This window comes from Haemaphysalis longicornis, unplaced genomic scaffold (assembly GCF_048455015.1).
Source record: "Haemaphysalis longicornis isolate Haplotype H1 unplaced genomic scaffold, Haemaphysalis longicornis Haplotype H1 scaffold_12, whole genome shotgun sequence".
Classification (NCBI taxonomy): Eukaryota; Metazoa; Arthropoda; class Arachnida; order Ixodida; family Ixodidae; genus Haemaphysalis; species Haemaphysalis longicornis.
This window is the reverse complement of record NW_027526225.1, coordinates 59946604-60002006: the sequence shown is the minus strand read 5'-3', so window position 1 is coordinate 60002006 and position 55403 is coordinate 59946604. Positions and strand designations below refer to the sequence as shown.

At 48.1% G+C, this 55403-nt stretch overlaps 1 protein-coding gene across 1 annotated transcript; it reads right to left on the bottom strand.

Annotated features, from left to right (window-relative positions):
* Positions 1-7912: 7912 nt before the first annotated feature.
* LOC144161644 (glutamate receptor ionotropic, NMDA 3A-like) lies at positions 7913-51730 on the bottom strand. The gene is made up of 12 exons (XM_077692275.1): positions 51580-51730; positions 45526-45784; positions 36426-36735; positions 32638-32875; positions 31166-31356; positions 30036-30329; positions 28696-29070; positions 26796-27002; positions 23671-23790; positions 23484-23557; positions 22728-22846; positions 7913-22104 (listed from the first exon to the last, which is right to left on the bottom strand). The coding sequence occupies exons 1-12, from the start codon at positions 51728-51730 to the stop codon at positions 21719-21721; spliced, it is 2724 nt and encodes a 907-aa protein (XP_077548401.1). The 3' UTR covers positions 7913-21718.
* Positions 51731-55403: the final 3673 nt, after the last annotated feature.

Here is a 55403-nt window from a genome sequence, read left to right as displayed (position 1 = left end):
TTGAATTCCCGAGCGTTGAAATATTTTCCCTGCAGCAGTTGTTCAGCGGTGGCACTTCTCTAGCACGTGCGAGTTTGATTTTCAGCCCTGCAGCCGCATTCAGATTGGTTCAACATCTAAAACACGCGTACACAGACATAGGTGCACAGCTCCAGGGTGTCTTAATTAATAACTTCACCACTAGAACAATCCTTGTAACCGTATCTTTCGTATGTTATACACCAAATTATAAAATCTTGATGCAGTGCATGAAATGTCATTAATAATTACAGCGTAGTGACTATCTGACCTAGCAAAACACGTTTTTAAAACAATGTGTACAAGTAACATCAAGACGCGTGTAGAAGTGAACTCGGAATATTCATTTTTATGCTCTTTTCTCTACTTCACGTCGAAACTAGCAACGGCCGGGGGTTGAATTCGGCCCGAGTCCGGCCCATAACGTCAAGCCCAAGCCAGGCCTGGGCCCTCCGGCAATTGACTTCGCCAGCCGGGTCGGGTCCGGGCTTTCGGGCGGGCCCAGGGCCACGCAGTGCTCTAGGGTGTACTCTCCTTACTCTAGGAAAGCCTTGCTTCCATTCGCCTCTGGTCACTCAAGTTGGTCAAGTAGGGCATAGCGGTTGCTGCCTCAAAGGGGCCCTAAATAGGTTTCCGAAGGTCGCCATTTCAATTGCGCAATCGCTAGAGTACCCCTTCACGACAACGTATACCAAATATTACACCTCTGCGTAAAGCAGGGGCCGCACAAACACGCAAAACAGATTCCACTTTCTCTCCTGGCTTACCAACCGTACCTTGCCGCCACACTTGCACGCTGTGACGTAGTTTTGTCTGCACTGACGTGCCGCTACGATGCACGAGACATTGCCCAGTACGGCGCCGCGAACGCGAACCACAGCGACAGCACTCACCGCGCAACCGGAATCTCGTGGGCGGAGCATGCGCGTCGAGTGCTAAAAAAAAAAGCGCGCGCAGGGCTTAGCACAGCCAACGACTACACGTGCATCAAGGAGGGTGATGGATTGCCCTGTTTCTCTCGGTGGTCTTGCGCCGGGTCGATGACGTCATGGCTTCCACAGTGCTTTGGAGGAGCTACTAGAGGAGGAGAGCCCCAGGCCTTATGGGTGGCCCCTTTTAACGAGTGATAACTCGGCTAATATTTAACGCATTTAAACAATTTTTGCGGGATGACGTTTCTTGGACAGTACTCCAGTGACTGCACACGCAAAATCGTAACATTCGGCACCCTATTTAGGGCCCCTTTAAGAAACGCCCTCGTAAGGTCCTGCCAGCATCAAATACAGGTCAGTTTTGTCTTGCAGGTCGGGAAACTGTTCCAGGCAGGCTTCCCTGCATTCATGCTATGCGGCTTGGCGGGAAAGCTTTTAAGTGAGCAGCACTCCCAACAAACTCGCAGCTATGTGCCGATAGTGAACCGCTGTGGACCTAGGCCGCCTGTCTGCACCAAGAAGCATGCCAGTGCGTTTGTGGAGTGTACAAAAAACGTAGTGTATGAAATTGCCTTTAAGTACGCCCGTGTATACGTAGGACAGACCTCAACGACCTCATTGCTGCCTCAAAAACCGGTTGCGGGAGCATGCGGCGACGCTGAAGACAGGAACAGGAAACAATTTGATGCTTCACCGTAAGACGGAATGCAAGCCTAGGGGCTGCGTGACAGCGTTCGAAGGACCCGAGTGCTACAGTTGTACCACAAAAAAGAACGGGAAATATCTGAGGCCCACGTCATAAATTATGTGTGGGACCGGTGTGTCAGCAAGCCTTTAGTTGATCTTTCGAGTGAAGTGGATTATCTGGATGATTAGTAAGGAGGGTGCTGCTGCTGTAATCGCTTCACACGTGGTGCAAACTAGTATTACTTGGTGTTTTTCGTGCCTTCACAATAGCTGTTAGAGTGAATAAAGCTCAGTTATTAGTGCACCTCTTTCCTGTCAGTTTTCTTTCCTCCACTGTGCCTGGCGCTTGATCTGTTCCCATGATTAGCGGGCTCTGCTCAACGCAGGTCACTTCCCATGTGACAATCGTGCTTTAAAACAGGGGTCTCAAATACACGGTTCGCAGACCTTTCGATTGCAACCTGGCCTGTGTGTATTTACCCTGCTCACATAGCCAAGGATGCAGACGACCAGAGACTGCTCAAAAACGCATGGAGGCCATGCAGGCAGGCTGCTAAACTGAGGTGCCATTAAGTCGGGTGCGCAATGTTTACAGGCAACTGCAACTTGTGAATTGGACACTCTACAGTGCGTACAGGGCTGGGCGAGCACAGGGTATTTTCATAACTTTGATTGTTTACCCCGCCATTCTTACTGCTGTAAAATGAATATGCCTTACATTTAAGCGCAAATGGCTCCTTCAGCAAGCTTATAAGCTTTGTCTAACTTGCATTTGCTTTTGCTGGCCTCAGCCAATCACACAGCTGGACACACATGACATCATAGGTCCTGTTGTGGGAACTGAGGTAGTGGGTCGCATGGCCACCCCCTTTCCCCTGATTATATCGCTTATTTGACTGAGGTGCGCATTAAAAGCGGTGTCAGTATGATAATGTGACAATCTTTCGAATGAACTAAACTTGTGTTTTGTCTTCATGGCCTCTAAGTATAAACTGAAGGACAGCACTGAACAACTTGATCAAATAAACCAAGAACTGAAAGGCTAATCAAAATGATTTTATAAGGGCTCAACACAGCCAAAGCTACACAACACGTTCAAAAGCCTGTTAGTATAACTGGCACTATCGAGACCAAAATTTTGGACTGAGATGAATGCAGTCGCGCTAAGTGGGATAATTACATTGAATACAACTGGGCCTTCGCATCAAGACAAAACAACCTTGACCCAATACAAACAGGATGGCCAGGCATGACTGAAACGATTACTGACCACTTCACAATGAGCATGCTTTCACGTGTGACTTTTCACTCCACCCTAAGCATGCTACCAGCAAAACCTATGTCACCCAATACCGAAATAACAAATTGCATCATCAGGCAACATTAAGCAACGTTCACATTATTAATCCAATTCTTTCAAGCTGCCCAGTTTCCTATACTCTACGAGACGGCAATCCAATCAGCAGGTTTTGAGCTTATTGCATATAATGGCCTCCAGAGGAAACTGCCGACAAGCATGCACAATGTGCAACAACCTATTGTGCACTCAAGCCAGACACATCTCGTGACTTCACCTCAAACAATCCAGCAAGGTCCCCCAAGCCCCGTTACAAAATGTCAAGTGTAGTCCCTTTTTGCTCGAACATATGACTCGGGGAAAATGCACAATGCCACTTGCCAATGGCGCAAAAGCTTTGCAACCCAGACGAAAACAACCATTGCAGGTACACATGGTCGTGTACAAAGAATTGAACAAACCAAATTCAATTGGTTCCAAATGGTTCAGTGGTGTTTTGGACAGGGCCCATTGGTCTTCCAATGTTTTTTTTGCTGGGAAATGTCTCGCAAAAGCACTGCCTTTAGTGTAAAACCACCGCAGGTTACCCGTAATGAAGCTCTAACCAATTTTCATTACAAGGAAAAATTTCATTGTTACCGCCACCACAGCAAAGAGAACAACTATACAAGGTGAAGCCCATTAATGACGACACCAATCACACTGAGAACACACCTGCGCCCGCGCACAAAACACGACAGCACGGTAGTGACAGAAGAAACAGATTGGGGGGGCAAAAAAAAAAAAAAATGCTGTTTGCTGCCACCTGCTACAATCTCTGTGGAGCTCTAGATTACAGCCATAAATTGTTGCCGTAGACGCGGTGAAGAATAGTCACGGCAGCACTTGTCTCTGCAAGAAACACGGCACATCACGATGATTCCTTGCTCGCAACACGATAAACGATGGTCGAAAGGTTTCCAGATGGGCCGCGCACGAACCCGCCTGTACAACGCATCGGCAGGAGACCGTGGTCGTAGTTGCAGCGGCACCGAGAACTCGCACTGTATAAACCACGACACGACGCAATGATTCTTTGCTTGCTTCATTATCAATCGCGATCGGAACGTTTAGACATGGGTCGCGCACAAAATCACCAGTACAACGCATCGGCGGGGACCCTGGCTGTAGCTGTAGCGGCACCGAGAACTCGCACGGACGTCCGCAGCTGGTCCGCTTGCTGGTTTATAACTCCTTGATCCATTGTGGGCGCTAACGCGCACGAGTGACGGTATCGATTTCTTCAAACACATTCACGCACACACAAAAACAACGATAAACCAGCCATCACCGCAACAGGGGGTGTATGCTATCTGCCTTGATGTTGCGGCACTCTGGATCTCAAACTAGGCGCCGTGCATGTATCCTGCCGTCAGCACAAAGAAATGCTTCGCGAATTTATAACTCGATCAAAATAGCCGCGAAATAGCCGCACCGTAATACAATCTGCCGAAACTAGGCCTCGCGATTTTCCCTTGCGATCGCCTCGCCTCGCTTCGCTTGGGCAACCGCCATGTTGTTGGGGCTGAAACTTGTTGATAGCCCTGATTGGCCAGTAGGAGATCGGTAGGAACCAATCAGGGCGTCGGATGATGGCTGGTGAAACGCGTCATCATCGCGGTCCGGCGAAAAGTTGAAGTTGGCCAACTTGTGGCGGAGAGCGATTTTCGGCCGGAACGCGCGCGTTCCGGCCGCCGGAACGCGTTTTGGACGGACCGGAACGCAGGCGACGGAGGTACCGTTTAGAGGCCTTAAAGGCGCAACCACATGCGACGTTTTGGTCGCGTTTGGAGACCGTCCGCGGCGACGCGCGTTCAGCGCGCGCCACCAAATACACAGCAGCGCGCTCGGAGCGCCGGTGTCTGCGCATCCCAGATTTTCGGTCCGTTTTCGGCGTCTGCGCCGGATGTTGCTGTCCTCAATTTCCGGTCCCCCTCCGCACGCAACATGGCGGCTCTTTATTTGGCGGCTCTTTAGCACTTTGTTTAATAGAACATCAATTTAACGTGTTTTGTTTGTTGAAGTTTTGATTATTCTTCAGTTTATTAAGAATGACTTAAACAGAACGATGCTGCCTTTACCAAAGTAAGTCTGGCAACTTGGATCGGAGAAGCGCTCTTCGCGCGTCTCATGTGGTTGCTCGCCCTCTCCAACGCCCGTTCCGCGTCGGCGCCAGGCGCCGCAGACGGTTGCAAGACGCGGCCAAAACGTTGCATGTGGTTGCGCCTTTAAGGGTGAGCAGAACTATCCCTTTGTAAATAGCCTGTACATAATATGGATATATTGTTTTTTTTTTGTTGTTGTTGTCTTTGTTGGGCTCAGGGAAGAGCCGTGCTCTGAGATGGAGCGAGGTGGCGCGGCCACCGGATGTCCGGTAACAGCTGGTATTGCTGTCGGCACCAAGTTGTAAATATTTGTGAACCCGAATCATTGACAGGCCAGGAAGAGCCGAAAGTCTGAGGAGGGGGGCGGTGCGGCCGCCGTGGCGTCCGCTAACAGCTCGTATTGCTGTCGGCGCCGAGCGCAAAGCAGTTCGTATTGCTGCAGGCGCGTTTATTTGTTTGTTTGAATGTTTTGCTTTGTTGGTTTTCTGGTTGTTCTTTTTCTGGTAGGTTACGTTTCTGCTCAACCTAAGGGGAACTTCTGCTGATATACATCCCATCAAAGGAGGCCTCTGTCCCCTTCAAGGTGGTTATCCCGCGCAGTCGGCGAAGAGCGGTTTTTGAGCTCTTTATGCGACTCGCGGGCGGACGGTCACGAGTGGGGCCAAAGGCTTACATTTTAAGTTCTGCCACACCGTGACTTCGCTTGATAACCTCGAATGTAGTGTGTGATACCGAGGCGGCCTTCTGCCCTGAGCACACGAAATTCCGGGTTATCCAACCGCTGCACCAGCGTTAGGGTTCCCTTTTTGGCCCTAGCCTGGCCCGAGCACACTGTTTCGCTTTCCCACTCGGAAAGCAGCAGCAGGGAAGTTGGGCGTTGTTTTGCTGTTACTCCCGACTTGTTTCTGCAGCACGTCCCACCTGGCGTTTGCCCCCGGTCTGGTCATGTCGCCCGCAGCCACACCACACGCCGCCGGTTCCGGAAGCTGCTGGTGCCTACCATCCCCGGCAGCCCAGGCCCCGTCCCCAGGCCGCAGTCCGCTAGACGCGGTCCTGCGACGATCGAGATGCGGCCTCCTGAGCAGGCACACCTGGCGCCTCTCCAAGGCACCTGCCACGGGCGCTTCACTGGCAGCACACGAGCACTCCAAAAGCTGCTCTTCTGGGCTGGTCCCTGGCGGGCCCGGCCTGCACACTGTCGAGGCCACGACCCCGTGTCGACTGGCTCTTCTTGTGCCCTCACAACCATGGCGGCCGTCTCTGCGGCGGAAGCTGGTGGCCTTGCCGGACGAACGACTGGCTTAAGAGGCCCCTCCCGTCTGATGAGACGTCGGCCTGCCTGCTGCCTCGGCCTGCGGTTTACACCTGCCGCTCTCGCCTGCTGTTTACATCTGCTGCCTTGACCTACTGTTCCTGGGCTGCCCCACCTCCGGTGACTACAAGACGCGCTGGACTGAAGGTGTGTCGTGGACTGTGCGTGTGGTGTGGTGCTGCTTCGAGATGGGAGAACTGTTAGGAACTTTGCGGACCTTTGTTGACCGGGGGCGAGTGCTGTTAATTTCGGGGTGTGTTGTACTTTTGCTCGGCAGCGGTTGTCCAAGCGGTGTTGGCTCGGTCTTGAGGAGGGGGGGATTGTGGGGGCCCGTGTTCCCCTACGCCTCGCCTACACATGTTTCCGCGAGCTGGGAGCCGCCATTTTGGGTAGCCGGCGCGTCACGTAGGTCGTGTCCTCTTCATGACCCCGCGCGACGCGCCGAACCGGCTTGCCGCGAACGTGTGCGCGAGGGCGCGAGGGAAGGAGGACCAGTTTGTCACCTTCCTTAGCGCCACCCTCTCCCCGACCTGGGGAAGATCTCCTCTCCCCTCCGAGCTGACCTGCGGGACGAACGAGCGCTCCGGCGGGGACGCCGGGGAGTCGACTGGGCGATTTGGTCGGAGTCGGTTGGCTCGGCTGTGCCTACGCCGAATGCCCCGATGACGGTGAACCCAGTTGGCTCCACGGACTCTGCCGAGAGATTCTGCCCTGATCGGTCGCCTCGGGATGCCTCCCCTGCTCCCGCGGCCGTGATGACGGATATCGAGGTCTGAGCCCAGCGGCTTGAGCGAGCGACAGGAGCCACTGTCTCCCCGCGAGCGATAGTCGTGTTGTCTGGTGTATGCACTGTATCTGCCAGGCAATAAAGCCTCACTTTGGATTGCCGGAGCCTGTCTACCGCATGTGAGTACTCGAACCCGTGCGTGAGTCTTCGGATTCCGCGGGGCTAGTGTACGGCGCGTAGCGTTCTCTAGCAAAGCTAGCCGGGGTCCTCTGCTACCCTCGTACGTTAGCCCACAACGCCTGCGCAGGGCGGTGTGGTGGGAGGTGGGAGGCGGATAAGTTTTGGTGCGTGGTTTAGAGCATGGGTATTTGTGGTTGTGTGCACGGCTTCCACGATCGGCAGTTACACGAGAGAAGAGATCACGCATCGAGCGAAGAGTGGTAGGCTTTACAATTCGTTCCTAAAGAAAGTTGAGAGAAATGCGAAAGTGTTTAGACATCAAAACTGCGCTAAAAGTGTGTCAAAACCTTCGCTAAAAGTGCGTCCAACCTTCATGAAAGTGCATCCAATTGATCATCCAACCTTCATATACCCAAATCACTGTCTCCAGAAGCTTGTACGTTTAACAAATTAGTGAGTACCTAGTTGATAGCAAGTCCCACGTTGCATTCTTTCATGTTTTGTGTATGTTTTACACTGTGCTCCCGAATGTGTCTTGAGTCATCTGCGGAAAAAAGTATCAGTTGTCCTATCCAGAAAGAAAGAAAACACAGAACGCTAGAGTTTTTCCTTAAATTTATTTCAGCATCAACAACTTCGAACAATTGGCAGCCTAAGCTCGACCAGCGTCGGAACTATGTACAGGCGGTCAGTTTTTTTTTTGTTACCCGATAGAAAAACCATCACCTTCCGTGGCTGACAAATTGCGCCTCAACCAACGTCCGGTCAATGTTGGACCAACACTGAGTGGCAATCACTTCCAGCATCCGCAAACCGCACGTGTTAGAGTTTAGTCCGAGCATCTTCCTCCTTGCCTAATTACTCCGGCATGGCGACATTGAGCGCGCGACACAAAACGAAAGAATAGGCACGGTGCGAGATATTTTAGAAGGCGGCGTACATAACTTAAAATGTGCCTTAGAATGGTGTATTTGTTTTAAAGAAGTGTCGGTGAATCTTTAGTGCAACAGCCGTATAATTATGATTCTCACATAGGTGCACGTTGGACATTCAAGTATCTCAGTGTAGGCCGTGCCGGCATTAAAGATTAATTTTTTTTTGTCATGGTGGAAATACATGAAGGTAATGTGAGAATGCGTTAAAAGTCTCTGCTTTCAAGTGTTTCAAGCCAGAAACGGCATGTCAAATGAGCGATTCACTTACACATACTGGGGTGTTACATTTGCAGAAGTTAGTGGTAACAGTAGGCGCTGTTGTCTACGCATTTTCGATGATTTTCCCAGTATGTGTTTGCTGGAACATAGCTGGCATGAGTGTTGTGTAGTGCACTAGCAAAAAACGTGCCATGCGGAAACAAGGGCGTCGTTACAAGTTATAATTTCCCGGGCTTCTTTAACGCGAACTCTCAACCCGTAGCGCTTGAAATGAGGGCCCTTGACAATTTACTGCGACTCCCCAAACACGTGGCACACAAAATGCCTTCCAACTTTTCCGTACGCTCCCCGCGCACTACAACATACATGCAACGTTCGTGCAGTGCTGCACATTTTGTCAAAACTTTGATAGCACTGGACGCCAACGTCAGCCACATTCCACATCTCGGCGTCAGCCAAAAGCAGTTAAGCAAAAGTCGGGCATCATCACTTTGGGGCAAAAAACCGCTCCTTTCACACATTGGCAGCTTGGTTTCGGAGACAAAACATCATTCAGTATTCACACACAGCGACCAAAAATGTGCGCTCTGAGGTCGCCAGGGTCGAACATTGGCCGGGTGGCCGTGACCGACAGCTTTACTGACAAGATACAGTTGAACCACTGGCCAGTGTTTACGCTATCGTGATTCCCCACGAGTCGAGAGCATTCATTTTACAGACTGCAATAACACCTCTGAAGCCTAAATGCATTAAAAAAATTTCTGTATTGTCATTGCAAAGGTATAGGCACATGCAATTCTGCTTATATTCCAGTGCTAACCTCGTGGAGGGAAACTTGATGGGCGATTGCCTTTGTCAGCTAATCACAAATACGCAATTGAATGTATGCAGTTTGCTTTTGACAATAAGTATTTAAACGTGAAGCTCATTGACAATAGCTTGCACTAGAATCTCTTTCAAACAGGTCCTCGAGAATAGCCTAATGATTAAACTCACTGAAACTGTTAATTTTTAATCGAACCCTGATCTCCAGGGAAGGAGCCGAGTGCTTCAGCAAACGTTTCAATACTGCTTGATGGGAGGTTTGCGTTCGATTTACCGTTACTTTGTCAAAAGTTTAGCGCAATGAGCAAATGAACTGCTAATGAGATAGAAAAATTCCTGGAAAGCATTATTTGTTTCGTCGTCACGAAATTGAGATGCAAAAACTGAAAACCGGAAGCATAATGGCGGCGAAAACATTTTGCAGAGAAAAAAAGATGTTCAGCTAATTGCAGATACAAAACCCCACTCCCAACACTGGCCAGCGAAAGAACTGCAACGTGAGGGCAGCGTTGGCCCAACATTGGCCAGCCCTGGCATCAGCACTGTAGTCTGTACAGGGCCGACCCAGCCCTATGCCTTGAGACAGGTAAAAGCGCGAACGTATTTATATATGTGTATGTATATATATATATATATATTTCTTACGCCGTGTTTTTTTTTTGTTCTTCCTTCACTGGTACTCGGCAAAAATGAACAAGATGCCAGCAAAAGAGCAACAGCGAACTAGAAAGCTAGGAGCACCGCATTTTCCCTGCTGACGTGGTCACTCAATGCTGATAGAAACGCCTCCGAGGTACATCACGCACTAACTAATTCCGGGTTTTGTTGGCGCCTAGCCATGTCGCGAGATGGTCTCGTGGGGATTCTACAACATGCAGCAGGGTATTAGTGAGAAATATCTTGCGTCCGCTACGTACAACTATGAAACAACGTTGCGTGAATGGCAGGGCTGATGGCCTTGTCCACAACTGACGACTGGCTTGTGGCGATAAAGTCTTGGGATGTCGAGGCACGTAGAAAACACGTTAAGTCCCGTCCTCTGGCTAGGCCGAACATGGCGCGAAATGTGGGAGGGCACTTGAAATCGCGTCTGAGTGGTACACCTAACATTGGCTCCTGCCTCAACGTTAATTGTCAGAGGCAAAAACAAGCATAAGACGTGGGAGACAGTTCGAGGCGTTGAGCCGCTGATCACTGAATCTCTGACCAGGCCAGCAGGGTCATATGCAGTGTACCTTGCGTGCTAAAAGGGGGCGTGTCAGCCCTGCGTTCCTAGGAAAAGTGTATCCGAAAGCACTACGGTGAAGAGTCCTAAAAAGCCGCCTTCTAAACAACGTCAGCTTTTTAACACTTGAGGATGAGACAACAGCCACGAACGTGAGCGAACACTTTGCCGGCGTCGCACACGCCACATCGGAACTTGAGGGGCGGCGAAGTTTTAGCACGAAGTCTTTGTTGGCTACGCATGTACTCTTAATTTTGGGCGTACTAAAATACTTTTTTGTAACCCCAGCTCGTGGCGGATTCAACAATCATGCTGCTAATTTGCATTGCTGTGATTATGCAAGGTTATTTTACATTATATCGTAGTGCGCGCCCCTTTTTATTGCACATTTCATGTAAATAGGCGAAAGTTTTTCTTTAACCTAGAAACAAATTTTGTTTCCTTCATATTCTGACCAATTGCAAGATTTTCACCACAGGACTACCTCACCCAATTTTGCTGCCAGAATTGCGATGTAGTGTTCTGGTCCGTAAAACCAAAAACAATAAATGTTTCAAAACGCACAATATTCACTGCATCATCAACAGGCACTGTGCTCGTACGCACACATCTTCAACTTGCTCTTCCAAATTATAGGCCGAAATATTTTGTATTGGAATCGCACAACCGCCACAGGCCGCATGGATTGCCCATTCGGACTTTCATGTGATGTACAAACACGTTCTTTCAACAAACAAGCTCGTTCGCAAAAACAATGCAGCATAACTTTTATAAAATACACACATTTAGCAAACGCAACGTTTGATAAAATACACACATATAGCATTTTCTTGATTAGTCGGAACAAGAATGTGGTTTCGTGTGTCTATACGGAGACCAAATAATGGGGAGAGAAAGAGTTACGAAGTCGCTTTAAACAATATTTCCACGGAAATGTGTGCCAACTTTTGTTTGACGCATGGGCTGTGTGAAAACTACACAGCAGCTTATCGTAATGGCTTTGATCGTGACATAATGAGACAGCCAAAATAATTGAATGCATGCCTGTTGCAAAAAAGAAAAGTTGACAAGTTTCAACATGGATATAATTTTCCGCAAAAGGTGGCAACCACTACAACTGGCATACACCCAAGTTCTGAATTACGGCCTTTGAATCACGGATGGTACTGAATCCAAAACAAAATAAGTATTAACAAGCGGGACAAAATTTTGCGAGCAAAAAAAAGTGTTTACCATCGGGTACATGCGCTGAGAAAAGAATCATAACTAAACCAAACTAGACATTAATTACTTAGTTAAACTTCAACATGAGACAACATAATTTTGCCCTGATATGAACAATCTGCAGTAAGAAGAATACATTACTCGTGCCACCTCCGCAAAGTTTTGTGCAAAGAACATTTCGGGTCGGGCTTTCTGAAAAACTTAACTAGAATATCGACACCGTTCAAATCCTTTCATCTGTGTGGTTAACCGGGTTTGCAAGCAACTTCCAAAGGATAATTGCGTACGATGGACATTGCTCATGAACAGCACTCAATGGAAAGTAATGGAAACTGCAGAGTTCCGAGTTGTGTTTATTTTGTAGCTCCCTCAAAGAGCCCTGCACGTTTACTATTCTCGCCTTTATTTTTGTATTTTGGAAAATCGAACCACTGCACGTGCAAGATGACTAAAGGGCACATGAATCAGGTCAAAGTCATTGCAGCGATCAATAGGTGCTAATTGGCTTTACTCCTAATTTCTACGCAATTAAAAAGGTTTCATAGTAAAATGGTCAAGTAACCTACGCCAAAACCATGAGCCACATAGACAACTTCCTTGTGCCTATTGTTCAGCTCTTCCTTTCAAATTTCTGGTACCTTGTTACGTCGTCGCTCGTACGTTCCCAATAAAAGCTTCCGGTGCCAGTTCTGGTTGGTGGTCAACCCGCGGAAGTATGAGCGGTTATTGCCAGGCTTTTCGCATGTATTGAAGCAGTGACTCCGAAGTTGCCTCACGCCCATCCTCACCTCTTCGAAATACTGGTCTGGCGATTTTGAGCAGAAAGACGGGGCTATCGCAGCGATAGCGAACTGTACACCGCAGCAATACCCAACTAGTATACACTTCGTGCTACCAACTCCCAATCGCCGAACGCACCCAAGCAGCGAGTATACCAAACCACGTGCAATCACCCCTCATAGTCACCGTTGGCGGGCGCCGCTATCACTCCCAAGCAAAGCTGCTGAAACAAGCACCAGGCCTTTGGCAAATGCACGCATCCACAAGCAGCTACACTTAGGCTGGCAGAGGGCAATGTTAGAAAGTGCATAGTGTACTTCGTAGAGCGGTTGATGTTGGGGTTCACTCGATGGTGGCTTGCTTTTTTAGAGCATGCCGAACGCTACCCGATGACTGGTGCTTGTAATGGCTAGCGGTTATCAGCCGAATCTATCAAAGCCTGATGGGAGGACTTGTGACATTTTTTACCAACTTTCGAGGAAATACTACCAATACAAATGGAGAGGAGTTCTAATCGAAGCCGACACGTTCTAGTTTAAATTCTGTGTGACATTAAAGCAGCCAAAAATTAACTTCGTGCTGAAATAAAACAACGAGGGACTGTAGGTGTTAACCCAATGATGAGTCACGCGCACTGATAGAGCTCAATAATGTTTTCGGAGACAAGCCTTGAGTACGGAGATAACAAGAAACACAGATGCGGAGGTGAGCGGAAAAATTATAGTAGCTCGCGATATAAACGCAATTTCGCGAGCATACCTTAAAAATGTACTCTGTTGTCTAATATCGGTGGGCTGAATTACCTGGAAGAAAAACACACATTGAAAGCATTGAAAGTAGGAAAATGCGTTACAACGCGCCACTTTAACGTTACCATAAAACAAATAAAAACACGTATAGATCATTAGACTGCCTGCTTTAAATTGCAATAAACAATAACTTTAAGCATAGTTCTTGTTGGGTAGCACAATATGTTAGCACTGTGATGACATGTTGAATTTTTCTGTAGCGTGTATTTAGTCAAGAGGTCAGCCAATTTGCTGAACCAAATCGTAAGGTACACCACAAGAGCGAAAAGGAAATTTTCGTGTTTTTTTCCAATTCTGTCGTATTTTTGACGTTTTTAGCATACAGAAACGCTATGGTGCAACCAGAAAGGTATTTTTTATGGGCGCCATTTAATTCACACAGATTTTTAGTTAGCCTTGATGGTGCTTGAGAATTGAGAAACCACTCTTGAGAATTTCTTTTTCGGCACACGATAATGCATACAGACTTTGCTATCTGGCTGTTTATTAAATTTGTTTGCGATTGTGGCCATTATTGATCATAGCCAAGTTGTTTCCGGCAGCGGACAAAAGTGAAATGGACATCAATAATATCAGTGGAACCTGTGCTTTTTGCGTGGACATGTTGACTTGGAGAAGAACAGACGACCTCACAGAATCAGATATTCGGGGGTAAAAAATCACCCTATAAGAATAATAGTAGCCAGTAGTTTGTGCAGGATAATGCATGCGCGTAAGAATCACGTAACGTCGAAGTATCAACCCGCACGACCGCTTAACATAACGGACGCCGGCTGAAAAAAACTTTAGCAAAGCGTTCACTCCCAAATGGCGCAACCTTTTTGCGCGAATGTTCTGCTGAGAAGTTCGATCCGATGCTGCAAAATTACATTATTTTACCACCCACCACATTACATACAAACTTGGCGTCAGTATGCAGTTCGAGGTGGATATTTGTTGGCCGTACGACCATGCAAACATTTACGTATATTTGTTTACCACAGTTTTATCAATGAACCTTTTTTGAATGACCGCAGAAACACGCCATTTCTTGTAACCCTGCGAGAGTTCATCGATTAACAACCAGCCAATGTGGAGCGTCGGCAGCTCCGACACCAACACAACCGTATTGCTTATCTGAGTGTCCTTAGGAATATACATTTTCAGTCTCAGATGTTTGTGTATACGCGTGTATATATAGAATGTGTATAGTTTATATAGATATATATATATGTGTATGCAGCTTTCTCCGGTAGAGGTGTACGAAAAATCACAATACTACGGCATCTGCCTCGGCCTGTCCAATCCATAAGTGCATGTTCTCGCATGTTTGTCTGGCTACAACAGCTTCTGGTGCGTGTGCATTTAGAACAAGAGACTGAAATCGTTTGGTGTCGTAACCTTCCGGTAACCTTCCCACATCAGAAGCAATTTAAACAGCCGCTGTCAATAAGCATGAAACTGTGGGCATGATGAGATTCTGTCAAGCATAAGCGAAGCTATGTTCATAATGAAATCAGGCAAATAAAAAAAATCCGCATTTCGCAAAAGCGCTCAAGTACAGAATACTTCATGAACACTTAATCCATTACCATTGCAGAGCACATTACTTTTATGTTCAGCGCGTTAAACAATTAACGTACTAACATAAATTTCTCCTTTAGAAACGCAGCATGATGATTTAACCACGATCGAATACTTAACGAAGCTAGTCTTAAGTGTATACTGATGTAGCGTTATTTGCAGTCACACTGCCGTTAAACTTTTTAGTGAATTTCCCTGCCCATGAAATATTTAACGCAATGTTTAAAATAATTCAAAGTATTTCGGTAAAGCCTGCATTTTTGGTGGCGCTCTCTAACAGTGGATATGGTTAAAGTTCAGTTTTACAACAATAGTCTGATGTACGACAATAAGTGCTCTTTTTGCCTGGATGTTTATACAACCGAAATATTTTAATTAGGTTAGCCAAGATTTATAAATTCAAATATTTATTGTATAAGTAATTAATTACCCAGCTTGAAGTTCATAACCTTTTCCAAAGCAAAGTGCTCATGACCATAAGTTATGTCGGTACAGAAATCTGAATCCTTCACCTGCATTTGTAGAACCTAAAATTACTGAGGATGGCACTGGACACTGACCAAAAACAAGAAAAATGTGACGGTCTGGATTTTATGCTAAACTTACACTAGATCTGTATCAGGAATTGGTTCCAAGTGCATTTAGTGCTGTAAACACTTAAGAACATTGCGAAAATATCCGTAAGCAACAAATACTCCTTATAAGAGCAGCATTATCGTTTATATCGTATAACTTAAAAAAAACACACTGCTGCAGGTATTGTTGAGAGGCCAAGAGAACCATTACTTCGTTTTGTCTTGATCTGGCACGTTATTTGTTTGGTACATTCGGTACAGGCATCATACGTGTCCTATAGGTCGTTTATGGCAGTAATAGCAACTCACAATGGTCACAGATGTTGTGCTTACTATCTAGGATAGCCACGTAGGAGTTTTCAATCTTTATGCCATAACATGAAACAAGAAGAAAATAATACTATCTGGGTACGGGAGGGTGTAACATATGTACCATACTGTTGTAACCAGATTTCGCGAAGTGTACGTGAAACAATGTTTATGTCATAAACTCGCGAGTTTCGTCATGTAGTTCCGCCCCTTTTTAATCGTTAATATTTTCTGCATTATAACTATATTTTGTGTGTCATTCATACTGCCATTACCTCTACACACTATCCCTCTGTCTACACACTATCTTTCTACACCTCTACCCTTTATCTCTCTACCTGTCTTCTGTTTACCCCTGCCCATTCGTTGCACCAGGGGACCTATTCTTGACTGCACAAATTTCCAGGGAACTGTGACTTTGCCGGAAGTCTTTTCTGATTGGCTTTCAGTCTGTCTTGGTCGAGTGCTTCCAGTTGACAAAGCGGTTGTGTGTGATTTCGTCATTTTGACGTTTCACGACGTTTTCTGTCAACAGTTCTAAATTTGCCATATTTATTTCTGCGTGAAGTGCACAATTCTTGGCCAGGAAAGAAAAACTAGACGAAATGCAGCGGACATGACAACGTAGGCCTATCTTTGCCATTCAACAACATTATGGATTGCAGGCCACGCCTTCTTTGTGATTGGCTGAAAAGATGTGACGTAACGTAAACAGTTGAATAGGATGTATACGTCACACATTGGCAACTTTAGTCTGCGTAAAAATGACGTGGTAACACGTAACAACTTGCAATGGCGGCTGCATTTGCCACGAAGTAGGGCAAAAAATTTCCTCGACCTTCGGCACCGCGAAATATTCGTGAATTTGCAGTAGGCGCAGTTTCGCATGACGCGCGGTTTGAAGCATGTTTTCTAGCGAAAGAAATAATAGTTTTGACTGTTTCGAAGTCCGCGATCACGGAGCATACAAATAACGTGCCGTAGTTAGCTTTTATGGTTGACAATAAAATAAATATATTTGTTTAGCGTAACAGCAACAAAAGAGGGCAGTAGAAGCCTCTCCACGACAGAGAACCAAATTCACGACATTTGTCCACACTCCTCCTAGTAAGCTGCTGGGTAACATGATCGAAATCAAGAAAAAAAATAACAAAGACAAGTGTCTCTTTTATGCATTACTGTGCTGATTGAAGTCAAGCTTGACGAATGAGTGAATCGGCGACATGAGTATGCTCCGCGGTTACCAAGCGTAGCGCTTCGCTGCCCTTATGCGTCATACAAGCGATGGTCGCGACCGTCTTTTTCTGTAATCACGCCATAAACTAGCAGACGATAGCGTGGCGGCGGTGGCGGCCGGGGAGGTGATAACGCAACAAAGCTTGCATTGAAGCAGAGAGCTCAACTATGTTACTGAAAGCGATTGGAAGAAATGAATAGATACGGTAAAAAAGATTGTGTGATGTTCTTTAGCTCAGCATCCCCGTTTTGCTCGCTTTTGGATCAACGTTACTCGATCGCATTGTGGTGTTGACGCCAATTTTGACCTTGCAGACATGTTTCCCTTGTCAATCTCACCTACCGTCTAAATTTTTATAATACATGCCAAGGGTATTTATATCTTTTATGGGCAATATTTGATACCTTAGTTGTGATCTTTATGAGGGAAGCGTCAAACTACACAGCATGTCGTCAGCGCTATACGTGCATCACGTCACTGATTGTTTACATTGTGCCTACGCAAAAAAAAACAACAACATGGCGAATGGCCTGCGAATTTGTGCAGTCGAGATCAGGGCCCCAGCAAAGAAATTCCAAGTTTACCCCTGCTGGTCGGCTTCCCTTACTGTTTTTTTTAAATAGTAAATGTTTTCACACAAACAAGACGTGCAACTGACTAACTAACTATCGGGAAATAAAAAAAATGTGTGCAAAATAAACAAATTTGACGTATTAGGTTTCGCGAAATCTGGTTGCGATTGTACTGGTACCATGCAGATCGCACCTGATTGGCTGGCTCAGTGAGATGTCATCTGTTTATTTTAGGGTCAAAAGAAAGTGAAGGGGAGGAATTCAAATAATTTAAATAAAAAAATGAGTTTTAAAGTTTTTTCCAAGGTCACCTTAGCGTAGTTTGCGAGTTGCTCTTTCAAATACAGTGAATTTTACCACAAACTTCACTAAAATAAGTTAGCTAAAGTCAAGAGGTGTGTTATATAGAGCCTTGTTCCTGCCACTTTTCCAACAATGTAACAAGTCTCAAATGACCCGCTCAAAGCTTTACCTCAACGTTGCATAATTTCTTTTAGTTTAGGGTACTTGACAGAATCTGATAGTTGAAGACAAATAATAGATTTTGTCGGCACCATGGAATAAAAACACCCTTAACCATTAGAATAAATAATAAAAAAGACGCCGACCACAAGAGAAAATAAATAAAAGAATGACGTTTTAGCCCCCGAACGGGAGCCTTGTTAACGGGAGTCAACCATTACCATGTTGGAAAAAAGGGCTTTCACATAGACCAGAATGTTTCAAGCTTAGCAAACAAAAACATTCCTTATAGAGTGCATACTTCCCAAAACAAACCATATAAAATGTCAGATTCGTGAACTTGACCGGCGAGACTTTGAAGATGTAGTCGCACCCATTGTGTGATGAACGCAATCTACATGACACCTATTTATTCCGGGCAGTTAGGGCTGGTACCAAGGCGATGCGAAAGAGTCACACGATGTGAAGGTGATTTTGAATTTCCGAAATGAATTTCCGGCTCAAATTTTACCGAGTAGTCGAACAGCAGCTGTGCAAAACATCCGCGATTTTCAGGGCTCGTCAGAACAGAGGCGGACACGGCAAACTAGCTCAACTACAGAGTGATGTGTTCGTTCTTTTCTCCTCAACGACATAACAGTAAGATGGCTGCAAACAAACACGTGATCTCATTACGGGGAAACGTACAGGAGTCACCGGTTCGTACAAGGCGATGGTGAAACGCTCTCACTTCTTCAATGATCTACCTACAAAGCGTTTGGCATGGTAGCCAATCATCGCCCAACTTCCGCACATATGAAACGGGAAGTACTAGCGAAGAACACGAGTTCTTTACTGAACGCACAACATCAGCAGGGAGCACAAGGTGAAATATGGCACTTCTCTAAGCCTTTACCTCGAACGCTACACGAGTTTCTTGAGAGAAAACTGCTACAACGACAGAGCGGCTGAAAGTGCGCCGAGAACCTTTCGCGGACGTAGGTACAATATGTGTAAGGTTTTTGATTTCCGCACGTTGAAATGGAGGCAGCTTGTCTCGACAAAATCCAGGTACGTTAGGGCAGGGCTTGGCGAATGGTGCGGAGTTCAATCGTGTGACGTGATTGGGCAGTGTTTGTCACGAGAGCAACGGATATCTACGCCACAAGTGTTTGGGAAATACTTGTTTCTTGATCTCTGACAAAGTCTGGGAGGCCTAGGACACAAAAATTAATAAAATTCTGAATGTTGAAATATAAAGCACCAGTCAAAATTTTAACGAATGAAATGTGGCAAACAGCAGTTTGTATAAGGCAGATATTCAGGACATGGATGCGTAAGAATACTTAAATATGATTGATATTGCAGGTTTGTATGCCTCTTGCAGCGTTACTGGCCGCATTTTGGTTGAGGACACATTACAAGAATAACAGGCTAAACCAAGCATATCTTATAAACAGAGCAGGCTTATATTTGATCGATAAGAAAACCCTCACATGTACAGAGAAAACTGGGCCATCTCTTGTGAAACGTGACATGAGTGTATTATTAACAAAACACGCATATTTTCAAAATTTTTCTGAGCCGATCCCGAAAACACGCTAGGCTAAAAGGTGTAGGCTTGCCAGCTTCTGCTTCATGGTAGCACAGTTTCATATTACGAAGTCGAGTGTCAATATTGTTGTCAGAGACTGGGCTGAACTTGCCGCAGTTGCTTTCTCTTCATGGGAGGTCATATGAACTAGGCAGCATTCGACATGCTCTGCCCAATGTACACCATTTTGTCGTTGTATGCACATATGTGACGCGAGATTCAACGGTGTCATGAGCTCAAGGATATAAGTGCCACGATTTGGTCCCATGGTGAGACTGAGTAGGTGGGGGCACGGCGGGCGTCACAAGGAAAGACCATCCCTGCTGGACACTCTCTTCTTGATACATTGAGCTATGTCCGACTATATGCGACTCACCGGAAGAAAATGTAGGTTGGTCACATTATCCCTAACGGAACAAGTTTTTTTTCCTGCCTAGCATTGATAACATATACATTATACTGTGCATTGATGGATGAACGCAACAAGAGAACACGTAAGCTATTCAATCGCAGAGGAACTCCAGCATTGTATAGAGGTTGCGGCCATGAGCGAAGTTTTGTAGCTGAAAATTCAAAAGTTCACTCTCAGAATTTCATAGCACCTTCAGTGGACCATCAGTTAAGTGGACCAGTGACTTTGATGACTCTGGAATCTTTGAGAGCTTTTGTTTATTTTTTGTCCCATCCACATTACTTGCTTTGGAACTGAACAGCTTGAAGACTCAAATCCTTCAGTCACTGACATGAAGCTGTTTTCACAGAGACTTGAAACACTTACTACGCCTTCTAGCCCCATTTGAAACAACCTTAAGACTTCAATAGAAAGAAGAATAGAGGTTAAAGCTTCGATACAAACGGTGTAGCAAATAAACCTTATCCTCTAAGTATAATATAGCATACTATAGCTTATTCTCCGTGTGCAGAATTGAGGGACAAAATTTTGAAAGTAACCATCCCGATGCATCTCTGATATGGAGTGCAGAAAGTTGTATTATTTGTTCTGTTCGTAACCGTACACTGGCAAGACCGCCCACAGTCTTCAAGATGCACAGTTCCAAAGCATCCATTACCATACAGTATACTCAATGGAGATTTTACGACGAGGTAGGAGAACCGAGGCGGCGTCGATGATCGTCGGCGGACATACATGTGTTCTTATTCCAGCAGGGACGGTTGTTAAAACCATCGACGTAAAAAGCGAGGACTAAATGGACGCCGAGGCTGCCGCAGTGTTTAGCACCAGAGGTCTCCATCACCCTCATTGAAAGAGAGATAGAGGGCAACATGGAGGAAACAGTGAGACCATAGTTGGCAGACAAGTATGGGGGAAGGCGCGTGTTCACGAACACGAGCCAGAACGGCGGAGAAGCCAAGACTAAGAGTAATAGTAGTAATAAGAGTACAATAATCAGAGATAGCGATTCGACGTGTCAGAGCCCGCGGTTGTACGCTCATCAAGTGCTGCAGAGTGAGTGGGAGGGAGATGGTCGGGGCACTCAGCGGAGGTATCGAGTCACGGACAGAGAGGGTCTCTCGAAGCACCGCAATCAATTACGGAGACAAGCCGCGTTGGAACAACACGCGGCACAAAAACGTGCCTGTCGAGAGCCCCGACTTGCAGTCGTCTTGGTTTCGTTACCGGAAGTAGATTGCAGTGGGTCGCCTCAGTTCACAAAACTGCCAGGTAGCTGCAATATGTGAAGCTGGCACACGTTATTGTGGGTAACGTCGAGTGTTCTACTAAGTAGCGGGGAATCATTTAAACCAGGTAGTGACCTATCAGCAAGGGCAGTTCCCTGTCTTGCGTTGTGGTTCGGTAACAATGTCGAGGAATCCCTGAACCACGCTAAATGTACGTGACATCACCTCCAGACGACAATTCCACCAACTGTAATAAAGAAATATGTCCGCCTACCTGGATGTAGAAAGGCAGGATGTGCTTTAACCGTTTCCAACTGCCCAAGCACACACTTTCCAGGCGTCCCCTGGTCAAACTGATTGCTGTACTCCGAAAGCCCTTCCGCCTATTCGTTTCCAGTGACCCTCAGATGTGCGTAGCACGGGAAAATATCAAAGAAAAGAGCCGCTAGCGAAGCGACTCCCTGCTCCGTCATCAGGGTGGCTTCTTGCGCAGGGCGTTGTGCAGGAAGGCCAGCTTTCGCTCCAGCGCCTGTTTCTCGCGCACAGCTTCGCGTAACAGGTTGAGCAGGCGCCGCTCAGAGTCATGCCATCGCCGCAGCAACTGCTCGCGCGACAGTCCTTGAAGGCAGACGTCATCCAGCGCTCCCGACGGCGCCAGGGTGACGCGGCGAGGCTCCCACGGCGGCCGCATCTGCGAGATGTCGCCGAGGGACCGAGCTCGACGCCGGCGGACGGGCACCCGAGGAGCCACCAGGGTCTCGAGGCTGACGCTCAAGAGGGCGCCCGCTCCCACGCGGAGGCGGGGTGAGCCCGGACGGGAGACAGGGGTGCTGCTGCTGCTGCTCGATGGCGGGGAGCCTGCGACGGCGGCGGGAGCGAGATCAGGGGCGGTATTATCGAGTTTTGTCCCTTTTGCGTCCCTTTCAAAAGTGTCCCTTTTGGCAATCCCTGATTGGCTAAAAGCAAACAACCGGAAGTGACGTAACGCGAGCGCGGCAAACCTACTGCCAACGCTTATTGCTTAACCGGAAGTACGTCACGAGGAAGGGGCGCAAAAGGGACGTTTTCAAAAGGGACAGTTACGAGAATACCTCCCCAGCTTCGCAGATGATCGGCATACAAAAATACTACCGCGTTGAATATGAACTACAACAGAACCGGCTTGACGCGCTTAACGTCTTGGAGTAAGTATATAATTACAACCAATCAGTTATCTTCGACATCATTTTAACACAAAAGAACATACCAACAGCTAGGAGGGATCTAATTGCGGCTTGATGGATGACTAGATTAACCGATCAGTGGATAAATACGAATTTCAGCTCAAATTCGCAGCATTCCAGTGATCCTTCTCAAAATGTTTCGCGATAATTTTCGGAACTCACGGCAGGTTGGGCGAAACAAGAGGGCTGAATCTCACTGGTAGCTGTTGTAAAAGAGCAAATAAAGCATTCAGATAGAGGCGATTGTCGAGTGTTCACCTCTGTGCTCCCGCACTAAAAGGAGCCCACTACTGGACGTAGCGCTGAGCGGGACGTCATCCTGGCGGCTAGTCGGAGAATCGCCGGCTTCGTCGCGCTCCGACTGCTGCTGTTGAACCCTGCATTAAAGAAAACCGACAGTATTGAAAAGAACAAAATAACCAGACGTAAATGCAGCCTACTCGTTCTTTCTACGCAGCTATTGGCACAGCTGTGGGTGGCGCATTGAGAAATGCTCCCACTTCAGTGTCTGTCAAAAATTTATTGAAATAGCTACAAAACACGAGACATAAGCAAACATACAAAACGAACACATAACACATCAAAAGCAAACAAGAGGTACTATGTGCAATAGACGCAAGACACTATGTTCTTGCGTGCTCCGAATGCCATGTTTTGAAAGTGTTACTGAGTTTCAATGTCAAGCACCTCTAATACATGAAAAGCGAAATAGCTTGTATTTTTTGCAGCTGCACTGGGCCTAAATTTGTTCAATGCATTCTGCTGCCCGTGTGCGGTTGACTAGATTTTTTGCTGAGGGAGTAATGCTTTTGCAGCGAAAAAAATTCTGACTTCTTTCGAGGAGCAAGATGAATGAAAGCAGAAGCCCCTTGAAAAATATGGAGGTAATTTTATTCGCAGAATTTTCGGGTAAGCCATACCTTTCGACGGCCATTTTTTACGACTTTACTAAATTCGTGGTTGCATGCCTTCTGAAACGATTGCGTGAAGACCGATGGAGCTGAATGTACTTACGCCCGACGGATTTCCTGGATCATCTCGAAAAACTGGGACTTGCTCTTCCTACGGCGAGCCTCCTCCTTGATTTTCTGCAAAGTTATCCGCGCTCTTCAATTCAAGCATCTTTTTGATGTTATAAAACAGGAGTGGAAGCATTCCGATGCTCCTATCTAATATTACGATGAAGAGGTGCAGTACGTACTCGCTTAACGCTCTTCTGGAACAGACTGGCGATTTGACCCTCCCGGAGATTGCTGACAATCTCCTTGGCCGAGTGATGTGGAGATACCAGCTCCACCGTGTTGATGAAGCGGTACAGCTTCTGCAGAAACATGGCAAACACCCTATTAAGATACCTGACACGGCAATCAGAAATGTGCCAACTGAAGGTTGAGCGGGGAATGATCGCCTGCTTCATTCCCCGCTCAACCTCAGGTATAGATGGTGCCTCGTACTTTCGTCACAAGAAAAAATATAGATGATAACTTCTTGAAATACCTACTGCGCACATGCGCAGTAGTCGAATTTTACTACCAATGTATAACTATTTGTATGAATTTGTTCCTTTGTGTTCTATTTTTATCGCTGTGCATACCGCCTCCCCAATGATATTTTTGTTTGCATTATGAAACGGGAGGTCCCCCCTGTCGGATTTTTTCCATGGGACCTCCTTCTGTAAAACCCTGTTTTTGTAAAAACTACCGAACTACTTAATAAAAAACAATGTCAATGTCAATGTCAATTTTGCAAAGCTGTATGTTTCTTGAAACTTCTTGAAACTCCAACGGTAGGAATAATAGGCTCAACGAAGCAGACGCTGGCTCTCTGGGCATTAAGTGAATGTACTGTTTCTTCATAGAAGCCATGAAGACAAAACACAAGTTTATGTTATTCGAAAGATTTCGTGTTTTATAGTGCCGACAGCACTTGTCCGAATGCAAACGATGCTTTATTCACTGAGAAATAATTAATTTAAGTTAACATTTTGATTTTCCCGCTAAATCGTGCGTTTTCGTGGTCATCACAGGACCTTGTTTACCGCTAGAGAACCTAGATGGCGCCACCACACCGCGGAAAGCCGTTTTCTGCCTTTGGTTTGTTTGGGAACGTATTTGTACCTGGCTTGTTTTGTTAATGGAGGCAATCGTTTCGTAAAACATGGTGCTCGCTCCACAAATACGGTCATGTAAGACATCGTCGCTTGCGTCAATCGGCCGGTGTTGTCTGAAACAACCCCAAAGCCCCGCAGTCCTGTGCAGCTAAACCAAGCATAGTGCGCGCAGTACCAACAGCAGCATACCCATCGGTACTTCTATGTTTACGTGTGCTTTCGTAACTTCCACTGTTTGTTCCACCATTCTAAGTGCTTTCAAAAGAATGTGCCCTAAATTTAAAAGCAAATAGCCCGTTCGGCAAGTTCATAAGCTCTGCCTAATTTGCGTTTGCTTTTGCCGCCCTCCGCCAATCGCAGAGCTGTCTGGTATGACATCATACGTTCTGTTGCGGGAAATGAGCTCGTGGGTCGCATGGCCCTTCCCTTTTTTCTTAATTATGTAGCTTATTTGAGCGAAGTTTATGTTAAAAGTGGTGTCAGTATGATTCTAACGAGGCAATCTTTTGAATGAACCAAACCTGTGTTTTCTCTTCATGGCTCCTTTAATCATCACTTTGTTGCTTACTAAGCAACCACGGAGATCCAGCAAACTGCTTTCAGGCATGTTGTATGCCCATGAAATACGCTACTTTAGGTGCCTCTACACTCCCTACGCATAAAGTCCGCATACATTTTATTCGGTGAGGGGGGGGGGGTTACCTGCGCGCCACAGAATTGACTTCTCCTGGACTTTTGGTCACTTGACTCATTTAAGGAGAGTCATAGGACTCTCATCACACTGGAGTCAGGGTAGTGTAGGGGTGACTACGGCGGATGTAATCAATAATGACTCTGTAATGACATCTGATGGAAGAAGAGAGTCACAGCGCTCCTTTCTGGTGACCACTGTGACACCGTAACAGGAGTTGCCAGAAATATACTTTTATAAAAAATCGCACGATCCCTAACGCAACAGGAAGTGCATGAGTGAACCTCAGAGAAGACGTCAGTACTACTGTCATTGGAGTCGAGGCAGCATTCGTGACTCTGAAGCGGGTGGCCAACATGGACAACTTAATTACCCTGACTGTCACAAAAACAATGTGAGATGACTCTGATTTCGCGATACAGTCCCCATTTTGACTATGTACAAATCACACGGCAGCCAGACTCAAGTGCGTGTGTAAGTTAGTTGGGTGAATTGAGAAATTGTGATATCTAAGTCAGCTTACTTGTCGATTATACCTCATCGTCCATTCTCGCTACACTACTTTTTGCTTCCTCTGCTCTCTCTCCCTCTTCCATTCTCCGCACTCTCTAACTTGGGTACTATACCAGGTGGCAACAGTATTTTTCCTCGTCAGCGGAGACGACATTTAAAATTGTGCGCTTTTCTTGAAAAGACTCAACTTTTCGTTTTCTAGCAGCAGCACTCATGACCGACGAACTGACACCACAGAAGCGTAGATGTGTGACTACACGCCGAAAGGACGGAATAGCACCTATAAACTGAAGTCAGGGACCGAAATCGCACTCACAAGTGGAAACACACGCTATAGTTCGCGGTGCGGATGGATGGATGGAATAAACTTTATTCGGGACGAGCTTTAGGTGCTGATGTTAGGGGCACCTGTCCTGTCGGCGGTATTCTTTAGTTTGGAAAACCCAAGTCTTCGCTGGATGCTCTTTTTTTCTGTTTTTATTTTTCATGGTGCGGGCGAAAAAAAAAAGGTAGTTTCTTTTGCTAGCTAGTGTGATGTCCCGCTACACAAGCAAAATCAAAGTGAGTGCACGTTAGTCACGGGATGGTGCTATCCCGCCTGTTCATCATCATCATCATCACCACCACCATCGTCATCATCATCATAATGAATTTCGTGTTTAGGCTATTCCAGACATTTGCATTGCTGCTGGCTCCTTACGGTAAATCTAGTATTCGCTAAATTAGTTCATTCCTCCAGTCGATTTTTGAGTATAAGTCCAAAATCATGACTGATCTGATAGCCGACTTCGTTACATCATGGTTAACGGCCGCGACGTTTCGTTACGTAGAGGTCGCAAGCACATGGGCTTCAATGGGGGCGGAAATTTGGAATTGAAAAACTTTGTTAAATACAGGAATTCGTTACATAGAGGTTCGTTACATCCAGGTTTAACTGCATTGCCCTTTCCTTTATACGCTCTTCTGGCAGGCCCACGCTAACGTCTTTCATAGTGAGCGCGCGCTGACTGACCTGGCTGAAAAACATGAGATTTGGGCTCTTCCAGAAGCAGTTTCGCGAACGCGCCCTGAGTCCGGGCAGGGCGTAGCGGAAGACGAGGTGCTCGATGATGAGAACGAGCGAGCCGGCCAGCAGGCCGACCAGAAGCATCAGGAACAGGCCGGCCACAGCGCGGACGCCCAGGGGAAGCGGCTTGTCCAGCCGCTGCAGAAGGCCGTCCTGCGACGTGGGATAAGGGGGAAGCTCAGTACAATAAAGGAGTACTGACACGAAATTTCAAAGTTGAGATAACTGTGTAAAAAGCTTCCTTTGTGTATGGAAAAACCCTCCAGGAAGCGTAAACCGTAACCGTTGAGTAGAACGTATTTTAAATCAATTTTAGTCTGCGCGCACGAGAAAGCTCAGGACGGGTATCCGTTCAACATCGGCATCAGCATGACGCGGTGAGCGCCGCGCACCAAAACTGCCGACGTCAAGGCTCCCGTGACGTAGCCGAGGCGGCTTGCTGCTGTTGGCGCGCGCTGCTACGCCTTGTGAATTACGTGACAGTTTTTGGGACTGACGAAATGCTACCCAGGAGCGCGCGAGGAGAACAGTGACGTCAAGAGCGCCCTCCTGTCATGGCGACCGCCTCGCTGTTCTTTTCATCGGTATCAAAACTGAAACGAATAAACGAAGCTGTAAGTAACCATTTACTCTGCGGTAGGTCATCTAAAGTGCCATTTTATTAGTGAGCTTGTAGTCACCATTGCAGCAAAAAAAAAAAAACCGTAAGTAGATTTTGTGCCATTCTTCTTTAACGAACAACCGAAAGGGTTCGGCTCCAATTGAAACAGCTGCGACGTAATGCTAGTAGAGAAGAAAAAAAACACTTCGACAATGATAAAAACACAAATTGGAGTACATCACTGCAGGCACAATTGCTTTTACGGTGAGCTGCTGCTTCTTAAACGTGCGAGTCATGAAGTGGCTCCACTGAGGGGAGGGGTGAGCGAGTGCAAACATGTTACACCATTTTGTTGCGCCTGAGGCAATTTTCCAGGGAATTCATTAGCGCTGGCTTGGTTAGTGGCCATTACGTGTTGGCACTGTGCACTGCTAAAAATACTGTCTTCTAGCGAATGCCTATCCCCCTTCTCTTAAGAGAGATAGAGAGAGAGACAACTTTATTGGCTAGCCTGCAGAACGAGAGGATCGCCTCCTAGAGAGGCACCCTATCGTGACGCGGCCTGGACGTCCTCGTGGTGTGCGCCGCAGGCGTCGACTGGCTCGGCTGACGGGCAGTGAGGGGGTGGATCCCTCGGCCTCGCCGCCTCCCCGAGTCTCTGCCGTGCGAGAGCTGCCTCGAGCTGCTGGACGGCCTGGAGTTGGGTCGTGTATTCGGACGAAATCATGGCACTCGTGAAACTGTCCGGCAGCCGCGTCGGGGCGGCCGCCTCGTCTGGGTTGCGAGGATGCTTTGGCTTGTATGAGTCTCCACTCTTTTGAGCTCTGGACACAGATGCACCCAAGGCTGTGATTTTTGCGTTTGCTTTCGCGAAAATCATCTACAATGATCCAAAACTGCAAAGAAAAGTTTGACATCCACCTCAATGCAGCCGTTCGGCTACAAAGGAAAGCTATACGGCTTCCTAAGAAACTTCGCAGTTGAAGAAAAGTTCGTTCTGGTCCAGGATTCGAACACGGGACCACCGCTTAACCGGAGAAGTCGCTATACCAACTGAGCTAACCAGGAGGCTAGTCGTTCGTAGCACGAGAGCGAATTGATCAACTACCAGAAGTGAAGGACAGGTGTTAATCGACCAGGTTTAGGGGAAATCCCCAAGGTGGTGTTTAGGGGATTTCCCCTAAATTTGGTTGATTAATGATCCAAAACGTGGAGCAAACGCCGGGGGCCAGTGGAAGAACCCACCTGCAGACATGGCGCGCGGCCGTACCACTTGCTATGCAGCTGGTCGAGGTAGCCGAGCGCGTTGTAGCGCAGCACCAGCTCGGAGATCCCTTTGGCGAGAGGAAATCCGCGGGTCATGCCCACAGCGTAGGCGTCGTCGAAGATGGAGTCTCCCAGCAGCCTCAGCCTGCAGCTGGGCTCGTTGGCCCGGTAGTAGTTGAGCACGGCCGTGTCGCCGATGAGCACGTCGAGCGTGCCGTCCCGCAGCGACTCGAGGCCGTCCTCCAGGGTTGGCACGCCGAAGCGTTGGATGTGCTCCCACAGCCGCTTGTTCTCGGCGAACACGTAGCCCTCGGCGGCGGTGCCGCGGGCCGTGCCCGTGCGCTGGCTTAGAAGCTGGTAGCGCAGATGATAGAGAAAGGTAGTTATAAGAATGAATGTAACATAATATGGTCCGGGCATAGGCCTTATTGCGGTCTCTTTTACTACTGGATGGGGAAAGTAAAAGGCAGAGCGAGCTACGCAGTTTTAAGTGCAATGACCAAACCACATGCTATGCTGCAGGCATTCCGTGTTCATTTAACAAGCCCCTCATCCAGAATTCCTATTTGCTGCATTCATACCAAGGGCCTTGGTTCTGGCAGTCCTTCCTCCACAGATGGCATAAGAGGGCCACGAGCTCTTCGACTGCTTCCGGAATGTCGTAAGCTCTCGAGTCATGGCCCGGGAGTTAAAAAGAGTTGCCCTAGCGGAGCTGGATACCACCTCGAAGCGTTTGGATACGATTACATTCACATAAATACACCAGCAAGTAGAGCCCTCCGGTAGCCCAGTTAGTACAATATCAGAAGCGTATTCAGAAGATCGTGGGTTCTGGTCTGATTGGGGAGCATGCCATATGCCTCCATCCAATTCATCAGCGAGGCTGCGCACTTCAAGTCCGCAGTCAGCAATCACTTTCTGTAACCGCCCCCGCCCTGCTGTTTTCTTTTCTCTTGTTGTTTAATATGGTACTCCTCCTCTCTGTAACGCCTCACGGCATTGAGAGTACATAAATGAAATGAAATAAAATGATATATATATATATAATATATATATATATAAATTTTTTATTGCAGCACTGCCTGAATCATGGACGCTCCTACAGGAGCGTGCATGCAGTGTTCTTAGAAATGACTGTTCCTAGAAATGAGTGTTCCTAGAAATACAGTGTTCCTGGAAATGCGGGGTATACCGTGCATTTCCAGGAACACTGCATTTGCACCAAATCGTCCAGTACCTGGACACCCCCCATAAATCCTTGATAGACAGTCCCTTGGTGCCTTCCAGCCCAGAGAGATGGGCGGACGCTATATACTCACGCTGGTGTCGTGGAAGTCGTGCACTTGCATCTGGAAGAAGAGCCCGGCGAAGTGGGCGGCGATGTTGGCCGTGTAGGAGGCGAGGAAGATGACGGAGAAGCAGCCCCAGAGGTTGATGAGCACCTTGTTGGGCCACGATTTGGGCGCCTTGAAGGCGACCAGGTGCGAGAAGAGCAGCGACCACATCACCCACAACGCCGACGCCAGGCTGAAGTTCTTGGTCCGCTGGCGGCCCCACGGGTTGAGGCCGAACGGCGAGAACCACTCGTACAGCGCGGCCGCCAACGCTGTCACCTGCACGCGGTGTACACAAGGCAAGAAGAACGCATGCCACTAATAATTCTCATTCCAGCCTCCTTGCCCGACCCGCGTTCATGACGAGCTGCGTACCGATGGCTCTGGCTCCGAGTCAAGCATGAAGGAAAAAGGGAGATTAGAAGAGGCCCTAACCACCCCTTTCGTGCCGCTGGAAGCGCCGTTGAGGAAGCCTCCCTGCTTACTTGCATTTTGAGCCCGCTCGCCCCCACCCCTCCCTTTATTTGCGTCAAAGGGTCATGTATCTGCGCGGCTCAAGCATTGCATGCGGGCTTCAACACGTCGTGAAGGGCCTTGGTCGAAGGGCTTTTCGCTTGCCAGTTGCCAGTGGTCTTCTGAGGGCTTGAAAATCCGCGCGACGTCCGCCACACTTCTCACAATGCCTCACACGACTAGCCGGGCCTCTAATAATCTTTGTTTTCTCCACGGATCCAAAAAACTAGAATTCGGGAGTTCTTGTAGACTACGACAGAATTAAGCCGGAGATTGCAAGAAATTCGACCAACAGCAATCTCAAATCAGAGGAAGCCTTTAATGGCCTTGGGGTACGGTGACAGCACGGCAGCTTGAGCTAACGTTATCAATCACTTTGGTGCGCCACTGCAGAAACAAATATCTCTTTATAAGCCGCACAAAGCTTTCAATCCTCCACACAGCAGTGTGATACAGAATTAATAAGAGGAGGATATGTTTGACCTAATCCACCTCGGTGAACGCGACTTAGAGTAACCCCAAGCGCCTTCTGCAATTGAGGCATCTTCAGGCCAGCGTGCTGCGAGCGTTATAACTTCCATGCCACGTGTGCGGGTACCCACCTTGAGGCTGAGGAATATGGCGAGCCAGAGGGGCACGCTGAAGGGCACGAGGAAGGCCGAGAGGGGCACGTCGCGCTTGACGGCGTACGCGAGGCACGAGACGCCAGAGTGGAAGAAGGGCACCGAGAAGTCCACCCACCGCGATCGCGACGACGTCACGGAGTACGCCGACGCCGCCAGGTGGGCGGCACCTGCGAGATAGACGGGATTCCATTGCTCGATTTGGCGTTGGTGTCGCAGCAGGCAAAGCCCGCTTATGCGCTGGTATGTCCTTTAAAGCGAATCTTAAGAGATGCGGATGCACTCCTTGTGAAGTGAGACCGTATACATCAGATATTGGAGTATAGAGTTCAGTGTACTTAGGATCTATGTTTGGCGAGGTGGGAGGGCGTTGAAGAGCATTAATTTCTGACTCCAGGCAACCCGTCCCTTAAGGGGAACGAGATGGCTCACGTCACTGCCTGCGCTGTTCCACATTGGGAATTTACCTCAGGGTCAGCGCCCACGTCCCACTCTCTCCCAACTCCCGCTGTCACATCACGCCACCATGACGTCCTCCACCACTATCGCAACTTTTGACTTACCCGCCTCAACCGCACACTCGACTAAGCAGGAAACATTCATCTGGCGTCGCTTAAAAACATCTGTTTTAATGCGCTCAAAAACTACCCTACCTACATTACGCTATACCGCTTCGACTGTCGCCTTTGCCCTCTTCTAATACCATCTACTTTTACTACACTGTGTGGGCCAACCAACAAACCTCATTTTTGGCTCCAATCTCCAACCCTTCTCCAGAGCAATGTGAGGGCCTGCTGATCAGATCTGACCTTACTTACCACGTCACTCTGGCCAGCCGTGCTACGGCTGTAGCCAGGGCCCAAGGTTACGGGTACCTGGACTGGGGCCTACCCACCCTACCGATAGACGGCCCAACCAACGCCGTTTTCCATATTACACGCTGATCTTTTAGGGGCGACGCCCCTTAAGGGCTCAGACTGTTGACATCTCCTGTCATCGTCGTAATCGTCGTCTCATGTAGTCACGGTACTAAAACACCGGGACACTCGCTTGCGCCTTGCGCTGGAACGCTTCGTAACGCCTACTAAAAAACACCGGGGCACTCGTTGTCCGTCCCCTCGCGCTAGATAGCTTCGTGCTTCAAATACACTAGATTTTTACAGCAAAGCTCTATACCTCTACCCCCAAGGTTTCATCGCCTTCGGCAAAAACGCCGAGGCGCCAAGAATACACTTTTACACTGCATGCTTTCTCCGGCCTAGGTTTCACGTTAGAAGAGATGGCCTGGGATTTTTTTCTCTGTCTCTGAGTATTTCAAGGGCTTTCCGATATCAACCATGGACATCTAGTGTTTTCAGTATTTTTGATGTCATACAGGGTAAGACAGGGTGAGTCAGTGCTTTCAGCCAAGTTAAGAGTTCAAGAAGCGTCGCAAGAGAGAGGGCGCGTACCAGATATGAGGTCGGCCGTGATGCCGCCCCATTTGCCACCGCGGTCTGTTCCGAAGCTTCCGTCGGCGACAAGGTAGAGGTCGAAGTCGAAGGCGAGGTCCCGGGCGAGCGAGGTGAGGAGGTCCATGGCGATTCCGGCGCAGCAAGTCACGTTGTACAGCGGGTGCCCCGGCACGCCCTGAGTGCGGTGGTAGTGGGCGAACAGCGCCGCCAGCTGCTCGGGGTCGTCGGTGAAGACCTGCGACGACGACCGCATGACGGGGAGATAATCAGTTAAACCACCGGTGCATGCTCACTCGGGATTTTTCTGAGTACTGACAGAAGATTGACACAGTACTGAGAGGAGTACTGACAGAAAATTGACACAGTACTGACAGGAGTACTGCCAGAAAATTGACACAGTACTTACAGGCGTACTGCCAGAAAATTGACACCATACTGACAGGAGTACCGACAGAAAATTGACACAGTACTGACAGGAGTACTGACAGAAAATTGACACAGTACTGACAGGAGTACTGACAGAAAATTGAAACAGTACTGACAGGAGTACTGACAGAAAATTGACACAGTACTGAGAGGAGTACTGACAGAAAATTGACACAGTACTGACAGGAGTACTGCCAGAAAATTGACACAGTACTTACAGGAGTACTGCCAGAAAATTGACACAGTACTGACAGGAGTACTGCCAGAAAATTGACACAGTACTGACAGGAGTACTGACAGAAAATTGACACCATACTGACAGGAGTACCGACAGAAAATTGACACAGTACTGACAGGAGTACTGACAGAAAATTGACACAGTACTGACAGGAGTACTGACAGAAAATTGAAACAGTACAGACAGGAGTACTGACAGAAAATTGACACAGTACTGACAGAAAATTGACACAGTACTGACAGGAGTACTGACAGAAAATGTTCGTGTTGAGTTTTTTTCTCTCGCTACAATGGGTACCTACCAGCCCACTAATCATAGAACGACAGATTAGACGGTCGATAGGAGCGTGGACAATTATTTACAGCCTCATTTATTCGTACCCGTTTCGGTTTCGACTAAACGAACACCGAGGCGACCGTCATGCCAGGAGTGTGCTCGTGACGTCACCGTTCTCGTCGCACCACTGTCAATGTGGACGCGCGCTCGCGCCCATGCTACCGCAAACATTCGCATCCATTAAATTGCCGTTGTTTTCAACGCCCGTTCGTCAGCATACACACCCTGCATTCCGCGATGAAGTCCAACTAATAGAAACCCGTCAGCTGCTAGGAACTAGATCACTACTTGCTGATCCATTTTAAGCGAATTTTCTATCACGTCAGCCATGTTGTTTATGGTATACAACACAAAGACAATGAACGTTTGCTCGCTTTTAGTACTTGGTGTGCTTTTTACCCAGTAAATGTAGTGGCGTAATTGAGCTCCTCGTGCGCCGGTATATATACGCCGCAAGTTCGACGTGACGCGACGAACACAGGTTTTGTTTTCACGGCTTGCACTGATGGCATCAACAGAATTCATAATTAATCTTGCGAGGCAGCCTAACTAGCAAACCCTCTGAATTAATTTTGGCTCTAGCCTACACCACCATGAAAGAACGCTTAATGGCGGAGGGGATTTCATGGAATGCAGCATATGTACGGAAGGGGAAATATTTCTCTGGCGAAAGGTATGTAGTGAATTCGTCTTTTCCAGCGCACGAAACGGCAGGACACGAAGACGGAAAAATGGCAGAGCGCAGTTTCTTTTTATTGCGTGTGATTTCGTTTCATGCATTGAAATACGCTCAGACCCTCCAGTTTCATACGTCTTACTGCAGTTTAGTTCGCTGCATTTTGGTATGAAAAATCGTGGCTTTCAACAAATCGATTGGGGTCGATCATTCAGTTTCCACCGCGATGCTTGTTTAGCCAAATATTTGATAGTTTTTTTGGGAGACACCACACAGGAAAGAAAGCTTAGAGAGTCACCGCTAGCCATTCAACGCATTGCGAGAAGTGGAGGTAGTCGCGTTGCCTTTCACACCCTCAGAACGTCGCTGCATTAGCAACGATGCCGAGGGGCCCGTTCCCCGAGGCCCTACGTCACGCCGCGGCCCGACCGGCATGAAAAGGTTGACACGCGCAGGCGGAGAAGATAACAGGACTAGCGAGTAACGGCAGAGAAGGTGGCAAATGTGCGCAAAATACAAGAGGCCTCTTAAGACGGCGTTTCCGGTTACACGGAAAGGGTGGTCAGGGCATTTCCTGAGCTCTTCATTCGTCTATGGTAGACAGCTTCCTCCGACGTCACAGAAGCGAAAGGCATCTATTGCCTGTGGTACCAATTCCCCACCAATGCTCGCTTAGCCGTCCATTCGGTACTGTCTGGTACAGTTAAACCTGGATATAAAGAAATTGATAAAAAATCGCAATTTTCTGTACATGCAGGTTGTGAGTTAAGGCTCGCTTGAATGAAGTAGAAACGAAACCACAATGCTAGACATCAGCGGTGGTGAACTCGCCCTTAAAGGATTTATTTCATAGTGAAAAACTCCGTAATTTGCGCCTGCTGCTTCTCCACGAACTTAGTCACTATACGGCACTCCCAAGACGCAAGGTCACTTACCCCTGTATTCACAAACGTAACTTAAACATCGCTGTTTCTTTTGACACTTTTCGGCGCCTTAATGCGTTTCAAGGACCCTATTTGCGAACTCGATGCTCTTTTCCGCCCTCAAATACGGTGAGAGGGTGCCAGCTGGGACTCTGCACCGGACGGTGACATTCTTCTTTCTCGCCTGGCGGAGACAACATTTAAAATTGCGAGCTTGCGTCGAAAAGACAAGACTTTTTTGTATTCTGGAAGTAGAAATTATCACCGATAAACCGACACGGCAGATAGTAGTGAAGAAGCGACGCCGACAGGCAGGCCTAGCACATAACTGTCACCCACTCACAGGTGAAAACGCACGGTAGTTTGCGGCGCGGGGCAAAATTCGCTAAATTAGTGCATTTATCCAGCCGATTTTTCCGAAAAAGTGCAAAAAACAGGGGCCTATTAGCGTGGTGAATTCGTTAAATCCAGGTTGACCGTCGCAACGCCTTCATTATATAGATGTCGTAAAATCATGGGTTTTAATGGGGCTGGCAAAGGAGAGTTTAAAAACTTCGTTAAATCCAGGAATTCGTTATATACAACTTCCACAGAGCTAGAAGGCGTTCACCGCGGTGGCATCGAGGTCATCACTTTCAGGGAAATCACGCAGCACTATTGGCTAGAAAGACAGACACTCCCTCCACCTCATCCTAGCCTCTCTAAGGAGCAGCAGACAGTCTTTCGCCTCATTTAATTTGGATCCTTCCCCCACCCAACAAGGCTACACCTCATGTTCCCGGAACAGTACTCGGCCGAATGCAAATTTTGTAAAAAACCAGGATCACTCCGCCACATGATTGGGGAGTGCGACTTCAGCTCAGAAAATCCACCCCTCCTCCATCCCCCCACCCCTCTTTTAGAGAGCAATGGGAGATTTTGACGTCCAGCTCGTCACTGGCGACCCAGCTAGCGCTGGTCGACCGGGCGCAGGCGGCCAGGACATCATATGGGCTCCAGTGAATAAGGAACCACTCCCAATTTAGACGCTCAGTAAATGTACTCTCTCTCTCTCTCTCTCTCTCTCTCTCTCTCTCTCTCTCTCTCTCTCTCTCTCTCTCTCTCTCTCTCTCTCTCAAGCCTGCTGCAATGCTGGCTTAGCCGTCTAACTACGAGGTCCTCCACAGAGCGGAAAGGGGTAGGGTACCTGTAGGCAGGGCACTCCGCTGAGGCAGCTTCCGTTGCCGATGCGCGTGGCGGCCATGACGAAGGGCGCCGCGTAGGCGGTGACCACGCGGAAGCGTTGGCGGCCCCAGGTGCGGGGCCCAGTGAGCGCGGGCGGCTGTCCGGGGCCCGAGGGCCAGAGCACCGAGTCGAGCTGCGCCACGCCGCTGGTCACGTTGCCCACCCGGCGCCAGCGGGCCACGCTGCCCACGGGCACCAGGTTCAGAACGTCGAACACCGGCGGCGGGAACCGCTGGCTCTGCACAGCCTCCGCCGTGGCCGCCCGCAGGTAGCTGCAGCACGCGGTGGCCACACGCCGACATCAGCATTTTTGTTACTCGGTAGTTCGGAAACTCGGTGTTCATGGCACACAAACGACACGCTGGGAGGCCGACGGCTCAATCAATACAACAACATTAAAGGAGCCATGAAGCAAAAATACAACTTCGTTTAATTCAAAAGAACCAGGATTCAGTATCTCACTCAACTGTATTACAGCCACAAAAGATGTTTTTTTTAACGAAAAAAAAGCAAGAAGTATTTAATAACTTTCAAATTTTGCGCCACGGTGACGTGTTATGAGCAAGAATGACGTCATACGCGCCAACAATAAAACATAAATTTCAGTGCGTTAACTGCACGTTAGCGTTCAAGTGATGCGGTCAAATGGAACTAGAGGCCCCATTACAGACGTCCAGTCATGTGTCGTCGCGACAGGTCACTTAGGCGGCCGCCAATCGCACAAACAAGGTTCCGTGACGTCATAGAAAAGTTGCGGGAAATTGGCTAGGGGGTCGCGACTGCTTCACACGTTTTCTTTAATATCTCCGTTATTTGTTCGAAGATTGCGATGATACTGGTATCATTGTTATCGGGACTAAGCAGTCTTTCTAATAAACCCAACTTGTATATTGTCTTCGTGGCTCCTTTAAAGCCGTTCCACTCAACGGGAAATCTGTCAAGTACGGAGCAGTGATTCGCTAGAGGGTCTGTGCCGCCATTTCTGGACTAGTTTCAATGTCAGCCTGAAGCTTTTGCTTTCCTAGAGCTTTTCTGTGCTTGCCACTTCAGGCGTGAACGCACGTAAACTGGCGAGGAGCAGGGCACGCGAGAGATCACGCCATCAGTGATCAGTGTTCTCGAAGGTCGAGCTTGCATGCGCCGGGGGCTCACACGAGGCGAACGCTCACACGCTCGCGGCATTTTTTTTGGGTATTTATTCCGGTAACGCTGGACGACAGAACTAAAAGCTTAAACAGTTCTGTTATATTGGTTCCCGCTATAACCATATTTAAAAAAAAAAAAACAAGAAAATGATTATAACCACGCACATCTGTCGAAACACATCAAGAATAGGGAGTATATATAAGCAAACAGAGCAGTCGTTTGATTTCGTGTTCGACCTTCATTCAGCTCTGCTATATTTTGTACGAGTGTAGCCACGCTACAGCTGATGCACAAATTGTGACGACTTGGGACCCAGTTTAATCTTCCAAAGAGCAAAATAACCGCTACGTGTCGGGCAAAAACGAGATACCCCATTTCAAAAATTATTTGAAACCTCCCTACAAATCATTTAAAAAGCAAGAACACTAGAACCTAGTTGGAAATGTCCGGCAGTTTCGACTACCACCAGCTACCAGCAACCATGTCGCTCACTCCTCAGGGGTCCTGAATCGTTAAAAAATGCGGCAAAGGCTACAGAACGGACGCCTCTGCTCACCCCAACGAATAGTGCCGCCCAGCGGCTACCGTTTGCAGGGAATATTTCCAGGTGTACGTCTTCCGGGAGGCTGTTCACATGCTTAGCCCTCAAGGATGATTGCCTCTCCAAGGTAAAGATGTTACAAACAAATTTACCATATCTTTCTAAAGAAGGTTGAGAAGCGCAAAAGTAGAAGTGCGTCCAACCGTCGCTGAAAGATCGTACAAGACGATTTTGGACGCACTAAATAAACGCATCTATGAACGATCTAAGTGTATACCGATACGTGGTTTATGAGATACAGGTATACCCTAGCACTCCTTCCTCGTCAAAGATGCTTGTATCATCTTATGTACAACCGACCCTTTTTCGCGATTTTCAAGTAACCGTTTTCACACAAATAATGAAAGCCCGCTTTCACGCACGCACCGTTTGTACATAGATCTTGTCAGATCTTTTTGGTCGACCACCCGGTCTATGGGGATATGCATTAGTTTTTTTTTACAGTGCGCCACGGGTTCCACAAAAAAAGCTTTTCCTTCAAAATGAATGTCGAGATCCGCAGAACCACTTGGCCAGCCGCCGGCCCCTCGCAACCCCGACCAGCAGGACACCCCTGACACGTGTGGCTATACACGAAACTCCTTGGAATCGTAGGACACTTGCATTGGACTCCCCAGCCCTGCTGCGCGACTCGGAAATAAGGGCTGGTACGGTGGTGAAGTTGGGAGTGTATCGTTTCGCCAGTTACGCGGCATCTCGCTAGTATCGCCGGGTTTACGTCTTGGATACAGGGTTTGTTACGGAGATCTGCTGTATTCATGCCCATTCACTCCTCTTCACATTACACTATGAATATTTTTAAAGCGAATGCTTTTCAGTGAGACCAATGACGTTCTGCAAAAAAAAAAAAAAAAAAAAAAAACTAAAGCGCGAGTCACATGGACGACTGGTGCATGCGATTCGCATGCGACTGATCGTTACGACTGATCGTTAGGACCGGTTTGGAGTCGTTCGCTGGTCGGAGGAGGACCACGACGTGCGACTGGCAAGCCAGATGCAGTCGTGCCATCGTTGCGATCGTCGTAGGGCCACAGCCAATGAGAGCCTGAAGGGGTCATCGCAGAGAAAGTTTCTTTCAAAACCCCGAGGAAGCGTCACAGGCAATTCCGAATATTTTGTGGGGAACAGCTCTGCGCCGCCGCCGCCGACCCGTGCGCTCTCCGCCTGGTAGACACACGTTGCCAGCAGTACCTACAGCATGGGCGAGTGGAATCATGGGTGCTAGATGTTCCCACACCACTGTACTGAGCATATAAAAATGCAGTGTATAACGTAATAGCACTATTCATTTTCATTTCAAGTAGATAAATGCTTCCATTTCCTTCTGGGATTTCTCTTGAACAGATCTAAATCGGCCGAAGTGCACCTAAACAGGGAGGCAACCATACAGCAATAACAGTGTGCGGAGCGACGCCGACGACGCATTGCACGCGCGCATCGGACCATGTGTTGCAAATTTACGCGTACGACAAGTCGCGGCGACAGTAGTAACGATCAGTCGCACCCCAATCGCATGCGGTAGTCGTGCATCTGTCTCGCGCTTAATGCATTGCCACATAGACCACTTGGTCGACCAAAAAGTCTGATAAGGTCTCTGGAAACACAGCGCGTGCGTGAAACCAGGCTTCCATTGTGCCAAAACTGTTACTTGAATATCGCAAAAAAGGAACGGTTCTCTATAAGACAACACGCGCATCGCTCACGAAGAAGTAGTGCAGCAGTATTCCTTTACCTCATAAACCCTGAATCGGCATATATTTAGATCGTTCGTAGATGCGTTTACTCAATGCTAAAAAAAATGACACCACCTTCCAGCGAGGGAACCCTGAGTTGATGCGAAGCATCTCGTAGGTTCCGAAACGTTCACGAGATTGGGTATCCAAATATCGGAAAATGACGGAACTCCGGACGGTGCAGCGTGACTCAACCCGGAAGCAGCTGAGGGAGCGGCGCACGGACGGGGTTTATTATATAGAGCAGATGGAGTGGAGAGGAGGAGATGAGAGAGGAGACGCGCATGCGCGCTTATCGCGCAGCAGAGGTGATGAGTAGCGCGCGCGCTATCGCACATATGGTGGGGATAGGGGGAGAGGTGCGGACGGACGACGGACGGACGACGGACGACAGAGCCGAGAGCAAGAGATGCTTTGCATCTAAAAAATCGTCGCATGAGTTCGGTATTCGTTTGAGATTTGGGTCTTTGAAGGTTGAACGGCCGATTGGGCACACGTTCAGCAAATGTTAGACACACTAATAGCTGTCACGCTTCTCTCGGCTTTCTTTAGGAAAGGATGGTAAACTTTTCTCCGGCTGTTTGCCTTGGCAAGATAAATCGGAGAGGCCGTAACAAATAACGATGCCAGACGTGGGGTTCAGTTGTAAGAAATGTCATCTGCCCTGTGACATGATGCAGAGCAAACACTTCACTTTCGCTGCGTAATATCACATCCTGGACCACGTCTTTACGGCCAAATCACACCCTGGGTCTTGTCATTGACCTGTACTTTGCACTTCTGATTAAGTTTACTTGGCAGTCAGCAGTATAAACGTTAGTTTATTTTGTTTCATTTTGGGTAGGCGGCACTGCTGTTTAGGAATTTCCTGCACTTGGCACTCCCAACTTTCCGTCGGTAGCTTTGTTGCTTCCTGGCTTCACCACATCACGACCATGCTTGCTGTGAAGCACGCTCTAAAGGCAAACTTGTTTTAACACGAAAGTGTTTCACGCCGTGGTACACAAGCCTCACCGACGTCATATCCGTCACGAATATGACATCCCCAGAAAAAAGTGTCATTGGCACGGCGGCGCTAGGTTTCGAGCACACGATCACACTGGCCGATACGGGAGCTTTGAAGCGCTCTACCGACTGAGCCATGTAGTCATGTGCGGGTAGCTGTACCAATGTACCTTATGTCCTTCCCTCTAACTTGTCCGTTCAGATGGTGCTGCCGTCTAGGAGAGGCGAAGCGAAGTAGTGCGTCATGACGCTAATGAGCGCCGATAGTTGGCGCCTCGATAGGGCAGCGTATAGCAGCGGAAGCTGCGGTGTTTATCCGTCCGCCCCCTATGTGGAACGCAGGTATGCTTGTGGAACGCCGCCGCCGCGTTCCACAAGCTGAGCTCGTCGCAACGCAAGCGTCTGGCGTACACGCCAGACGCTTGCAAAGGTGGCGTACACGCCACATTTGCTTAAGCGACCCGCCAGCAGGACGTCGCTCGCCACGCACACCCACAAGACTGATGCCGACCCGAAAATCGTGCTCCTTTCGCTGTAGCGTACTGTGGCTTCACCAAACGATTCGCTGAAAACCCGTTCGGTTTCGTTGGCACAGTTTGCGAGCGCCTGGGGTTTAATCGGATTTACACAATGCTTGGGCGCGTGTAATCCAGTGTCTAATGTTTATGCATCTTCGCAGCGCACAGATCACGGGACTAAGGGGGAAATAATAATAAGGGGAGAATAATAATAATAAGGGGGGAATAATCAGGGGGAAGATAATTGAGTAAACGCATCTACGAACGATCTAAGTATATGCCGATTGGGGGTTTATGAGGTAAAGCAACACTGCTGCACTACTTCTTCATGAGCGATGCGTGTATTGTCTTATAAAGAACCGTTCCTTTTTTGCGATATTCAAGTAACAGCTTTGACACAATGGAAGCCTGGTTTCACGCACGCACCGTGTTTCCAGAGATCTTATCAGACTTTTTGGTCGACCAACTGGTCTATGTGGCAATGCATTAAGCGCGAGACACATGCACGACCACCGCACGCGATTGGCATGCGACTGGTCGTTACTACTGTCGCCAAGACTTGTCGTACACGTAAATTTGCAACACATGGCCCGACGCGCGCGTGCGATGCGTCGTCGGCGTCGCTCCGCCCACTGTTTTTGCTCCATGGTTGCCCCCCTGTTTAGGTGCACTTCGGCCGATTTAGAAGATGAATCTGTACCAACTAGCCCGGTTTTCTACGTTACTAATGTTTATGCGTCTAACGGTGCCATACAGACGAAATATAAACAGCGATGTGCAAGTTCCTATCGATGCATGCACAATAGACATTCAAGTGCTCCTGTAAAGGCACATTTCCCTTTCGTGTTTTAGCGATTCCTATGAAAGAAGATCAACCACATTTTTTTTTCTGTAAGCTCGGCGCCTTTATGTCTCTGCCTTCACCCCGTTGACTGTTCTTGTTGTGCAAGGTGCTGTGAACGCAAACCTCTAGTCCACTTTTAGCTCGGCTCACCTTTCGTCCGATCGTTCATTTGCGCCAGCGAAAAAATTCCGCGTCTCTCCGCGCAGAACAAAACAACAATGGGATTTGACTAGCGTATAATCCGTCGCACTTACTACCACTGCTGGAAGTAATTAACGCCGCACTCCAAATACCTCCCCATCGGTGCCTGGAAAGAATTCCGCATTATGCTTGGAATCCAGGAAGCGGTCCTGCCTTGAGAGACAAACGTAATGACAGTCCACCAGAGGAAGGTATCGCTGGGACCCAGAGTTTCATTATACGGGTGCGCAGTCAGCTATTCGTGAGCAAGTCTATTAGAACGTTTTTATTACTGGAAGAAAAACAAATTGCGCTCTCGGGAACCCATCTTCGTTCCGCACCACCACTTCTTTTATCACAACTTGTACTCGATGGGTGTTTTTATGAAAATGTAGACATACCATATCTTAACATATGAACGACACATGCTCATTGTATCGTTGCACAAAGCACTGAATGCATATTGTCTCTGCAGGTACGAGTTATATATAGTCAAACCACTCTCCTGTACAACAGCAGTGCTGACACGTTTTTAGCATAGCATTATTTAACACAAAACAAACCTCGGGCTAAGTCAAAAGACAAGTATATAACTAAGGGTAGCAGCATTCTTTTAATTTAAGATACACATGCGATAGCTTGCTACGAAAGCAAAACACAACCTGCACATCTCAGTAAATCAAATATTCTGTACTGGAGAGTCGACACAACGAAAAAAAAGGCCGACGATTACTATACTCTCTAATGCGAAATTTGTGCACAGCACGAATGCAGTCTTCTTGGTCACGGCGCATAGATGCTGCGTCTCAAGAAGGGATCGTGATCGCGTAATCAGCGAACGCACGGCGGCGAGCACTAATATGCCGTCATCTCGGAGTGCGTCGCTGCCGCCGACGATGTTGTTGTAAACAGTGTTTGAACCTCCCGCGCAAATGTCACGTGGTTCGAATGAGAGGGGGAGGTGCTTTATTGAAAGAAATGGGAGCAACGAGAGGATGCCGAAGGGCCTACGTACGGGCATCACGAAGCGCGTGCTGGGCTACTGTGGCGCCGCCTCGGCATACCACCCTCCCCCTCACACTTTCGCCGCTCTTTCCTCCCTCGCTTTCTTTCTGTCTTCGGTGTTTCCTTCGTTCTCTTGGTTACGAGGCGGCCGAAGCCGCCAAACCACAGTAGCGGACGCTTAAGTGCTGCTCACTAAAAACATAAACGGCTCTTGGGCGAGGCCCGCCGGAGACAGATAGGCATAAGAGAAAAAGACAAGGCTGCCATGTGTGGTCCGACATAGAGGCTCTGCCACGCGGCCAACGCCTCTAGGCTGTACGCCAACAGGCTGCACACTGCGCCTAAAGCAACGTAAAACAGCTAACCATGGTCTTTTAGGAAATAAATATTGGGTGCAACAATCGATTTTGAACACTAATATATAAAAACGAATAGGCATAAAAAGAAACATGTTAGATTGCCGGGGCTAGAACTTCAGTCGTTACAATAGAAGCACAACACACAAAACACAAAGTTCGAACGGCGGGTCACTTTTAACATTTGGTCAGAAAAATGTCGCTAGTGTTAAAAGGGAACAGGTAGACGTAATAATAATGTTGCGACCCTGTGGAGTTACCTATGGCACCGGAACGATTAAATTCAGGCTAGACCTGAACACGGCCCACTTTGATATAACCCTGTGATGTTACCCCATAGCAAGCTCAGATGACGGCGGGCTGTGCTGGCTAGGAAACGCATATACGCATCCCGGCACGCGATTCCAGGCTCACACTCGAATTTTCGTTGCGATTCTGTGTACGTCACGATATTTGTATGTCACGCGTTTCATGAAGCCGAGGCGGATAAGACTTTTCCCTTAAAAACGCTTAAAAAGCGCTGCTTATACCATTAAACTATTAAACCTGTTATGGCTTCGCCGCTCACGGTGCAAAAAAAAAAAATGTGATGGATGGTGATACCCGTCTTAGCAAATCTGGTAATAACTGCTGTGGGTGCGCGTAGTGCATGTGTATTCTAGGCAGTGCGATCTACCTTTATGGACGAACTTCGTTCATTCATTAGTAGGTTCAACCGCCGACGCAACGCAGGCGATGAGGCGCACCGTAGTGGAGGCATCCGGATGAATTCGTACAACCTGAGCATCCTTCACGTGCGCCAAAATCTCGAACACACGGGTGTCTCTGCTTTTCGCCTCCTTCATAAAAGCGGCCGCCGGGGCTGGGAATCGAACCCGCGTCCTCGGGATTAGCGGCACAAATGTATTAACTTGTATTCAGCTTTGGAGAAAGGACTAGTTGGTTTTGATACACCATAGAAAAGGCACAAAAAAAAAAGAGATGGCAACACGGCGTCTGTGATGTATCAAAATCTACTCGCCCAGCTTCCTATCGTGCTTAACTTAATTTTCTCGGAAACCCGCCGTCCTGCTGTTTTTCAACTCTTTTCCGGCGTCCTTTTCCTCGCTTTTTTTCATGACGCAACTTGTTTTCGCAGTTAAGTGTTTTTTGATGAGAGACAAGCTGTGCCTTTGGGGCATTCGCTAAGAAAAGAGATCGTTATTAGGTGATGGATGGGACCATGCTGTGCGGATACGCGCAGCATTCTTTTTACTTGCGCGAAAGATAAATTGGCAAAAAGCTGTGCGGAGCTACAAGACTCCAGGTCTGCCTTTAAAGCGTGCTTCACAGCACGCACGGTCGTTATGCGGTGAAGCTAGCAAAAAGTTGCCGTAGTTATCTGGAGAAAGTTGAACACGTCCTGTTTAGGATAATCCCAAACCCGAGCACCACTCACTAAAATTAAAATAAACTTTACAAACATTTATAATCTCCGAAGGAAGAGACAAATTTTCTGCTAATCTAACTCTAAATGTCCTTATGTAACAGCTGTTTCGTTTCGTCGTACACACATGTCCTGTCTTAAGTGGATGTTTAAAGCCGGCGATTTGCTCTCGGCAGCGCCGAGCTTGGTTTAAATTTCGCGGGTTCAATAGCTTACTAATGGCAGCGGAAGAGGAGAGAAGCGCGTACCCGTGCAGGCGCCGCGAGAAGGCCTCCCTCCTGGCGCCGGCCTCCTCCCAGCAGGTAGGCGCCGGGGCGGCGGAGGCGTTGCGCAGCGCCAGCGGCCACTCGACGGGGCCCCATCGCGCCAGGGCGTCCCGCAGCAGGCCGGCCAGCCACCGGGGGGCCTCGGTGCGCTCCACGGGGCCTCGGCGCAGTCGCAGGCTCAGCGCGCCCAGGGGACACCGCTCCGGAACGTCCACGGGGCCGCCCTCGCTCTCTTCTTCGCCTGCGTTAACGTGCGCGAATATGTATATGTATGTATATATATATATATATATATATATATATATATATATATATATATATATATATATATATATATATATATATATATATATATTCTAAGGGGATGTATTGCTCAACGCGAGGTATCTGACGAAAGGCCTTTAATGACCGTTATCCAAGATTGAGCCGGTTCACAGACGCGCGCCTGTCGTCTTCGTCGTCGGTGGTTTTTGTCTTGTTGCCACTGTCGATGCTGCTTTCGCGGCTGCGGAGTCTGGCGCACTATCGTGTTTTGTTCACTAGCGCCTGTACCATTCATCTCCCTTACAATATATATATATATATATATATATATATATATATATATATAGGGAGTAGTAGAACTTTGAAGATGGTAGAGAACACAAGAGAAGAAAAACTTCGAACAAGGTAAAAGCACGATTGTGGCCTACGTTTCAGCAAAGAGAATAGGCCACAATCGTGCTTTTACCTAGTTCGAAGTTTGTCTTCTCTTGTATGTATGTATATATATATATATATATATATATATATATATATATATATATATATATAAATATATATATATATATATATATATATATATATATATATATATATATATATATATATATATATATATATATATACACATATATATATATATTTATATATATGTATATATATATAACTGTATATATAGCCAATCAGAATGACAGATGAGGGGCTTGTTGAATTAAGAGAGAAATAAGGGTCGGCAGTCAAGAACACCTCGGAAAGCAAAGGGGGGAGAATGTGGTAGGTCATTGAAACAGATAAAGAATTTGGAAAGAAAGAAAGTGGAGAAAAAATGCCCGCCGGGTGGGATCCGAACCCACGACCTCCAGAATACCGGTCTGGTGGGATGACCACTACGCTACCGGCGGGGATATTTTCCCCTCCACTTTCTGGGGTATTTATATTCAGGTATTTTTGCTTCCTGCGCTTGGGGGTGGTAGCCAGCGCCACTCGGACTACTCAGGGTGAAGGGGACCTTCTTTTTAACCCCTGGGCCATGACTCGAGTGCCGCCGAAGATAAGCGAAAAGAGAGCAGAACAAAAACAAAGAACACAAAAAGCCTCACTTAACATGGCACGACTGTAAAAGAGACATGTAATATCGGCAAGGAAAACACACTGAGTAAGCGCGATTGAGGCGGCGGAATCAATGCTTATATGCCCAATCGAAGAATTACTCATACGTGCCTCTTTAAGATGTCTTCAGAAGTTACTGGATCCCACAATTCCTGCTTATGTGGCAACAGTGCTCCTGTATTAGTATCCAAGTCTAAACACACACACACACACACACACATACACGCACAGACACACGCACGGACGCAGGCACGGACGCACGCACGCAAATTCGGCTTTCATTTAAATTCTCAATTCGAGCAGGTTATGCCTGACAACCTGGCATTGTCGTCGCATAAAAAGGTTCCCCAGTCAACGTCTGCGAAGATTTGTACCTACCACTGCTGAAGCCTCGGGGCTTACTTTCAACTAATATAGGGAGCACCGAAGCGAACGCTGACCTGGGTTGCGTGAAGGGCCGACCACATTTATCGCCCAAGCCGACGCGATCGCGCCAGCGATGCGCGAAGCCGTTTCCGATGGTCTTTTCCGTCGTTTTTCAGCGCCGACGAGTGGTGAACAAATACGAGTCGACGGCCGCGGTGTGTCCCTCATACGTTAAGAAGACCGACGCGTTACGCGTTGAAGCCGCGGTAAGCACCCTATAAACGCCTGGGTGCGCTCTCACCTCCAGCCCTCTCACCTTTCTTCCCCCCTTTCGCGGTGGCTCAACCTTTCAATATCGGCCTCCTGCGAGGAAACAATAGACCGTGACCACCAGGTGTTTCTGATGGGGCCGGTGTCCTTTGTCCGAGCGCAGAACAAAACGGGAGGCCCACAAATCCTCGTCGACAGAATAAAAGCAAGTGAGAGAGAAGGAGACAAAAAAAGAGAGAGAGAGAGAAAACAACGCGTTCATTCAGCAATGACGTTAAAAAAAAAGAAGAAACAGAGAATAGCGCAGACCTGAAAAGAAGAAGCGAAAAAAAAAAAAACTAATGGCAAAAAAAGACTTAGTTCGTTGTCGTCTTTGCACAGAAGCCAGAGCTAATCGTTACGTCGAACCCCCCCCCCCCCCCCCCCCTTTTTTTTTTTCTTCTCTCCCTCCGGCTTTCAACACCCGGGCGATCTCGCTAACGGGTGACGACAAAAACCCTTCAGGCAGGTTGGCCCCTTTTTATCTCGTCGAAAGCACAGCCGTGCAGGCGGCGGGGCGAATGAAAGACAGAAAGAGAAATAGGTGAGCAGGCGAAGGAAAGCGACGCGAAACAAGAGGAGCGCGCTCGATAGAGAAACAGTTTCTCACCTTCCTCCAACGCCTCTTCCCGCCCCTTCCTCCAATTCCTTAGCGCCGCATAGGGGCGCGATACACCGGCCGGAGAAGCGGCAGAGCTCTCGCCGTGTTTTGTAACTTTCCGCCGCACACCTCCAGCTTCGTCTCCATCCTCTCTGCCTCTCAGCGTCCCTCGCTCTCGGGCTTCATCCTCGAAGCCTGCCTCTTTTACCGCGGCATTTGGCTTCCGCCCCCGCGAGCTGGTTCAACGGCCCTAGCGTTTAAAATGGCTACGTGACGGAGGAACTCTCCTTTTACGACCCGCCTCCTCCCCCATTACCACCCCCTATTCTTCGTCCCGTCAAGAGGACAGTCGACCGGGCTTGCCCGCCCTGAGGGTGCTCCGAGGCGGAGGTTTCCTTTTGACCGTGTCTTCTGCGCGATCGATACTATTTGCGACGGACGGCCTGCAGCCCGCTTCTGCGCTGGCGACGTTATATACTTCGCCCGCCGCCCGCTCGCTCCGCTGCGCTTTGCCGTAGAGTTCTTTATTCCCTCTTAAATTTTTGTGGGGGCTGTTATGAACGGCCGGCCACCCAGGGCGCGTTTGTCATCGAAGGCGTGCGCGATGTGCGTTCGGCTGGAAGGACAGATGGAGGTGGGGCTGGCGCCTTGTGGCGCTGAAGCTTTTTGTGTGCGGTAGCACTTATAAGTTCTTGCCTCACTGCTATCTGTCCGTTTGTTCTGTTAGTACGGTGATTGGCCGTGAGGAGAAGGGGAAGAGAGGCGCATTCTTTTTTCTGCCTACTCCCTTCCAGTCGGTGTCACTTTCCCTCTACACCTCTCCTGTATCTGCAACGTGCTATCGGCAGACAAAAACCGCAATGATCGAGCAACGCTATCTCATCTAGATGTACACATTGACATTATCAAAGAATGCTGCCAGTGTGTATCCAGTGTGTCCTTTTCTGGTCGGGGGATATCCGTATTTTATGAGATCTTTGAAATCATGAACGTGTATTGTCACGGATACGACGAGGAGCGTAAAGGAGAGAAGCCGTTGCGCTGAAGACCACAGCCATTCTTTTACGAACCTTAATAGCGTTGTTTAATGCTTCTTTACGCTGGGGGCTGGTAGGCGTCCATCCGCAAGCGTAGGTTAAAATTACATTTACATAAATACACGAGAAAGCGGACGGGAGAGCAGCCTCCCGGTAGCCTAGTTGATATGGCATCGGACGCGTATTGGGAAGATCGTGGGCTTGGGTTCCGCCAGGGGAGCACGTAATTTCACCCTTTTCTTTCTTTGTTTCAAACATTTCATTATTACATTCTTACTGGCTGCTGGCTTTCCTTTACACACACACACACACACACACACACACACACACACACACACACACACACACACACACACACACACACACACACACACACACACACACACACACACACACATATATATATATATGTATATATATACTACGTCTTTCTCGCTTGTCTCTGTCTCTACTAACCTTATTTTTTTCGCGCTCTGTGTGAGTTTTTATCTTTTCAGACTATATATATATATATATTGTGAGCATTCTTGGACAATCCACCGGTACCGGGAAAGTGTGAGCATCCTTGGTCAATCTACCGGCACAGGTTGGCACACTCGCTCTTGGTGTGGGATCTTCGGACTGCCATCAGTGTTTCCTCTTCATCTGTACATTATCATCATCATTAGCGAACGTGCTCTAGCACTTCGTCTTTATCTCTGGAGATACTCATCATCATGGTGTGTACTCCAGCGTTTCTCGCTAACGGTCGCGCCGAACATCGGTCTCTCTGTCGAACCTTGTGTATCCTATATATATATATATATATATATATATATATATATATATATATATATATATATATATATATATATATATATATATATATATATATATATATATATATATATATACATATATATATATATATATATATATATATCTATATATATATATATATAATGAAGAAAATGAAACACGTCGAAAGAGGACAGGTTTTAACGTTTCGACCGGGGACCGGCCTTCGTCAGAATGTTCTGACGAAGGCCGGTCCCCGGTCGAAACGTTAAAACCTGTCCTCTTTCGACGTGTTTTATTTTCTTCATTATACTTACCGGTGTCCAAGAAATTGTTTCTCGCTATATATATATATATATATATATATATATAAATCAAATATGGATACATACTCTGAAGAAAGGAAGTAGTCTTACTGAAACGTCAGTAAACGTTTACATTTTAACGTTTTTCTCACGTGTCTCTGTTGTCTTTACTTACCCAATTTTCTCGCGCTCTGTGTGAGTGTATATATATAGCACTCACGCACCCTCTGACGCAGGTGCGCACAAGAAACGTGCAATGTACGGGAGACCGGTCTGAGACAAAACACGGCCGCTCTAAAACGGTAATTGGAACGGTCGTATCAATTCAGCGGTCTTTTGTGGGGGTGTTTGAATCCCTTATTACGCACGATCTCCCGAATTTCCTCTTTGTGAGCAGTGACCCTCGGTTTCCAGGGAGAAAGGGGGAAAAAGCGGAAGGCCGGTGATGAGGCGGCCAAGCGAGAAAATAAAAAGGAGAACGGAAAATTTCATCAGTGAGGCGGAATCGCCTGCTTTAACGAACTGCGCTATACGTCTTTTAAATCAGCATCTCATTTTCCTAATTGCCGTGCTTAAGGACGACAAGAAGAGGTGAACTTGCCTGCTCTTACAAAACGAAAAGAACGAAGACGGCAGAAGAAAAACGCCCGCCTAAGTTGCGCCAACAAAGGCGTTAACTGCTTCCGGGTCACGCGAATAATTTTGTGGTTGAGAAAGCGTTGTCGCCGCTTGTTCGGTGGAACAGTACGTAGGGGATGCAACCAGCCCTCGTAACGTACGGTCAGGTGAGGAGCATTGTAATTTCGGTGGGACTAGTGTTACTGTGTTCTCGTTTTTTTTTCTTGCCTTGCAAGTTTGCCACCTGAAACAAAGAAAGTGCACGAGATACGCATTACCAGGAACACACCACCTAAGGTACGCGTATATTTGGTAGAGATGCTAATACACTTGAGGAACGAATTCCAAATTTCAACAGCATAACGTCGAAGGAAGTACAATGCACATCTTGTATTTTGCAGCCTGTTTTCGTTTAATGTGTGTTCTAGAAGCATAAAACCACATTAAGGAAATGTGGGGTTAAGTATTTCAAAAGAGTTCCTTCTGTTTTTTGTCGAGGTGTTAGCGAGGAACCGAATTTCGCCCAACCTTGCTTAGTAGCATAACAATGGAAGCTGACTGCCCCGTGAGAAGGATAGCCGTTGAATGCCTAAAGCGCGAAACTGAAGTGTCTGAACATGAAAGTTGGCAAGCAAAGAAGCGGGTGCTATACCACGGCCCATCACCACCACCACCTCCACCATCATGTTGACCATAACCATCATCATTATCATAATCATCATCACGTCACCATCTTCTTCCTTTGCTTGTTTTTCCTTCTTTATCATCACATCCATCTTCTTCCTCTGCTTCTTTTTCTTCATCATTACCACCTTTATCTTCTTCAGCCTATTTGTCTGCTGCGGGAGGAAGTCTTCTCTCGAGGCACCTTTATTCATTCATTGTAAACAAACGTTTTGCTTACGTGCTATGTGTTGGTAAGGCGCAGTTGTCCCCTTTTACACCGATGACTTCCGAAGAACCTTCAAATTCATGTAGCAACTGGCTATATTTTTGCCCTTTCGGCTTACAGTCGAGACATTATATGGACAATGATGAATTGCTATTTCTGGGCGTTGATTTCACAATGACTCAAAACTTAAGAATAAAACGAAAAAAAAAAAAAACTTACGCGTGTGAGGGAGAAAGCGTGGCCCACGGCTTTGAAGCGCTTCGAAACGCTTAAATCTCGATCACCAATACAAAGAAGTGTGTTTCATTTTTCAGCCCTCTGCTAGAGCTTCATGCGCACACGGGTGTGTACGCAAACATTTCGATCAGATAGACGTAAGCAAGACATTTCGAAACTTCAGCATAAATTGGGTATTCATAAAGGCATGGTGTGTCAGAAAGGATTTGCATTACGGTTGCAGAGAGCGCAGGAGAGAGAGAGAAGAAAAAACTCCCAAGCATTTCCCCGAGGGTGAACATGGTTAAGTGCGAATGCACGGGGTGATGCTATGAGGGGAGTAAAGTTAAAATCCGTTGGCATTCGCCCGTGAGCGCGCGCGAGCCGACCCACGGAGGTCTGGCAGTTTATCGCTGCATATATAGGGGGGTACGCCGCGCCGTGCGCGCCGAGCCAGGTGGCTGAGAGAGGAGGCGAGCGCAAGGGGAGAGGGACAGCGGTGCACGGCAGCTGCAGCCGAGCGAGGGGGAGAGGAGAGAGTGTGACGTCACGGTGGAGAGAGAGGCGCGCGGCAGCTGCTGGGGAGAGGAGGCGCGCTGTGACGTCATACCATGACGTCACGGCGCGAGGAGCGGTGCGGGGAGCGGCGCGCACCCGCGCAGCCACGGCGAGGAGGCGGAGCGAGCGCGGTCACGTGGTGAAGTGACGTCACCGCGCCGTTGCTACCGACGCTCCTCTCCGCTCCACGCCGTTGCTAGGGAGAGGAGAACTGCGGACGCCGCCGCCGCCGCCGGCGGTGAAAGGTTTGGGGTCGCTTATAAAGTGCATTCGCACTTAAAATTTAATAGAGCAAACGGTGGTGGTTGAGCCGTCACTCGGTGGGGTGGGTTCACCTCAGTCCAGGTACCCTTGGACCTTGGCTGCAGCCCTGGCACGGGTGACCAGAAAGATCTGGTTAGCATGACGGGAGCTGGTCAGCAGGCCCTCCCACTGCTCTGGGGAAGGTCTGGGATTGGCGGTAAGCGATGGGGTGTTTTGACAGGCCCACACCATGTGGTAGGTATTATTAAAAGAGGAGCATAATTGACAGGTGAGGGTGTATTGGGTAGGGGAGATAGCGTGGAGGATGGGTGCGTTGTAATAGGTGTTTGTTTGTAATCGACGCCAGATGACTGCTTCCTTCTTGGTTAGTTGAGGGTGAGGCTGATGCAAAGTGAGGCGAAGGTTGCGATAATGGTGCAGGATGTCGTGGTAGCGTGATGGAACAGCGGGAGGTGGAGGAGGCTGGACCGTGGGTTCTGTTCCTGAGGGAAAGGCCGGTGTGGAAGGGCGCGGGCAGCGGCGTGAGCAGCCTCATTTCCTTCGAGGGACAAGCGGCCAGGGGTCCACAGTAGCGGTCCCAGAGATTGGTTTTGGGGGGGGGGGCGAGGCGAATAAAGAATCGCTCCCCTCCTTGCGCTAATTCTGCGGAGGTGTTGATACCATGGAGGCGTGTGCGCGTATGCGGTGCAACTCGCTGGGATGTAACTTCGCGCAAGTGGCCCTCCTGAAACATTCCGTATATACGGAATTATGGGAATCCGGAGTGTATTCCTAGCATGACAAAAAGCCGCTACAAAACAGGAAAAATTTTTGAGAAGCACATGAAAATAAAACAGTGCATGCCTCCTGAAAAATTTTACACCTGTTTCAAGTCTGTATGATCACTGGAACCGCGAAATCATTGTCCGTATGAATTCCGCATATCCGGAGTATACGGAAATCATACGGAGCGTGATTTTGCTTATTATTGAAGATGAAAACACGAAAACTGTGCCAAACGTTCATATTGTGCGAAATCGTATGATTCCCCGGTTTGTGGAACTAATATGTACATTCATTACTCTTGGAGTCGTAACACTCCATATGAACTCCGTACTCCCATAATTCCGTATATACGGAACTTTTCAGTAGGGGGAATGCTTAAAAAAACTAAAAATAAGAAACGGAGGACCTCTTTGGGGGGGGGGGGGGGGGGGCGGGCGACCGCCCCTTTCGCCCCCCCCCCCCCCCCCCTGGGACCACCACTGGGGTTCCAGACGATGTACAGCTCGGGGAGGGGATTGATCGATGCGAGTATGCGTAATGCGCGAAGTGAGATGCGTCCACGTTGAACGTTACGGCAGGCAATTGCTGGGAATCTGTTATTATTAGATGCAACGCATCTCATGCTCGCCCCTCTGTCCTTCCTGCGTCTGTCCGGCGTTGTCCGCACAGCTGCGCCTCTCCTCCTCTCCTCTCTCCGATAGCAAACACGCTCTCCCAAACAGCTGCGGGTTGGCGCAGCGCGCTCTCACTCCGTTGCTAGGCGCCGGTGGGCGGCGCTGCGCGCGCTGCGCATGTGCAGTACTCTCTCTCTCTCTCCACGCTCTCCTCTCCTTCGGGCGCTGTGAATATAAAGCGGCATGCCGCGCTCCGACGGTCTCAGTCGACGGTCGTCCGCATTACGGTTGCACTCTCTCGCAGTTCTCGACGATTACTTGATGCAATCGTCGAGCCCCTAACTGTGCACTTTACGGACCACAAGGCACTCATTACGGACCACAAGGCACTCACAAGGTGTAATAAAGACCGTACTTGAGCATACGTGTACGGCATGTACATTGCATGGTGAAAATGGAAAATTACGCCCACCTCCCCTTCGCGTGAGAATCCCTGCTATAAGCGTAATCAATACGATGGAAAACGTCAATGGAACCCCCCATGAGATGCGTTGCATCACATCAGGGTTCCCGCGAGGGGAGGCGGACGTAATTTTTTGTAAGGTATTCGGAGCAAGTTGTAGCGGCGATGGCTATGGCAATTTCTTCGGCAGTGGTGGTTGATGTCGAGAGAGTTGTGAGGGAGGTGAGAAGTGTGCCTTCTGAGTTTACAATCACCAGAGCATGAGCCAGCGCAGGAATAAATTTTACTATATCTGAGACAAAGTATTTAATACAAATCCCACGTGTCACCGCTTCACAAACCTGGCTGTTTTGACTACTAATGTTTGAGTTGAGATTGATGCAGGAGTTTTGTTTTGGAACCCTAGGTTTAGGTGAAAGGATCTGCTACAACGAAGCTGTTAACGCACTTCGGTCCAAATGCTCTACTTCAACCATCAAAATGCTATCGTAAAGGCTATCGCGTACATTGCCGGTAAAGCGGGCTTTCCTGTAAGGTTGACGCGTATACTTATGGAGCCAACAAAGCAAGCAGCCTTACGGCATGCTTGCTGGAAGAAGAGGCCGAAATCTACACATCAACCGCACTGGTGAGCACGATGTTGTAATCATGGGGATGGCGGTGAGTGGTAACTTAAGCTCGTACGCACAAAGGCGGAATTTTAA

Bases quoted from the DNA above. Each gene is read 5' to 3' on its own strand.
- LOC144161644 (XM_077692275.1), bottom strand. From the start codon at position 51,730: ATGAAGAAAAAGAAGCAGAGGAAGAAGATGGATGTGATGATAAAGAAG. The intron at 29,071-30,035 runs GTGAGTATATAG...CTGCGCTACCAG, and splicing joins ACGACTTCCACGACACCAGC to CTTCTAAGCCAGCGCACGGG. The intron at 23,791-26,795 runs GTCAGTCAGCGC...ATGTTTCTGCAG, and splicing joins ATCTCATGTTTTTCAGCCAG to AAGCTGTACCGCTTCATCAA.